This window comes from Bubalus kerabau, chromosome X, assembly GCF_029407905.1.
Source record: "Bubalus kerabau isolate K-KA32 ecotype Philippines breed swamp buffalo chromosome X, PCC_UOA_SB_1v2, whole genome shotgun sequence".
Taxonomy (NCBI): Eukaryota; Metazoa; Chordata; class Mammalia; order Artiodactyla; family Bovidae; genus Bubalus; species Bubalus kerabau.
Genome location: NC_073647.1, coordinates 139,974,591 through 140,046,679, shown reverse-complemented (window position 1 = coordinate 140,046,679; position 72,089 = coordinate 139,974,591). Strand labels below are relative to the sequence as shown.

The 72,089-nt window shown below is 40.3% G+C and overlaps 4 protein-coding genes across 4 annotated transcripts; all 4 read left to right on the top strand.

Moving 5' to 3' along the window:
- Positions 1-28,542: 28,542 nt before the first annotated feature.
- On the top strand, positions 28,543-31,520 carry LOC129639354 (probable ATP-dependent RNA helicase DDX53). The gene has a single exon (XM_055564459.1). The coding sequence runs from the start codon at positions 28,592-28,594 to the stop codon at positions 31,055-31,057; it is 2,466 nt and encodes an 821-aa protein (XP_055420434.1). The 5' UTR covers positions 28,543-28,591; the 3' UTR covers positions 31,058-31,520.
- Positions 31,521-39,803: 8,283 nt separating this feature from the next.
- Positions 39,804-43,038, top strand: LOC129639352 (probable ATP-dependent RNA helicase DDX53). The gene has a single exon (XM_055564457.1). It carries the CDS (start codon positions 39,927-39,929, stop codon positions 42,570-42,572), a length of 2,646 nt encoding a protein of 881 aa, XP_055420432.1. The 5' UTR covers positions 39,804-39,926; the 3' UTR covers positions 42,573-43,038.
- Positions 43,039-51,317: 8,279 nt separating this feature from the next.
- LOC129639351 (probable ATP-dependent RNA helicase DDX53) lies at positions 51,318-54,780 on the top strand. Its single transcript, XM_055564456.1, has one exon. The coding sequence runs from the start codon at positions 51,441-51,443 to the stop codon at positions 54,312-54,314; it is 2,874 nt and encodes a 957-aa protein (XP_055420431.1). The 5' UTR covers positions 51,318-51,440; the 3' UTR covers positions 54,315-54,780.
- Positions 54,781-63,066: 8,286 nt separating this feature from the next.
- On the top strand, positions 63,067-66,298 carry LOC129639353 (probable ATP-dependent RNA helicase DDX53). Its single transcript, XM_055564458.1, has one exon. It carries the CDS (start codon positions 63,190-63,192, stop codon positions 65,833-65,835), a length of 2,646 nt encoding a protein of 881 aa, XP_055420433.1. The 5' UTR covers positions 63,067-63,189; the 3' UTR covers positions 65,836-66,298.
- The last annotated feature ends 5,791 nt before the right edge of the window (positions 66,299-72,089 follow it).

Below are 72,089 nucleotides of genomic sequence, written 5' to 3'. Positions count from 1 at the left end.
TATTGTCACCCTGCTCATTTAACTGAAATGCAGAGTACATTATGAGAAATGCTGAGCTGGAGGAAGCCCAAGCTGGAATCAAGATTGCTGGGAGAAATATCAATAACCTCAGATATGCAGATGACATCACCCTTATGGCAGAAAGTGAAGAGGAACTAAAGAGCCTCTTGATGAAGTGAAAGAGGAGACTGAAAAAGTTGGCTTAAAGCTCAACATTCAGAAAACTAAGATCATGGCATCCAGTCCCATCATTTCATGGGAAATAGATGGGGAAACAGTGAAAACAGTGGCAGACTTTATTTTTGGGGGCTCCACAATCACTGCAGATGGTGACTGCAGCCATGAAATTAAAAGACACTTACTCCTTGGAAGAAAGTTATGACCAAACTAGACAGCACATTAAAAAGCAGAGACAGAGGGAGGAGCTAAGATGGTGGAGGAGTAGGACGGGGAGAACACTTTCTCCCCCACAAATTCATCAAAAGAGCATTTAAACGTCGAGTAAATTCCACAAAACAACTTCTGAATGCCGGCAGAGGACATCAGGCACCCAGAAAAGCAACCCAACTCTTCGAAAGGAGGTAGGAAAAAATATAAAAGACAAAAAAAGAGACAAAAGAGGGAGGGACGGAGTTCCGTCCCGGGAAGGGAGTCTTAAAAAGAGAGAAGTTTCCAAACACCAGGAAACCTTCTCACTGCCGAATCTGTGCCGAGCTTTGGAAGCACAGAGGGCAACATAAAAGGGAGGAAAAAAATAAATAAACAATTAAAAATCGCAGATTGTGAGCCCTACGGTAACTCCCCCAGCGGAGAAGCAGCGCAGACGCCTGCACACGGCATTAGCAAGCGGGGGCTGGGCAGGGAAGCGCGGCGCGGGCTGTGTCCCTTAGAGTAAGAATCCGCCCGAATGTCCTGAGCGCTATCTGAGCGAAATAATTTGGGCTAGCAAACCAGACTGTGGGATATCTACCACGCGAAAAGCCAGCCCTAACCTAAGACACCGCCAGGCCCACGCACAGAACAAAGGACTGAACAGAGATAGCCGGCTGCAGACCTTCCCCCTCCGGTGACAGGCAGCCAGAGCCGGAAGGGGGCAATCGCAGCCCAAGAGAGACACTATCTATAAAACTGTAAGCAGGCTTCTTTGCTAACTAAAACTTCTTGGGGGTCTGGACGGTCAACATCTGCCTGAGAAGGTGCGCCGGTTTTACACCCAGATAACCGAGTGGCGGGGAGGCGAGAAGTCGCAGCATGGGCGCCCGCCAAACACCTCATCACCTGAGCTGCTCGGATCTGGGAAGAGCACAAAACGCAGGCCCAACAGAGTCTGCGCCTCTGAGGACTACCCGAGTGCCTGAACCTGAGCGGCTTGGACCTGGGAGCTCAGCCCAGGGCCAGCCTCTGTTCCCGGCGGAACAACCTAGAGCCCGAGCAGTGTGGGCAGGGAGGCTACACGCGCCGTGAGCGGGGGCAGACCCAGTGTGGCTGAGGCACTGCGAGCGCATGCCAGTGTTATCTGTTTGCAGCATCACTCCCTCCCTCCCCACAGCGCGGCTGAACAAGTGAGCCTAAATAAAATAAAAAAAAATAGTGTCCTCCACCGTCCCCTTTGTGTCAGGGCGGGAACCAGACACTGAAGAGACCAGCAAACAGAAGAAGCTATAACAGAGGGAAACGCCTTGGAAGCTACAGGCCATAGATTAAAACTCTGTGGTTACTACGGACTATGTAGGAAGGGGCCTATAGATCTTGAGAAATATAAGTCAGACCAAGGAACTAGCCAAAAATGAACTGAACCCACAATACTCACAACAAAACCAGAGAAAGACCTAGATATTTTTTTACTATTTTTACGAACAATCTTTCTTTCTTTTTTTTTTCATTTTTTTAATTTTTAAATTTTTTTAATTTAAGTCCTCTATTGTCCTTTAATTTTCACTTTTATAACAATTACTTTGCAAAAAAAAAAGACCCTATTTTTTTTTCTTCTTCAGCAAACTTCATATATATATTTTATAATTTTTTAACCTTGAGTTTTTTTTTTTTCTTTTTCTTCTTTTCTTTAACATTGTATTTTTGAAATTCCAAACTCTACTCTAGATTTTTAATTTTAGCCTTTTGGTATATGTTATCAATTTTGTACCTATAGTTTTTTTCATAATTTCTGTGACTTTTTTTTTTCCTCTGTTTCTTTCTCTTCTTCTTTTGTATAACATCGTATATCTGCAATTCCAAACTCTACTCAAGATTTTTAACTTATGCTTTTTGGTACTTGATATCAATTTTGTACCTGTATTTTCTTTGTAATTTTTGCGACATTGTTTTTTTTTTTGGTTTGTTTGTTTTCTCTCTTTATTTTTCTTCTTCTTTTTTTTAACATTGTATTTGTGAAATTCCAAACTCTACTCTAGATTTTTAACTTTTGCTTTTTGGTATTAATTATCAATTTTGTACCTGTAGTTTCTTTATAATTTTTGCGACCTTGTTTGTTTTTCTTTGTTCGTTTTTTCTCTCTTTCTTTTCCTTCTTCTTTTCTTTAACATTGTATTTTTGAAATTCCAAACTCTACTCTAGATTTTTAATTTTAGCCTTTTGGTATATGTTATCAATTTTGTACATATAGTTTTTTCTTTATAATTTCTGTGACTTTTTTTTCTTTTTTTTCCCTCTGTTTCTTTCTCTTCTTCTTTTATATAACATCGTATATCTGCAATTCCAAACTCTACTCAAGATTTTTAATTTATGCTTTTTGGTATTTGATATCAATTTTGTACCTTATTTTCTTTATAATTTTTGCGACATTGTTTTTGTTGGTTTGTTTGTTTTCTCTATTTATTTTTCTTCTTCTTTTTTTTTTAACATTGTATTTTTGAAATTCCAAACTCTACTCTAGATTTTTAATTTTTGCTTTTTGGTATTATTTGGTATTATTAATTTTGTACCTGTAGTTTCTTTATAATTTTCATGACCTTGTTTGTTTTTCTTTGTTCATTTTTTCTCTTTCTTTTCCTTCTTCTTTTCATTAACATCGCATTTTTGAAATTCAAAACTCTACTCTAGATTTTTAATTTTTGCTTTTATGTATTTGTTACCAATTTTGTACCTTTAAGAACCCAATCTTCAGGACCCATTTTTCACTAGGGAACAAGATTACTGGCTTGACTGCTCTCTCTCCCTTTGGACTCTCCCTTTTCTCCACCAGGTCGCCTGTATCTCCTCCCTAACCCCTCTCTACTCTACCCAACTATGTGAATTTCTGTGTGTTCCAGACGGTGGAGAACACTTAGGGAACTGATTACTGGCTGGATCTGTCTCCCTCTTTTTCATTTCCCCCTTTTATCCTTCTGGCCACCTCTGTCTCCTGCCTCCTTCTTCTCTTCTCTGTATAACTCCATGAACATCTCTGAGCGGTCCAGTTGTGGAGTGCACATAAGGAAGTGACTACTGGCTAGCCCACTCTCTCCACTATTGATTCCACCTCATCTCATTTGGGTCACCTCTAACTCCCTCCTCCCACTTCTCTTCTCCATGTAATGCTGTGAACCTCTCTAAGTGACCCTCACAGTAGAGAAACTTTTCATCTTTAACGTAGATATTTTATCAATGGTGCTGTATAGAAGGAGAAGTTTTGAAACTACTGTAAAAATAAGACCGATAACTGGAAGTAGGAGGCTTAAGTCCAAACCCTGACTCCAGGGAACTCCTGACTCCAAGGAACATTAATTGACAGGAGCTCATCAAACGCCTCCATACCGACACTGAAACCAAGCACCACACAAGGGCCAACAAGTTCCAGGGCAAGACATACCAAGCAAATTCTCCAGCAACAAAGGAACACAGCCCTGAGCTTCAAGATACAGGCTGCCCAAAGTCACCCCAAAACCATAGACATCTCATAACTCATTACTGGACACTTCATTACACTCCAGAGAAGAAATACAGCTCCATCCACCAGAACATCGACACAAGCTTCCCTAACCAGGAAACCTTGACAAGCCACCTGTACAAACCCACACACAGTGAGGAAACGCCACAATAAAGAGAACTCCACAAACTGCCAGAATACAGAAAGGACACCCCAAACTCAGCAATTTAAACAAGATGAAGAGACAGAGGAATACCAAGCAGATAAAGGAACAGGATAAATGCCCACCAAACCAAACAAAAGAGGAAGAGATAGGGAATCTACCTGATAAAGAATTCCGAATAATGATAGTGAAATTGATCCAAAACCTTGAAATTAAAATGGAATCACAGATAAATAGCCTGGAGGCAAGGATTGAGAAGATGCAAGAAAGGTTTAACAAGGACTTAGAAGAAATAAAAAAGAGTCAATATATAATGAATAATGCAATAAGTGAAATTAAAAACACTCTGGAGGCAACAAATAGTAGAATAACAGAGGCAGAAGATAGGATTAGTGAATTAGAAGATAGAATGGTAGAAATAAATGAATCAGAGAGGATAAAAGAAAAACGAATTAAAAGAAATGAGGACAATCTCAGAGACCTCCAGGACAATATTAAATGCTACAACATTCGAATCATAGGGGTCCCAGAAGAAGAAGACAAAAAGAAAGACCATGAGAAAATACTTGAGGAGATAATAGTTGAAAACTTCCCTAAAATGGGGAAGGAAATAATCACCCAAGTCCAAGAAACCCAGAGAGTCCCACACAGGATAAACCCAAGGCGAAACACCCCAAGACACATAGTAATCAAATTAACAAAGATCAAACACAAAGAACAAATATTAAAAGCAGCCAGGGAAAAACAACAAATAACACACAAGGGAATATCCATAAGGATAACAGCTGATCTTTCAATAGAAACTCTTCAAGCCAGGAGGGAATGGCAAAACATACTTAAAATGATGAAAGAAAATAACCTACAGCCCAGATTACTGTACCCAGCAAGGATCTCGTTCAAGTATGAAGGAGAAATCAAAAGCTTTTCAGACAAGCAAAAGCTGAGAGAATTCTGCACCACCAAACCAGCTCTCCAACAAATACTAAAGGATATTCTCTAGACAGGAAACACAAAAACGGTGTATAAATTTGAACCCAAAACAATAAAGTAAATGGCAACGGGATCATACTTATCAGTAATTACCTTAAACGTAAATGGGTTGAATGCCCTAACCAAAAGACAAAGACTGGCTGAATGGATACAAAAACAAGAGCCCTACATATGTTGTCTACAAGAGACCCACCTAAAAACAGGGGACACATACAGACTGAAAGTGAAGGGCTGGAAAAAGATTTTCCATGCGAATAGGGACCAAAAGAAAGCAGGAGTAGCAATACTCATATCAGATAAAATAGACTTTAAAACAAAGACTGTGAAAAGAGACAAAGATGGTCACTACATAATGATCAAAGGATCAATCCAAGAAGAAGATATAACAATTATAAATATATATGCACCCAACACGGGAGCACCGCAGTATGTAAGACAAATGCTAACAAGTATGAAAGGAGAAATTAACAATAACACAATAATAGTGGGAGACTTTAATACCCCACTCACACCTATGGATAGATCAACTAAACAGAAAATTAACAAGGAAACACAAACTTTAAACAATACAATAGACCAGTTAGACCTAATTGATATCTATAGGACATTTCATCCCAAAACAATGAATTTCACCTTTTTCTCAAGCGCACATGGAACCTTCTCCAGGATAGATCACATCCTGGGCCATAAAGCTAGCCTTGGTAAATTCAAAAAAATAGAAATCATTCCAAGCATCTTTTCTGACCACAATGCAGTAAGATTAGATCTCAATTACAGGAGAAAAACTATTAAAAATTCCAACATATGGAGGCTGAACAACACGCTGCTGAATAACCAACAAATCACAGAAGAAATCAAAAAAGAAATCAAAATTTGCATAGAAACGAATGAAAATGAAAACACAACAACCCAAAACCTGTGGGACATGGTAAAAGCAGTCCTAAGGGGAAAGTTCATAGCAATACAGGCACACCTCAAGAAACAAGAAAAAAGTCAAATAAATAACCTAACTCTACACCTAAAGCAACTAGAAAAGGAAGAAATGAAGAACCCCAGGGTTAGTAGAAGGAAAGAAATCTTAAAACTTAGAGCAGAAATAAATGCAAAAGAAACAAAAGAGATCATAGCAAAAATCAACAAAACCAAAAGCTGGTTTTTTGAAAGGATAAATAAAATTGACAAACCATTAGCCAGACTCATCAAGAAACAAAGGGAGAAAAAGCAAATCAATAAAATTAGAAATGAAAATGGAGAGATCACAACAGACAACACAGAAATACAAAGGATCATAAGAGACTACTATCAACAATTATATGCCAATAAAATGGACAACGTGGAAGAAATGGACAAATTGTTAGAAAAGTACAACTTTCCAAAACTCGACCAAGAAGAAATAGAAAATCTTAACAGACCCATCACAAGCATGGAAATTGAAACTGTAATCAAAAATCTTCCAGCAAACAAAAGCCCAGGTCCAGACGGTTTCACAGCTGAATTCTACCAAAAATTTAGAGAAGAGCTAACACGTATCCTGCTCAAACTCTTCCAGAAAATTGCAGAGTAAGGTAAACTTCCAAACTCATTCTATGAGGCCCCCATCACCCTAATACCAAAACCTGACAAAGATCCCACAAAAAAAGAAAACTACAGGCCAATATCACTGATGAACATAGGTGCAAAAATCCTTAACAAAGTTCTAGCAATCAGAATCCAACAACACATTAAAAAGATCATACACTATGACCAAGTGGGCTGTATCCCAGGGATGCAAGGATTCTTCAATATCCGCAAATCAATCAATGTAATACACCACATTAACAAATTGAAAAATAAAAACCATATGATTATCTCAATAGATGCAGAGAAAGCCTTTGACAAAATTCAACATCCATTTATGATCAAAACTCTCCAGAAAGCAGGAATAGAAGGAACATACCTCAACATAATCAAAGCTATATATGACAAACCCACAGCAAACATTATCCTCAATGGTGAAAAATTGAAAGCATTTCCTCTAAAGTCAGGAACAAGACAAGGGTGCCCACTTTCACCATTACTATTCAACATAGTTTTGGAAGTTTTGGCCACAGCAATCAGAGCAGAAATAGAAATAAAAGTAATCCAAATTGGAAAAGAAGAAGTAAAGCTCTCACTGTTTGCAGATGACATGATCCTCTACATAGAAAACCCTAAAGACTCCACCAGAAAATTACTAGAACTAATCAATGACTATAGTAAAGTTGCAGGATATAAAATCAACACACAGAAATCCCTTGCATTCCTATACACTAATAATGAGAAAACAGAAAGAGAAATTAAGGAAACAATTCCATTCACCATTGCAACGGAAAGAATAAAATACTTAGGAATATATCTACCTAAAGAAACTAAAGACCTATATATAGAAAACTATAAAACACTGGTGAAAGAAATCAAAGAGAACACTAACAGATGGAGAAATATACCATGTTTATGGATTGGAAGAATCAATATAGTGAAAATGAGTATACTACCCAAAGTAATCTATAGATTCAATGCAATCCCTATCAAGCTACCAACAGCATTCTTCACAGAGCTAGAACAAATAATTTCACAATTTGTATGGAAATACAAAAAACCTCGAATAGCAAAAGCGATCTTGAGAAAGAAGAATGGAACTGGAGGAATCAACCTACCTGACTTCAGGCTCTACTACAAAGCCACAGTTATCAAGACAGTATGGTACTGGCACAAAGACAGAAATATAGATCAATGGATCAAAATACAAAGCCCAGAGATAAATCCACACACATATGGACACCTTATCTTGACAAAGGAGGCAAGAATATACAATGGATTAAAGACAATCTCTTTAACAAGTGGTGCTGGGAAATCTGGTCAACCACTTGTAAAAGAATGAAACTAGAACACTTTCTAACACCATACACAAAAATAAACTCAAAATGGATTAAAGATCTAAACGTAAGACCAGAAACTATAAAACTCCTAGAGGAGAACATAGGCAAAACACTCTCTGACATACATCACAGGAGGATCCTCTATGACCCACCTCCCAGAATATTGGAAATAAAAGCAAAAATAAACAAATGGGACCTAATTAACCTTAAAAGCTTCTGCACATCAAAGGAAACTATTAGCAAGGTGAAAAGACAGCCTTCAGAATGGGAGAAGATAATAGCAAATGAAGCAACTGACAAACAACTAATCTCGAGAATATACAAGCAACTCCTCCAGCTTAACTCCAGAAAAATAAATGACCCAATCAAAAAATGGGCCAAAGAACTAAATAGACATTTCTCCAAAGAAGACATACAGATGGCTAACAAACACATGAAAAGATGCTCAACATCACTCATTATCAGAGAAATGCAAATCAAAACCACTATGAGGTACCATTTCACACCAGTCAGAATGGCTGCGATCCAAAAGTCTATAAGTAATAAATGCTGGAGAGGGTGTGGAGAAAAGGGAACCCTCTTACACTGTTGGTGGGAATGCAAACTAGTACAGCCACTATGGAGAACAGTGTGGAGATTCCTTAAAAAACTGGAAATAGAACTGCCTTATGATCCAGCAATCCCACTGCTGGGCATACACACTGAGGAAACCAGAAGGGAAAGAGACACGTGTACCCCAATGTTCATCGCGGCACTGTTCATAATAGCCAGGACATGGAAGCAACCTAGATGTCCATCAGCAGATAAATGGATAAGCAAGCTGTGGTACATATACACAATGGAGTATTACTCAGCCATTAAAAAGAATACATTTGAATCAGTTCTAATGAGGTGGATGAAACTGGAGCCTATTATACAGAGTGAAGTAAGACAGAAAGAAAAACACCAATACAGTATACTAAAGCATATATATGGAATTTAGAAAGATGGTAACAATAACCCCGTGTACGAGACAGCAAAAGAGACACTGATGTATAGAACAGTCTTATGGGCTCTGTGAGAGAGGGAGAGGGTGGGAAGATTTGGGAGAATGGCATTGAAAAATGTAAAATATCATGTATGAAAAGAGTTGCCAGTCCAGGTTCGATGCACGATACTGGATGCTTGGGGCTGGTGCACTGTGACGACCCAGAGGGATGGTATGGGGAGGGAGGAGGGAGGAGGGTTCAGGATGGGGAACACATGTATACCTGTGGCGGATTCATTTTGATATTTGGCAAAACTAATACAATTATGTAAAGTTTAAAAATAAAATAAAATTTAAAAAATAAAAAAAACAAAAAAAATACAACAACAAAAATAAATAAATAAAAAGCAGAGACATTACTTTGCCAACAAAGGTCCATCTAGTCAAGGCTATGGTGTTTCCAGTGGTCATGAATGGATGTGAGAGTTGTACTGTAAAGAAAGCTGAGCACCAAAGAATTGATGCTTTTGGACTGTGGTGTTGGAGAAGACTCTTGAGAGTCCCTTGGACTTCAAGGAGATCCAACCAGTCCATCCTAAAGGAGATCAGTCCTGGGTGTTCAATGGAGGGACTGATGTTGAAGCTGAAACTCCAATACTTTGGCCACCTGATGCGAAGTGCTGACTCATTTGAAAAGACCCTGATGCTGGGAAAGATTGAGGGCAGGAGGAAAAGGGGATGGACAGAGGATGAGATGGTTGGATGGCATCACTGACTCAATGGACGTGGGTTTGGGTGGACTCCGGGAGTTGATGATGGACAGGGAGGCCTGGCGTGCTGCAGTTCACGGGGTTGCAAAGAGTCGGACACGACTGAGTGACTGAACTAAACTGAACACAAAATAAAGGATGCAGTTTGGGGTTTATTTTAAATTGTTTCAGTCCATGAGGTTGTAAATATAGTTTTATTTAATATACTGATATGTTATTATTTTAGGTTATTTAAAAGTTAATTATCTTAAGGTAATTTGGCTAAGTTTTAAATAATTTACTACTTAAACTTATATAACTCTGCATGCATAAATGTATTCTATACAGGTATTAATAAATATCTCCAATAAAATATTACATAAGGAATATATCAAAAAAAGTAAAATCAGAATTTGGCATTGTTATATAAAACAGCATGTGTTTTATGCCTAGATTTGTAAAGGGTCCTACAACGCATAACTAAATTATTCTGTTAATTATTCTGTTAATTCTCAGTGCTTTTGGACATGCATTTAAATCATATTTTAAAAGTTCCTAATAGTCACTGTTGTTTATTTAGTTTTGACTGTAAATAGTTCTTGCTTCAGATACTCATGACATGTCTTGCTGTCTCTTCTAACAAGTATTATTGGTTTGCATTTCCGAATTTTGAATGGTAAAATGATTAAGAAGTCTTTTATGCTTAAATTCACTTCTTGTTTCCTAAAATGTCCATAAAGGAACAAAAAGACTTTCTTTTTTAATCTATTTTTAAAAACACACAAAAGGACAATACAAATATCAGTTTTTCTGAAATTCTCTAAATACTAGGTTAAATTCATTATGAAAGCGTTTGTCTAACAAATAACTTTTTAAAGGCAAAATAAAAGAAAGCTCACCTGCCTACTTAATTGTACCTAAAGAAATTAACATAATGCTCTTGTAATAACTCAGAATGGAGCCTTGCAGAAATTCAAACAGCTTATTGTTAACTATCAAAGAAAAGCTCCCAATTCCAGGAAAAAAACAAAACAAAACAGGAAGCATTGAAAAAAATCAAATGTGTCATGATGATCCCAGGAGAAGGGAATGGCAACTCACTCCATGGGTTGCATAGATTTGCACACTATTGAGCAACTGACACGGCATTAAGATAAAATGTTGTGCTCTTAGAATGCCAACTAGTAGCACCTAATCATTTAGAGTTTTTTAAAAAATGCTCCATGATATTAGCCACGATAAGAGATAAATACCCAGCCATATTAAAGTAACATCAGTAAGGGATTTTCCAGTTATTGACTAAGATGTTTCTAACACATGTTCTATAGTCCTGTTGAAATGGTAAAGATGAAACTCAGGGAGGGACCAAACCTCTAGGGTCCTTTGACCACCTCCAGTGGATTACAGACTAATGTCTCCTAAAATGAGCTAGGATAATATTATGATTCTTCCTTCTTTCTTCTTAGGGTGTAAGAAGAGTATTTTTCTTGCTGGAGAGACATGGTCCTAAATCTATCTAACCTATTTCTCTCTGTCTCTAATACACATATCCTACTTGATTTTGTCAACCTTGGGGAATTCCAGTTTGACTCAAGTGACAATCATTGTATTGACACTGCTATTAAAGAATTATTTAAATTTCTACCTTTTACTTAGAAACTATACTTCCTTCATCCACAGTCCTTAGGAAAAATGAAACCAGGCTGGCTAAAAATACAATTTTAAAATGTATTTTAAAATGTAAAATAATAAAATATATTATTTTTATATTATTTTAAAATAATTTTAAATAAAAAGATATCATTTTTAAATAATAAAAGATATTATTTTCTAATACTTCAAAACATGATTCATCCATTTTGCCTGCATTATACAATTTATACACAATGCAGATAAACACACATGCACTCACCCTTCCTCAGCCCCTTATACTCATACATATGATAAACCCTTCTCAAACTGCTACACATACAAACACCATACATAGACACAAATGTCAAATGCACATCATCCACCACCACCCCAACCACACACAGATGTGCTCACGTGCACATACACTCACTCCTCAACTGCACTGACAAAGACACATTGGGAAGGACTCACCCCTTCTCTCCACAACCCCAACACACACAGATTCTCATACACACACCACACACACACTTACTCCTCCCCATTGAAACTCTTGCAAACAAACACATACATGTGCTCAAACACACTAACATTTCTTCAAACATTTACACACATAGTTGTATTCTGAAACATCCCTCCTCATAACCACCCACCCCACACAAGCACATACATACAGGTTTACACACAAATATACATCTCTTTCCCTGCCACCACCCATATCCACCCCCACACACATGCTCATCTACAAACATATACTTGTCCCTCCATACTCCTGCCACTATGAAATGAAAATGCTCTCACACAATACTTATCCCCACCAACCACAACTCTACACGCACACATCCATACATGCTCATATTCACTCACAGCTTCATTCCACCTCACCAGCATACACACAGACACAATCACCATTCCATACACCTCTAAACGCACGCACACACTAATATATACACATTGGTATATTAGCCCATCCTACCACCACCCCCTACAGACATGCACACACATACACACACCTGTGGCTGAGCCTCCACCACTACAAACACATCAGAGATGCAGGGATAGAAACAGTGCCAACATGGACTGCTAATAATCTCTGTTATCTCAGGATGGTTACTCTCTTTGCACAGTAATATAGGAAATGAAGCTCTGACTGTCCTAAATTTCTGAAAGAAATAGAACCCATTCTAGCACATGTGTTGTTCTAAATAACTATGCGGGGCTTCCCTGGTAGCTTGGTGGTAAAGAATACACCTGCCAATGCAAGGGAACACAGGAGATATGGGTTCAATCCCAAGGTCAGGAAGATCCCCTGGAGAAGGAAATGGCAACCCGCTCCGGTATTCTTGCCTGGAGAATCCCATGGACAGAGAAGCCTGGAGGGCTACAGTCCATGTGATCACAAAAGAGTGGGTCATGACTTAGTGACTGAACAACAACAAAGAACTGCCCAGCAGAAATCACTGCCTCTGATGCTCTTGTCACAGAATCAAACCTGTCCTTTGGCTACACTGAAGTTCGCCATACAGTCATTTCCTACCAGACCACGCGTGGGCTAAAGCTACATGCATTGTATTTTCTGGAAAAAAGATAAAGCTAGAAAATCCTGTCTTTGTCTTCACTCCCATCACCTGGAGTGTAGAATTCGGGAGCCCTCCTTTCATCTTGTCATTCACTCACTCGATCCCCAGCTCCCTGAGCCCCCAGCATGGGATTATCTGCGGATCACCTGTGAGTGCTGGGGAGGGAGGAGGACAAGGAACAGGGAAGGTGCTCCTGAGTTCATGTCTCACCTCACTGGACAGACAGGCCCAGCAAACCCACACAGCTTGTCCCAGATCAGCAGGCAAGTGCTGTGGGGTTTTCATCTATGGTCTCAGGGTCCTAATGGTCCCTCTTCCTGGACCTGCTTTGAGACATGGGGGCTCGGACTCAGGCCTTATTTCTGCTTTGCTGGCTGGAGACCTTTTAGGCTCTAGAGGGAACTGCAGGGCTGGAGGAAGCAGGAGGGACGTACCATTCCTGTCTTCTTCCTGGGAGGATGCCTGCACTAACCCTCCCTTCTTCCCCACTGAGGTGCCAGGGCATCTTATGACAGCAGTGGAATGCCATGTGAGGTTTTTCTACCCCTGGTAGAACAAGCTTTATCACTCTCAGGAACAACAGAACTCCTCATCTTCGGAGATCTGGGTTTAACTCCATGGAGATCCTCCTCTGAGCTGCTAAATTTTAAAAATAAACTTCAAGGATTTCCACCTCTTCTTTTTGTTCCCCTAGCCCCAGAGGTGGCTGGTGTTTCCTGGAGTTTCTCCTTCCCTGATTCCCTAGTGTTTTCTATTTTTGCTATTCAGTGTCTTCATTAGCTGTGTTATACATTAAAAAAAATTCTTTATAATTCAGTACAGATTTTTTCCTGTTAAAATACTGAGGCTCTTCACTGGATGGAGACTGACTGATACACAATTCAAAGAGCACCCAGTCTTTATAACAGAACAGGTCCTTGGAAACCCTCTGAAGAGTCAGATTGCCACAAAAGGCCTCTGGCCATTCACACAGCTGAATTTCTTTTTTTCTTACCAAACACAAAGTCCTCAGCAATCTTTGAATGAATTGGCAAAGTCATGAGACTTAAAATCTATGTAGTTACTTGTGGCATCCAGTAATGCACACTCAACATGATGTGTGCAAATCTGGGACTCTGTGCCAGCCGGCTCCAAATTGATACTCCCATGCCCCACAGGGGACACAGATGCCTTACAACCTGTCTTCAGTGAGAATATGCTTGATGGTGGTACTAGGAGCCTCCAAGAGCCTCAGCTGCTCCCTGGCTCCCACCCCTCCCTATCCCTGGGCTTCCACTCCAGTACTGGGCTGGCCTCATCCTGGTGGTGGCCACAAAAGGTGGCCACTTTTGTGAGGTGGTGGGTATGCCTCCTCCCAACTCAGGGAGGAGGCATACCCACCCCTTTCTATCCCTGGGCTTCTGCTGCAGTACTGGGCTGGCCTCATCCTGGCTTGGTGCCAAATCCCTTGCCAGCTTCCTTTCCTGAAGAGCTGGAGCCTGGTCTTTCCACTTGCTCAGACTCCACCTCAATCTCAATCAACTTCCCTGGAAAGAAAAATTACAACCCAGAGGTTCCTGCTGCTAAGACCCTACCGACTCTCTAATCTCTCCAGGTACAATGGCAGTTCAACTCTTAACAGAGATTTATAAAAGCCTAAGATAATGACTCTGATTCCTAAGAATCTGCCTGCCAGTGCAGGAAATGCAGCAGACATGTGTTAGATCCCTGGGTCGGGAAGATTCCCTGAAGGGCATGGCAACCCACTCCAGTATTCTTGCCTGGAGAATCCCATGGACAGAGGAGTGTGGTGGGCTGCAGTCCACAGAGTCACAAAGAGTTGGACATGACTGAGCACACACACATGCAAGACACTGACTCTCCAGCTGGGTCAATCCATTAAGGGCCCTCAGGTCTCTGTTTAGCTTTGAGCAGGAAAGGACAGAGGCAGAGGCCCAGTGGGCCTGCCAACTGGAAACACACAGTTTATAACACACTCCTTTGCTCAGTTTCCCCTTCAAATCAAAGATGCATATTTGGAGCCACTAAGATCTGTAGGGTGGGGCCATGGAAAAATTATGGATCATCTATGATCCATGCTGTTAAAAGACTGCTTTCGGGGAATATGATGTGACTCTGGCAAGTTTTTACTGGAGTAATTTTAGCACAAGCAAACACTGAATGAGGAGGCATTGTCCTGGGAAGAGATCCAGTCCCAAACACAATCTTACGGTAACTGAGAAGCAATGCTCATCTCACCCAAAAGATCTCCTCATCCCACACTTAGCTCAGACAGACAGCCAATGCTATCATATTTCTGTTTACTTCCTACATCCCCAAAGACTTTGAGGGAAAAGCTTGGAAGGACCTTCAAGAGCTGTCTCAAATTTCCCTTTTGTTTCCTTATAATCTGATCAACCATACTGCCTGTTTTGTACATTTCCCCCCTCCAGAACACAGCCATGCATATTCATTAACATAATGTCTGTAGCTCCTTTCTGACTAAAAGGGCAGAGTAGAGTAGTCCCAACAGAGACCATGTGGCCCACGGTACAAAAATAGTCACTATCTGGCCCTTACAGAAAAAGTTTGCCAACTCCTATTTATCATCACTTTGGAATATATATTCACTATGTGAGGCAATATATTCACTATGTGAGTGTGTTAACTAACTTGACTGTGGTAATCATTTCACAGTATAAACATGTATCAAATCATCATATTGTATACCTTAAGTATATACAATTTTGTCAATTATACTTCAATAAAACTACAACACATAGGAATTAGTTTATTTAGTTCACTAAAGCTGTGCTGCTGTTTTAGGATCACGGTGTGGGACATATAAAGTCAAAGGCATGGCAATAGCTGACCACATCTGAAACCCTACAAATTATTACTTGTCATTAGTATTTCCTAGAAATCAGAGATTGCATTGCATGTACCTTGTTAGAGTACTATAAAGTATGCTAACATGTTATTTCCTACACTCTTTCACAACCACAGGGCTTCCCTGGTGGCTCAAACAGTAAAGAATCCCCCTGCATTGTGGGAGACCTGGGTTCGATCCCTGGGTTGGGAAGATCCCCTGGAGGAGGGCATGGCAACCCACTCTAGTATTGTTGCTTGGTTCACAATCATAATACATATTTATTATTCTATTTTTAGAGATAAGAAATTAGAACAGTTAAGTAACTTGAACAACTTTATATAGGTAGTTAAGTAGTGAAAGCAGGTTACAAAATCTTAAGGTAACCCATTCTCAAATCTCTTTTTCCCAGTTTTAATGAGATATAATTGAGATCTAGTGCTATGTAAGTCTGAGGTATATAGCACAATGACTTGACTTACATTCATTATGAAATGATGACCACAATAAGTTTAGTGAACATCCATCATGTCTACTGTTACAAAATTTTAGAAATAGAAAAAAAAAATTCTTTGTGATGAGAACTCTCAAAACCACTTTTATGTACAATACACAGGAGTATTATTTACATTTATCATGGTGTACATTACATCTCTATTATGTATTTATCTTATACCTTGAAGTTTATATCTTTTGATTGCCCTCATCCAATTCCTGCTCCCTCAGCCCCGTCACAAATCTGATCTCTTTTTCTATGAGTTCCTTTGTTTGTTTTTGAAGTATAATTGATGTACACTATGTTAGTTCCTGGTACACAACACAGTAATTAAGTATTTCCATATATTTCAAAATGATCACCATGATAAGTCTAACTACTGTCACCAAATATATTACAGAATTACTGACTGTATTACCCATACTGTACATTCCATACCCATAACTGATTTATTTTTCAACTAGAAGTTTGTACGGCTTAAACACCCTCACCTATTTTTCTCCTCTTCCATCCCCTCTGCTCTGGTAACCACCTGCTTGTTCTTTGTATCTATGACTCTGTTTCTTAGTTATGTCTGCCCATTTGTTTTGTTTAAGATTCCATATATAACAGAAATCATATGGTATTTGTCTTTCTCTGTATGATTTATTTCACTGAGCATATAGCCTCTAGGTCCACGCATGTTGTTGCAAATGACAATATTGCATTCTTTTTTATGGCTAAGTGATATTCCATTGTGTGTATGTGTGAGTATATATGCACACATGCATTTTCCTTTGCCATTCATCTATTGATGGGCACTGAGGTTGTTTCCACATCTTGGCTATTGTAAATAATGATGCTGTTAACATAGGGGTGCATAAATCTTTTCAAATTAGTGTCTTCATTTTCTTTGGATAAATACTCAGGAGTGGAATTGCTGGATCAAATGGGAGTTCTGTTTTCAATTTTCTGAGGCATATCTGTACTGGAGATTTATAGTCTCAACAACAGTGTATAAGGATTGTCTTTTTTCCACAGGATCACCAACACTTGTTATTTGTTATCTTTGGACTTCCCTGGTGGCTCAGATGGTAAAGTGTCTGCCTACAATGTGGGAGACCTGGGTTTGATCCCTGGGTTGGGAAGATCCTCCGGAGAAGGAAATGAGAACCCACTTGAGTACTCTTGCCTGGAAAATCCCATGGACAGAGGAGCGTGGTAGCTTACAGTCCATGGGGTCGCAGAGAGTCCGACACGACTGAGCGACTTCACTTTCACTTTATTGATAATAACCATTCTGACAGGTGTGAGGTGATATCTCATTGTGGCTTTGCTTTGCATTTCCCTGGTGATTAATGGTGTTGAACATTTTTCATATGCCTGTTGGCCACCTGTGTATCTTCTCTGGAAAAATTTCTATTCAGACCCTCTGCCCATTTTTTCATCAGGTTGTTTTCTAACACTGAGTTGTATGAGTTATCAGATAAATTGTTTGCAAATATCTTGGCCTTTTTTGTTGATAGTTTCCTTCACTGTGCAAGAGGTTCTGTAGTTTGACGTAGTTGCTTTATTTTCTTGGACTCCAAAATCACTGCAGACAGTGAATGCAGCCATGAAATTAAAAGACATTTGCCCCTTGGAAGAAACTCTACAACAAACCTAGGCACCACATTAAAAAGCAGAGACATCACTTTGCTAATAAAGGTCCATATAGTCAAAGCCATTGTTTTTCCCATAGTCATGTATGAATGTGAGGGACCATAAAGAAGGCTGAGTGCTGAAGAATTGATTCTTTCAAACTTTGGTGCTGGAGAAGACTCTTGAGAGTTCCTTGAACAGCAAGGAGATCAAACCAGTCAATCATAAAGGAAATCAACCCAGAATATTCATTGGAAGGACTGATGCTGGAGCTCCAATACTTTGGCCACCTGATGTAAAGAGCCAACTCATTGGAAAAGACCCTGATGCTGGGAAGATTGAATGCAAGAGGAGAAGAGGGTGACAGAGGATGAGATGGTTGGGTGGCATCACCAATTCAATGGACATGAGTTTGAGCAAGCTCCAGGAGCTAGTGAAGGACAGGGAAGCCTGGTATGCTGCAGCCCATGGGGTCACAAAGAGCAACTGAACAACAACAACAGTCCCATTTGTTTATTTTTTTTTATTTTATTTTATTTTTAAACTTTACATAACTGTATTAGTTATTTTTCATTTTTCTTCCCTTACCTGAGAAGACACAGTCAAAAAGCTACTACTAAGAGCAATGTTAAGAGGATAGTGTCTATATTTTCTTTTAGAAGTTTTATGGCTTCAGGTCTTACATTTTAAGTCATTCATCCATTCTGAATTTATTTTTGTGCATGGTGTGAGAAAGTAATTCAGTTTTATTATTTTGTATGCAGCTCTCCAGTTTTCCCAACATCGTTTAGTGAAGAGGCTATCTTTCCCTCACTGTATATTCTAGCCTCCTCTGTCATAGATCTTCTCAAACCTTAATGTACATAGGAATTATCTGGTGGACCTTATTCAAATGCAGATTCTGATTGAGGAAGACTAGGATGGAGTCAGATTTGGCCTCTTTAACAAGTTCTCAGGTGACATTGTTGGTTTGTCTACCAGACTGAGTAGCAAGGCATTATATCAGAGTACACCATGCTGCCCTGCTTTAATTGGAGAAATTCCATCCTTCCAGATAGATCAAAGCCTGAGTGACAAGATCAGTGACTACAATTGGAAGGACTGATTTAATAACTGCAGCAGTAAGAATAGCTAACATTTATTGGCATGCTATTATGTGCACATAATGTGAATTATCTCATTTTACCCTCACAACCCCCCTAAGAAATAAATATCATTTTTAACTCCATTTTACAAGATAAAACTGAAGCACAGAGAAGTTAAGTAATTTACCCAATGTCATACAAATAGTAAGTAGAAGAGGTGAAACTCAGATTTCAAGTCTCTGCTCATGATCAGTACACTCTTTTGGGTCTTACTGCATATGTCTGGCTACATAATAGTGATGATTGTTGATCACATCTGTGGGTGGGTATCAGCCCCTGTCTTTCCCTCACACTCCTACCTGGACTCACCAAAAGGTGGCTCCTCCTTAGGTCCTGATCATGGCATGAACTTTACCACCAACCTTGGCTCACCTCCTTCCACTGGGGCTGGAATTAGCCTTGCTGTCATTGAGATAGTATCATGTACCACATGGGCTTGGCCTCACGTAAGCCCCACCCCATGCTGCAACAGTCTACACAATCAACTTTCATCCTATTTCCTTCTGTCCAATATTTCCATTTTACATCAGCAACAAAATCCCACCCTGAAACATAGCCTCCTTGGGTGGGATCCTGACACTTCACCAATTACTTGTTACTGCTGCTGCTGCTTCTGCTAAGTCACTTCAGTCATGTCTGACTCTGTGCAACCCCAGAGACAGCAGCCCACCAGGCTCCACCATCCCCGGGATACTGAGAACTAGATAATCTCAAAGGCTCTCTGCCTGGCAACTTGCCTGAAACACAGTAGCCTCTTAGACTGCTGTACTGCCAGCTGCAAAATTACAGCTACGGTATTAGAAGACCTTTGTCTACCATGGAACTGGACCTGGTCTGATAAGCATGCTTTTTGGACACTGCATATTAGAAAGGCTGATTCTCTTTTGGAGTCATCCTCAATGACCAAGCGAGTTTCCCTCACCTCCACCCCACTTCCTCTCAGCTTCTTCCCCTTCCCACTGGTCCATCTGTGAGGACCCCAGTCTGCTGGAGCTAATACATAAAAATCTCAAAAGTTTCCAGGTTTTGACTCACAGCTGCCATCCAAAAAATCTGTGTCATTCCAAGTAGAGACTATTCAGATCAGACAGTCTAGAAAATACCACTTGATGTTCTCCCTGAATGATCTTTAAATAGCCCCACACGTCAATTAATTTTCTGCCATACTTCACTGGGGTTGTAATCCTTTTCAGCAAATTGAGACAGAGACTCCATAATGAGAACAAAACTACATCAAACACCATTTCGGCAAAAATTGAAAAATCAAAAGTGATAATATTTCTGAAGCAATGGCTTTGTTGAAAAGAGTAAATGCCATCAAATGCATCTATTTTCCTGTCAAGTACTATAATGAGACTGACAGAAAAACAAGATGCCAAAGTAATCCACCCTTGAATGCTGTTGCCTTTTCTTCCATCAATTTTCTATGCCTGTCATTTAGGGATATCCATAAACTCCCAAAAAGAAGCTTTAGCATTTGTTAACATTGTCATTTGTGTTTCTCTTCCCCTACAGTGATTCGTACTAAAGACTTAAGTCACCTGCTATCTCCTTCAATGGTAATGCACACTGCAAAGAATTGAACATAAGCCCTTGCCCCAAATCCTTAGTCTGAATGGTTTTATCAACTACAAGCAGTCCTGAAGCCCAGAAGGAAGGCAATAAAAACTACTGTCACACTGGATTGCCTTTTTTATCCCAGATTATCACAACTGAATATGTTTATTGGAAATGGTTTCCATGTCTTGCCTTCCCCAGATTTCCCCAGCCTATTGTTAATTGCCCTTGTGTGTAGTCAGGAAATGTTTGTGTTTGCTTCGTGGAGCTCAGGAGTTAGCCGGGTCAACTTGGGAAAATAACAAATGCTTTGTGCCTCGGTTTTCTCACGTGTAAAGTGTATTGCCTTTAGAGGGGAAAATTAGATGATAAAATTAAATAACATAAGAAGGGAAACAAGGTGTTTAGAAACCTCAAAATCATGTAGTTCCACATGTTATTTAATAATTTATTGAGATACAAGTCCATACCATGCTGTTTGTGGTCCAGTGGTTAAGACTCTGCCTTCTAATGCTGGGGGTGTGGTCTCAATCCCTGGTCAGGGAACTAAGGTCCCACATGCCATGGGGTGTGGCAAAAAAAAAAAAAAGAAATTAATGGTTTTTAATATATGTAGAGAGTTTCAAAACCATCACAACTGAATTTTAGAATATTTTGTCACTCAAAAAGAACCTCTGTAGCAGTCACTCCCCATTATCCCTCCCATGTCACTTGCAAGTTCACCTCACCTTCTGCTGCCATCCTCAGCCCTAGAAAACCACTCATCGACTTTCTCTACATGTATTTACCTATTCTAAACATTTCATATAAATGGAATAATAAAGTAAGTGGCCTTTTGAGACTGGCTTCTTTTCCCATAATGCTTTCAAAGACCATCTACATTATACCATTTATCAGTATCTCACTCATTTTTTATTGCTGAATAGTATTCCATTATATGGATATAACATTTTGTTTATCCACCCACCAGCTGATGAACATTAGGGTTATTTTCACTTTCTGATTACTATGAATAATACTGTTCACATCTATGTACAAGTTTGTGTGAACACATTTCCATTTCTTTTGGATAGATACTCAAGAGGGAAAATGCTGGGTCATATGGTAATTTATTTTTAAGGTGGTTTTAGGTTAAGCATTTTGAAAAACTGCAAAAATGTTTTCCAAAATGATTGTACTATTTTACATTCCTATTAACAATGCCTGAGAATTCAAATTTCTCCTTTTACATCCTCACCAATACTTGCTATTATGTATCTTTTTTATTTTAGCCATCCTAGTTGGTGTGAAGTGCTATCTTATTGTGGATTTGATTTCTATTATCCTTATGACTAAAAATTTTGAGCATGTCTTCAGGTGTGTATATCCTGTGGTTAGCTGAAAACTTTTTCAGAACTCCATTTTAGTTTATCTGTAGTGCTTTTTAAAATTTTACTAAGATTGTTTGCAGCATCATGTAAGTTTCACATGTACAACATTATATTTGGACTTCTGTATACACTTACTTGTGGTGCTTTTGAGTATATATATTTGTATGGCTGTTCAGTGGTTGTTCCAGATATTGCTTTATGTATAACTTATCATAGTATACTGGTATCACTGATGAAATTTAGAAACCTTACCTTTCTGTATGTCTCTTTACTCTCCCCTATAACTGCTTTAACTATTGGTATTTTCTCTAAACACATTTAAAATCATATTGGACGTTGTTATAATTTTGGTTCAATTGTCAAAAAAAAAAAATTTAGAAAACTCCAGAAGAAAAGGATACTCTTGTATTTACCTATATTTTTGCTTATTGTTTTCTTTCCTCCTTCCTGACATTCCAAAGTTCCTTCTGTTATCATTCCCTTTCCATTTAGAAAAAGTGCTTTAGCCATTATTTTAGGTTAAATCTCCTAGCAAAAACTTTTCTTAGTTTCCCTTCACTTGAGAATACCTAGATCTAATTTTCATTTCTGAAGGTATTTTCTCTGGATATGGAATTCTGGGTTGATCATTCTTTCCTTTCAGCATTTGAAAAATATTATGCATCTTCCTTCTGGCTCCATTTGAACTGGAATTCCCCCTAGAAAATGTGTCCTTTCTATCTGCTGTTTATTAAGAGTTTTCTATTGTCCTTAGATTACAGAAGTTTGATCTTGATGTGTCATGGCATGGATTTCCTTGGGATTATTATGTTTTGGGTTTACTTATTTTCTTGAATCTGTAGGTTTATACCTTTTGTGCAATGGGAGATTTCCAGTCCTTATTCTATTAAATAATTGCTCATACCTATATTTGTTGTCCTCTTCTGGAACTCCAATGATATGAATATTCAAATTTTTATACTGTCCACAGGTTTCTGAAGCTCTATTAATTTTGTCTCCATCTATTTTCTCCAGCTTATTAAGACTGGGTAGTGTTTAATGTTATGTCTTCAAGTTCCCTGCTTTATTACTATCTCTTTTCTATTCATTTTTTAAAATTTATTTATTTTACCGATGCAGGAATTTTGAGTATTGTATTTTTCAGTTCTAAAATATCTATTTGATTCCTCTTTGTATCTTCTTATTCTTGCTAGGAATTTTCTTCTCATTTGCTTCAAGTATGCTTATAACTGCTCACTAAAGCTCTTTTTCCCCACCCAAAGAATGGTTGCATGCAAATTCTTTTCATATAATTTCAATGTCTGTTTCTTTTCAGTGTTGGCATCTATTTTTTCCCCCTAATTCAAGCTGAGACTGTTTCGGTTCTCAAGAGGATGAGTGATTTTTCAACTCTTAGACATTTTGTATATCATGAGACTTCGGATATTATTTATTTTTTTTTTTCGGATATTATTTAAATCTTTGTTTTAGCAGACCGCCAATGACACTATGCTGGTGTGGCAAGTTGAGCCCTGCTTCATTACTTCCAGGCAGATGTGAAGTCCTGTCTCCCTATTTGGACATCTCATGCACTGTGGAGAAAGTGAGGTATGCCTCATTACTGGTAGGTGAGGGTGGAAGTCCAGGCTCCCCATGTGTGTCATGGGTTTCCAGTGACATGATGGGGGGGGGGGGATGCAGAAAGAATCTCATTCCCTCTGGCCAGTGTTTAAAACATAGACTAAGAGTCTTGGTCTCCTTGGACCCACCCCAGTAGTGGAGGAAGTGTATCTCATTACCAATGGATGAGGATGGAAATTTAGGCTTTACTCTTGGCCTTTGTTGATGGAGCCAGAAGTACACTGTGGTTACTATCAAAAAGACTTTTTCCCCAGCTGCTCCTTTCCTGGTCATTTGGCTAAAAAACAAACAAACAAAACATTCCCACTCCCAAACAAAACAAAATGAAACAAACAAAAAAGTTTTTCTTGGAACTTTTTTTTTTTTATTGTGCTTGTTTCTGGGTTGCAGACTCCTCCAGCATAGAATACAAGATATAAGGGAGAAAAAAGCAAACTCCAAGAACTCACCATTTTGTCATTCCTCAAATCATTCCTTAGTTGGTCTGCTTTCTCTCCAGAATTCAGAGACTTATTGTTTGTCTTACATGTAAAATAAAAGAGGAGGAATAGGGAGGTGTGTCTACACCACCTTGTCCAGAATCAGAAGTCTTCCCTTATTCTTTTTATAATGTGGCCACTAGAAAATATAAAATTGTATCTGTGACTCCCATCATCCTTCCAGTGGAGACAGCCACTGTAGACCTTAGCTTTCTCACTTGCAAATGAGAGGGTTATAAGAGATGCTCTCCACAGTCAGTCCTTTCCACCTCTAAAATCCCATGATTCTAAGGATTCTTGTGGTTCTGTATATAATGCAAATAATGTAGATAAAGCTGTTGTTCTTTCCATTTACCTCCACTGTAGATATCAGAATTTAAACAGTCCTGGAAAGCCCTTCAAATGCCTTAAAATAGAGCCAAGGGATTAACTGAAGGTTATTATTATTTTTAAAATGAATGCCAATATGTTAAATTTCCATAGGAAATAGTTGGTAAGCAAGAATTCCTCCAAAGGCGCTTATTGCAGGTGCTAATCAGCTTACAATATTTTTTCTTTACTGTTTGTGCTGAAAGAAGAATTAATTACCTCCATAGCCTCACTTCATATACCTAAATAATGCATTCCCTCACTCTGTGGAGAATAAACTAAATTTGATAGAGAAAGGCTTAATGGGCAGCTAAAAATAGCACTGTAATCTCCTTGAAAGAACTCCCAGCACTCTCTCTCTTTTAGAAAGACTTTCCTTTTCTAAAACAGCTAATGAATGGTTCTTGTTTCCTTGTGATTCTCTCCCTCATCCTATCCTCCCACACATTTTGAAAGACTATTAAAATGCATTTTCTTACAATATTCATGATAAGCCATCTTCTCGAAATCCACTGGATCATTCAGAGAACAATCCCAGTAACTTGCCCCGGAAATCCTAGTTTCCTAGACTCCTTATTTAAACATTGTGACACTGCTTTTCAGACTTTCAGTACGAGATATACAGTTCTCTCCCCAACCCTGCAAAGCTCCCCAGGCATCCAGCCATGTCTCATCCCAATTTCTTTCTGTGAAATATGTGTTTCTCCATCACTCCACAAAAAGGGACTTCTTGAAAGTTATTGCTAATTTCCTTCTCCCAAATTCAGTAGTCTATTTACCTCCTGTCCTCTATGAAGCATTTTACACTATTTCCCAGGCCTCGTCAACATGTTCTCCTGCCTTCTGTCCTATTATCATGCTTTCTTTGGATTCTCTTGAAGTTCTCTTGCTTCTTCACTGGGCTTTCCGTCCTCCTAGTCTCATTATCTAACTATATGAATTCTGATGCCTAAAGGTATTTGTAAACCTGTCTTTCATTACTCTATTTCTTGGGAAGAATAGCTAAGTTATTTACCATAACCTGCATGAACTTGACTATATTCTATAACATCTACCAGTTTCAGTGTTTCCACATGAAAGAGGAGGAAAATACCTACTACGAATTTGCTATGATGTAATACATTTTAAGTGTTTCATATACAGTGGGACTAAAAAATATTAGCTTCTTGGATCTCTTTTCCTTCTAGCTATTATTTTCTATGAATTACTACTGCCACAGTCTGTTCACATCTCAGTCCAGTGTACTTAAAGTACCACAAACACAGTCCTATCCTTTACTTCACTGCATCTTGCTTTCACCATATGGACCTGCTTCCCTAATTAATACTGACAGTGTCATATGACTCCTTCACTTTAGGTGCACTCCTTTTTAAACCATATTAAATTGAAACTCATTTGAATGTTTTTATGGCCCCTGAGAGTTCCCTTCTCCTGATCCAAACTATCTTTCTCCAATTCCCCTTTTTCTTAACCTGAGTCTTATGTCCTAGTCCTTCAGGCCACCTTCATTATTTTCCCAAGGCCACACTGGTTTCGTCCCCTGAAACTCAAAACATCTTTTGATCTTTAGTTCCACCCTCAGAGTGGCAGATCAGACCTACATCCTTTACAGGACTTTGTCTCAACTTTCAGTCTCCCAGACCTTCTTGCTTGCCATCATGAGCAATAACTGAATTATCTATATTTGCTACTGTGCTAGATGACTGCTTCTATTAATAGTTTGCAGGGTTTCACATACCAATAACAATTGAAAACCAAATCTAACTTCTGGTACTAGTTTAATACTTTCTGCCCAAGTAAAGACCCTTAAAAATCATTTGTGACTCTCATTTCCTTTCCAAAGGATATTTTACAAAAGAAAATCAGAGGGTACAATGCTAGAATAAAAAAGTTTAAATTGAATAAATTTAGATTTATGAAAAAATTTAATGCCCTTATTTTTGTTTTCATTTGGATATGAACCAGAGAAAACTGTCAGGGAAATTCTTGAACAGGCATTTGAGAATCTTTCTATAAATCTAAAATTATTCCCATAAAAAGTTTAATGAAAATACTGAGAAGAGGTTCCACTGGTAAATTCCTTTGATAAATTTGGGTTAAACAAGGCCCAATTGCTGTACACTTGAAACTAACACAACATTGTAAATCAACTACACTTCAATAAAAATTCAAAAAAATAAAAAAACAATGCCCAACTGAGTTTCTCAACTCCTGTAATCATCAGAGCTTCTGAGATACCTAATACATACTGTGACTCTAAGAAGATACAAGGTGCTATATTTCCCAAATATATTTGGCCTGTAACCTTTCTTTTTTCTTTAAAAGGCATCTTTGCAGGAGAAATACTGAAACAGAGAAGCCTTTTCCCAATGTATCACAGACTTGTACCTGATATGCAACCATGTTCAAATCTTAATCAGCAACTTTGGCTTGAAGAGAGATCATACCATGAACATTTAATTGGCAGAACACGAAACTACAGGGTAATATGACGGATGAGAGAATTACCATTAAAACTGCATTTACTATTCTGCTTCAATTGCCCAAAGTTAACAGGACAAATATTAAAGGATAAATATTTAGTGCATTTTAGTCAAACAAGGGGAAAAAAAATCAACCATGTAAGTACGGGATGAGGAAGAAGAGACTTAAGTGTCCATAATGTGCCTATGAGCAGTTACGTGTCTTGAGTTTGTAGGTCATGGTCAGTGAAGAGGATCTAACGGGAAAGGTTAGGTCATTTCTTTGTTTAGTTTACGGCTACATCTTAAAAGGTCCACAATGAATCCTTTCCAAAGGAGAAGGAACAAGATGAGAGGCATTTTGGAAACTACATCATATCTAGAAATGTTGAAAATACTAGAAATTTTACCCTGTTGAATAGGAAAATTAAGGGGATTTGAGAGTGGCCATTAAGTATAAAAGGATACAATGAAAATTCAGGTGGCTTTTACACTGCATCTAATTAACTGCTTTTACATAGCCTTACTGGCACCCCACTCCAGTACTCTTGCCTGGAAAATCCATGGATGGAGGAGCCTGGTAGACTGCAGTCCATGGGGTCGCTAGGAGTCAGACACAACTGAGCGACTTCACCTTCACTTTCCTCTTTCATGCACTGGAGAAGGAAATGGCAACCCACTCCAGTATTCTTGCCTGGAGAATCCCAGGGACCGCAGAGCCTGGTGCGCTGCCGTCTATGGCGTCACACAGAGTTGGATACGACTGCAACGACTTAGCAGCAGCAGCAGCTAGTGCTAATATCCCCAAATCTATGAGACTACACAGAAAGGGGAAAATTAAGAGGCAATGGCAAGAGTGGGAAAGTATTTAAAACACCTTCGAATTTAACAGAGACCCTATCAAAGATTTCTCTTCTAAGCAGCATCCCTGATATAATAATCAGAAACTGCGTGAACAAATGTTGGAGTTTAGCTGAGGAATCAGAGGAAAAAATGCCATCCCTCACAATGTACCTAAGAGATTTCTGAAGGTATAAATTAAGAGGACAGGGAATTGATTAATTTATCTAGATCCAGTACTGTTGTTTCTCAAAAAGAAATTTACTGAAATAAACACACAAATCTATAAACAAGTAAGTTGATTTTCAAAATTCACTTTTTTCCTCCTAGGCAAATAACTGGATCACAAGAAAAGACTTGGGTAAGTTCAAGGCGTGCTTCAAGTCTGCTCCCACACTGAGCCAAAACCAGCATGAGCCCAGAGACTGAAGCACCTGTGACACTGAAGCTGGGCAAACACTCTCAGGGCCCTTTAAGCATAGGTAGGGTCAGCCCCTGAGAGTGACTGTTGCTTTAAATTTTGCCTCACAGGCACCTGCTTACCTCACAGTAGGCCCAGCCCTGTGATTGGTCAGCCTATCCAAAGCCCCGCCCCAACTGACACTATATCAAAGACAAACTTCCTAGGCAACAGCAGTATAGCTGCAGACCAGCTGGCTGTCAGTTGGTCTCCAGCCGGAGGAGATGAGAAAGGAGCCAGATAATACCTCTTTTTCCAGCCCAAGTTAGACGAGAGGCCAGCACTTACTTTACTATTGCCCACAAATGGCGTGGGCGCCAGAGCAGAAGATGATAGAACCTACTTTGAGAGATCTGCGAGATCGCCAGGTCAGTCGGGATGGCCGGGATAGCAGAGGCTGGGGCTGGAGCCACACCTCTGGCCACGCAGAGTCTAGGGCGTCCAATTACCGAGAACCACCACTCTGCTTTCTTATCAAGAGCAGCATGATTGGTGCGGTGATTGGTCGTGGGGGATCAAATATAAAAGATATCCAGGATTCTACCAGTACAAAAATACAGATCGTAAAAGGTGGTCCTGAAGCTGAGGTAAAAATTTTTGGCAGGAAAGACATGAAGGCCAAGGCCAAAGCGGCTATAGAAACTCTTGTTAAGAAACAAGAAAGAACCTACAGTTCAGAATGCAGTGTTGATAGTCATGCCTCTCAAGCTTTTGCCGAGAGAGGCTGGAGCAGAAATAACACCACCAGAGCCACTCAGCCCAAAGATGACACCACCAAAGCAACCCAGCCCAGAGACTATGCGGCCATCGTGGCCCAGCCCGGAGATAACAATGCCGTCAGAAGGGCCCAGCCAGGAGACGACGTGGCCAGAGAGGCCCAGGCTGAAGACGACACCACCACCAGAGGGGCCCAGCCCAGAGAAACTGCCTCCAGAGCTTCCCAGCCCAGAGACAAGGATGCGGACAGAGACCACGCAGCCAGAGAGGCTCAGGCCAAAGACACCAGAATGGCCCAGCCTAGAGACTATGCGGCCATCGTGGCCCAGCCCGGAGATAACAATGCCGTCAGAAGGGCCCAGCCAGGAGACGACGTGGCCAGAGAGGCCCAGGCTGAAGACGACACCACCACCAGAGGGGCCCAGCCCAGAGAAACTGCCTCCAGAGCTTCCCAGCCCAGAGACAAGGATGCGGACAGAGACCACGCAGCCAGAGAGGCTCAGGCCAAAGACACCAGAATGGCCCAGCCTAGAGACTATGCGGCCATCGTGGCCCAGCCCGGAGATAACAATGCCGTCAGAAGGGCCCAGCCAGGAGACGACGTGGCCAGAGAGGCCCAGGCTGAAGACGACAACACCACCAGAGGGGCCCAGCCCAGAGAAACTGCCTCCAGAGCTTCCCAGCCCAGAGACAAGGATGCGGACAGAGACCACGCAGCCAGAGAGGCTCAGGCCAAAGACACCAGAATGGCCCAGCCTAGAGACTATGCGGCCATCGTGGCCCAGCCCGGAGATGACAAGCCCAGAGCCGCCCAGCCAAAAGATGTCACTGCTAGAGCAGCTCAGCCACGGATAGACTGGGATCAAGTAAAAGCTGGAGTGGTAGAGTGGAAGAAAAGAAAATGGGCAGATTTACCACCAATTAAGAAAAACGTATACATAGAATCCCAAGCAACACACTCATTGTCTGAAGCCCAAGTGGAAATTTGGAGAAAGGAAAATTTCAACATAACGTGTGATGACTTGACAGAGGGTGAGAAACGTCCCATACCCAAGCCCACCTGTACATTCGAAGATGCTTTCCAACAATATCCTGAGATTATGCAAAGCATTAGGAGAGCTGGTTTTCAAAAGCCAACGCCAATTCAGTCTCAGGCATGGCCAGTAATTCTACAAGGAATAGATCTTATAGGGATTGCGCAAACTGGAACAGGCAAAACACTATCCTATTTAATGCCTGGGTTTATACATATACATTCTCAACCAGTATCCAGAAAGCAAAGGAATGGACCTGGCATGCTAGTCCTTACACCCACTAGAGAATTAGCTCTGCAAGTAGAAGCTGAATGCTCTAAGTACTTATATAAAGGTCTTAAAAGTGTTTGTATATATGGTGGTGGAAACAGAAAAGGACAAATACAAGATGTTACCGAAGGTGTAGACATCATTATTGCAACACCTGGAAGACTGAATGATCTACAAATGAATAATTTTGTCAACCTAAGAAGCATAACCTACTTGGTCTTGGATGAGGCAGATAAAATGCTGGATCTGGGGTTTGAACACCAAATAATGAAGATCTTATTAGATGTGCGCCCAGATAGACAGACTGTTATGACAAGCGCATCTTGGCCAGACTCTACCCGTAGATTGGCCCAGTCTTATTTGAAACAGCCTATGATTGTTTATGTTGGTACTCTGGATCTAGTTACTGTAAATACTGTGAAGCAAAACATAATTATTACCACTGAAGAGGAAAAACGATCTCTGATGCAAGAATTCCTACAGAGTCTGTCACCCAAAGACAAAGTCATCGTGTTTGTCAGCAGAAAACTTGTGGCTGATGACTTGTCAAGTGATTTAAGTATTCAAGGAATACCTGTCCAGTCCCTGCATGGTGACAGGGAACAGAGTGATCGAGACCAAGCATTAGAGGACTTCAGAAGTGGGCGAGTGAAAATACTGATCGCTACCGATTTAGCAGCCAGAGGTCTTGATGTCAGTGATGTCACACACGTATATAATTACAATTTTCCACGCAATATTGAAGAATATGTACACCGAGTTGGACGCACTGGAAGAGCAGGGAAAACAGGTGAATCAATCACCCTTGTGACCCAACATGATTGGAAAATTGCCGATGAGTTGATTAAAATTCTCCAAAGAGCCAACCAGATTGTGCCACCCAAACTCCGATCAATGGCTGATCGGTTTAAGAAGCGTAAGCAAAACTAGGAGATAGGAAAAAGATCAAAGAAATCTCAGGAAAAATGCACTGAGTTTTATTAACATCCACACCTTGAAAAATTTCACCTACTAGAATATCTAAGAATTGGATTTATTAACATCTGCACCTTGAAAAATTGTACCTACAAGAATATCCAAGACTGAGTTTAATTGATGTTTCCACCTTGACAAGTTGAACCTAAGAGAAGATCCAAGATTGAATTTTACTGATGTCTCCCACCTTGAAAAGTTGTACCTACAAGAAGATCTAAGATCAAGTTTTATCATGTCTACAACTTGAAAAATTGTAGCTACCAGAAGATCCGAGATATGTTCAAGTTACGCAGTACTCAAGTTACCTAAGGAAGTATTGGGAACATACTGTCAGTTACAGGACATTTAGCTAATTCTTAAACCATACCACTAAACTTTCAATGTATGTTCCTTAATAAAATCAAAAGTGCGTTGAAAATGAGAGAGTGTTATGTGTTTGTTAAAGTCGGCTTTCTTTTATAGCCTGCCATGTCCAGCTGTGTCTTCTCAAAAAGACTTGGTAGACAATAACAATGGTGCTTTTCTTGCTTTAAAATAGTTGTACTGAATTGGAAACTAGTTTTCACCAAGCTTAACCCAGTCAAAATATTTTATTTGCCCCCAGTGGTTGGTGACAGAATTCCTAAAACTATCTCCACTATCATTCTCTACTTTTAAAAAATTCATTAGGTACCAGGAACCAATAAGACAATTTTTCCATGGATGGGCGACATGGGGGTGGGGATGGTTTGGGGATGATTCAAGCACATTCCATTTATTGTGCCCTTTATCTCTATTATTGCATCAGCCCCATCTCATATCATAAAGCATTAGATCCTGGAGGTTGGGGGCCCCTGATTTACAGGACAGCGCCAACAAAACAGAGGATTACTTGGTCCAAAACATCCATAGCACTGAGATGGACAATCCCTGAGACAGCATAAGCAAAATAAAACCAACCTCATAGTAACCAAGAAAGAACTTCAGGGGAAGAAATAGAGGATTTTAAAATTATATCATGCAGGTCGTACAGAATATGACCCTACAACTTTCCTATCCTTGGTATAGTCTGTATCAGTGGTTCTCCACCAAGGCCAACTTTGCCAGATGTGGTGGTCACAACTCAAGGGGAGGGCTGTTGTCATCTCTTGGGTAGAGGCCATTCATGCTGCTAAACATTTCAATGTGCAGGATAATCCCTCTAAAGAGAGAATTATCAGGTGAAAATGTCAGTAATGTCATAGTTAAAACTTGCGATAGCTTAAGCAAAGCATCTTCTGAGCTAAAGTCAATTGCAGAAAAACCAAGAAGGGACTTCAGCCAGGGAAACAAAAAAAGGATATATACTTTGGGTAAACTGTTCAATGGCTTCTCAGGTGACACAGCTTGGTAAAGAATCCACGTGCCAATGCAGGAAACACAGGAAGACATGATCCGTGGGTAGGGAATATTCCCTGGAAGAGGAAATGGCAACCCACTCCAGGATGCTTGCCTGGGAAGTTCTATGGACAGGGGAGCCTGGCATGCTATATAGTCCATGGAGTTTCAAGAAGTCTGACATGACTGAGCAACTGGGCACCAAGCACATACACTGTTCAATAAAAGACTCTCCATCAGCTTTCATTATCTTTCAGTTCAGTTCAGTTCAGTCACTCAGTCGTGTCCGACTCTTTGCAACCCCATGAACTGCAGCATGCCAGGCCTCCCTGTCCATCACCAACTTCCAGAGTTCACTCAAACTCATGTCCATCGAGTTGGTGATGCCATCCAGCCATTTCATTCTCTGTTGTCCCCTTCTCCTGCCCCAAATCCCTCCCAGCATTGGAGTCTTTTCCAATGAGTCAACTCTTCCATGAGGTGGCCAAAGTATTGGAGTTTCAGCTCCAGCATCAGTCCTTCCAGTGGACACCCAGGACTGATCTCCTTTAGGATTGACTGGTTGGATCTCCTTGCAGTCCAGAGGACTCTCAAGAGTCTTCTCCAACACCACAGTTCACAAGCATCAATTCTTTGGCACTCAGCTTTCTTCACAGTCCAACTCTCATATCCATACATGACTACTGGAAAAACCATAGCCTTGACTAGATGGACCTTTGTTGGCAAAGTAACATCTCTGCTTTTGAATATGCCATCTAGATTGGTCATAACTTTCCTTCCAAGGAGTAAATGTCTTTTAATTTCATGGCTGCAATCACCATCGGCAGTGATTTTGGAGCCCAAAAAAATAAAGTCTGACACTGTTTCCACTGTTTCCCCATCTATTTCCCATGAAGTGATGGGACCAGATGCCATGATCTTCATTTTCTGAATGTTGAGCCTTAAGCCAACTTTTTCACTCCTCTTTCACTTCATCAAGAGGCTTTTTAGTTCCTCTTCACTTTGTGCCATAAGGGTGGTGTCATCTGCATATCTGAGGTTATTGATTATTCTCCTGGCAATCTTGATTCCAGCTTGTGCTTCTTCCAGCCCAGCGTTTCTCATGATGTACTCTGCATATAAGTTAAATATGCAGGGTGACAATATACAGCCCTGATGTACTCCTTTTCCTATTTGGAACCAGTCTGTTGTTCCATGTCCAGTTCTAACTGTTGCTTCCTGACCTGCATACACATTTCTCAAGAGGCAGGTCAGGTGGCCTGGTATGCCCATCTCTTTCAGAATTTTCCACAGTTTATTGTGATCCACACAGTCTAAGGCTTTGGCAGAGTCAATAAAGCAGAAATAGATGTTTTTCTGGAACTCTCTTGCTTTTTCCATGATCCAGCAGATGTTGGCAATTTGATCTCTGGTTCCTCTGCCTTTTCTAAAACCAGCTTGAACATCTGGAAGTTCACAGTTCACATATTTCTGAAGCCTGGCTTGGAGAATTTTGAGCCTTAATTTACTAGTGTGTGACATGAGTGCAGTTGTGCGGTAATTTGAGCATTCTTTGGCATTGCCTTTCTTTGGGATTGGAATGAAAACTGACCTTTTCCTGTCCTGTGGCCGCTGCTGAGTTTTCCAAATTTGCTGGCATACTGAGTGCAGAACTTTTACAGCATCATCTTTCAGGATTTGAAATCGCTCAACTCGCATCACCTCCACTAGCTTTGCTCATAGTGATGCTTTCTAAGGCCCACTTGACTTCACATTCCAGGATGTCTGGCTCTAGGTCAGTGATCACACCATCGTGATTATCTGGGTCATGAAGATATTTTTGGTATAGTTCTTCTGTGCATTCTTGTGACCTCTTCTTAATATCTTCTGCTTCTGTTAGGTCCATACCATTTCTGTCCTTTATCGAGCCCATCTTTGCATGAAATGTTCCCGTGGTATCTCTAATTTTCTTGAAGAGATCTCTAGTCTTTCCCATTCTGTTGTTTTCCTCTATTTCTTTGCATTGATCGCTGAGGAAGGCTTTCTTATCTCTTCTTGCTATTCTTTGGAACTCTTTATTCAGATGCTTATATCTTTCCTTTTCTCCTTTGCTTTTCACTTCTCTTCTTTTCACAGCTATTTGTAAGGCCTCCCCAGACAGCCATTTTGCTTTTTTGCATTTCTTTTTTGCAAAATTATATTCCTTGGAGGGATAGTTGAAATTATGCATAAAAAGTGTATATGCTTTAATAGACTTGGACCCAGTAATATCAAATCTAGGCATTACCATAAGGAAATAATTTTATATATAAATGCACACACACACACACACACACACACACCAAGATGTATATACAAGGCTATTTACCATATTAATTAAAATAGTTAATTTTTGAAAAAATTTTCAAGTCCAATGATAGGGTCCTAGTTAAACAAACTGCAGTATATCTATTCCTGACTTGGAATAGCAGAAATCATGTTCTTAAAGAATATTTGAAGGAAAGTAGTTTATAAAATCATCTCTTTTGCTTTAGAAAGTTATATCTGTCCAGTTATCAATATAGAATAAAACAGATGAGCTGGATACACGCAGGCACACATAAATGATAGTAATAGTTTTATACATTATATAGTTATAACTGGTTTTAATTATTTAATTCTCTAAAATTTATACAAAATAACATTGCCTTCATTATAATAAAAATTATTTTGATATATCTGGAGAAAACGCTAATTCAAAAAGATATATGCAGCCAGTGTTCATAGGATCACTATTTACAATAGCCAAGGCATGTCAAAGGTATGGTTTTTCCAGTGGTCATGTATGGATGTGAGAGTTGGATCATAAAGAAGGCTGAGCACTGAAGAATTGATGCTTTTGAACTGTGGTGTTGGAGAAGACTCTGGAGAGTCCCTTAGACTGCAAGGAGATCCAACCAGTCCTTTCTAAAGAAGATCAGTCCTAGGTGTTCATTGGAAGGACTGATGCTGAAGCTGAAACTCCAATACTCTGGTGACCTGATGCGAAGAACTGACTCATTGGAAAAGATCCTGATGCTGGGAAAGATTGAAGGCAGGAGGAGAAGGGGACAACAGAGGATGAGATGGCTGGATGGCATTACCAACACAATGGACATGAGTTTGAGTCAACTCCAGGAGTTGGCTATGGACAGGGAGGCCTGGCATGCTGCAGTCCATGGGGTCACAAAGAGTCAGACATGACTGAGCGACTGAACTGAACTGAAGGTATATAAACAATATAGATGAATGGATGAAGAAGATGTGATACATATATACAATGGAATATCACTCAGCCATAAAAAGAAATAATACCATCGGCAGCAACATGGATGGACCTGAGGTTATCATACTTAGTGAAGTAAGTCAGAGAAAGACAAATATAATATGATATCACTTATATGTGGACTCTAAAAATGGTCCAAATGATCCTATTTATAAAACAGAAATAGAGTCACAGATGTAGAAAACAAATTTATGGTTGCCAGAGGGGAAAGGGGGAGATAAAATAAGAGTTTGGGGTTAAAAGAAACACACTACTATATATAAAATAGATAAACAATTAGGTCCTACTGTATAGCACAAGCAACTATATTAAATATCCTGTAATAAACCATAATGGATAAGAATATAAAAATATATGTATAACTGAATCACTTTGCTACACACCACAAGCTAACAAAACACTGTAAATCAACTGTATTTCAATGAAGCTTTTTAAATGATGTTGAACATAAGTTTTCAATAATTGAAGAAATCAATTCAAGTAGCATTGTAGTTGAAGGTGTTCTAAATAGAAGCATCTCTTGTTTCACCTGCTGAAATGTAAAAATCATTAATAAGAAACTTGTCCCTTTTCCACCACTGCCTCTTAAGTGCTAAAAACAATGCCTATGGAACATAGTAGGAGCACAATAAGTATCTAAATGAATTAATAAGGGAATGAAGAAAGGAAGAAAAGAAGGAAGGGAAATAAGTACATTGTTTTATTTTCATTGATCAAAAGTAAGCATTTCTGTTCCTTGCTTTGTCTGGTAACATCTACTGGCCTACACCTCACCTTCTGTTCGATAATAAGAAAAATGTTAAGTATTCTTACCACAGACAAAACAAAAAACCAAATAAACAAAGGAACATAGGAAAGTTTAGTTGTTGGATGTGTCTATTTCCTTGTTTGTGATGAGAGTATAATGGGTGTTTGCATATATCCAAACTCAAATTGTACACATTAAACATGTGCCATTCTTTGTATATAAAAAAAATACCTCATTAAAACCATTCATTAAAAAAAGAAAGGAAAGAACAGAGCAAGGCTTTCAACTCAGAGATCCTTTTTTGTCATACTTTTACATGTGAATAATGGGAACTCCAGTTCTTGGTTTTTGTTTGTATCATTACATGGATTTCACCATCAGGTTTTCTAACTCGTATCAAGATAAAAAGTCAAAAATTATCAGATGTTATTCTTAAAAAAAAAAATGATGTTGCAGTACTGCTGAAGAATATGATTGCAGTTTTATTTAAAACCACTGACTATAATTGTGTATAAATATCTCATACATGTTGTCAGTACTTAGGGACAAATTTGCCAGAATACACCAAAACATTAATAATGGCTGTCTCTGGGGAGAAAAGTTGGGAGAACAATCAATTATGAAGTTCTCCTACTTTTATAATAAAAAGTATTTGATTTATGAATAATATAGATGGTATATGTATTATATCTAAGACCTGAACACTTTACCTTCTTTTTCAAGAAACTGGAGAATATCACAGAAATCTGCACTTGTATAGAATTAAAATTTGTGAGTTCTTTTGTCTTACTTGCAAAATTCGAAATTGTCTTTTTAGGAAAAGACAGATATCTACATGAAAATGTTAAAAGAGAAAGACATAATTAGTTAGACAGATATGATTAATTCTGCACATGGAAAAAATTTCTTTCTTGTGCCATTAGTAAATGACCAGGAAAGAGGAGGAAGAGGAAAGGGAAGAGGAGAAGGAGGTTATGATTTGTTGTTTGTGCATGGCACCCACATGAACACCTATGAAAGAAAAAGAGTAGACGATCAAGAGTAGTCAGAGAAATCCTTGACCACTGCTCACAGCTAATACATTTAAGAGAAAAAAGGAGGATTGGGTAGGAAGAACCGAAGATTACTCTTCATGTTTCATATGTGTTATGTCCAGAAAATATTGGAACCAACAAGAACACCCAGGAATCTCCTATCTCTGAGCACTGCACAATATGAAATAATAAATATTTAAGTCATTATTTGCTGAGTATTATATTATCCAAAGCATCTTAACTGGTAAATAGGAAAAATTGACTGACAGAACCTCCTATCGGGGCAGTGAATTTTCCATTATTCAGAAGAGCCTCCAATGAGAAGCACTTTACTAGGATGAGAGCTGACTATAATAAGCAAATTAAACACTTCCTCTAGATGTTTATTTAATGGAGACACTAAAAACACAGGATTCTACAGGGAATGGATGTAACTTTATTTTTTTTTTTAATTGGAAGCATATCAAACAAGGCCAGCTTTTGAACAGTCAGCACCAATTAGAGAAAGCAGTGAGAAATCAGAAGAGTAGAGAACTTGAGCATCAGTCATAAAGAGACCCAATATCAAGGTCATCTGAGCCAATAGCTTTAACAGCTTTCACACTCGGATGCACCTGGAGTACATCACTGGCGCTAACAGATTTCAAATGTAGCCGACCAGATGATTTCTTACAATCAACAACCTTGAGGGGCTCAGAGTGAATAATTCTACCCTAACGGAAATACATCGGGAACAATGGAAACAGTGACAGATTTTATTTTGGGGGGCTCCAAAATCACTGCAGATGGTGACTGCAGCCATGAAATTAAGACGCTTGCTCCTTGGAAGAAAAGCTATGACCAACCTGGACAGCATATTAAAAAGCAGAGACATTACTTTGCCAACAAAGGTCCATCTAGTCAAATCTATGGTTTTTCCAGTAGTCATGTATGGATGTGAGCATTGGACTATAAAGAAAGCTGAGTGCTAAATAATTGATGCTTTTGAACTATGGTGTTGGAGAAGACTCTTGAGTCCCTTGGACTGCAAGGAGGTCCAACCAGTCCATCCTAAAGGAAATCAGTACTGAATATTCATTGTAAGGACTGATGCTGAAGCTGAAGCTCCAATATTTTGGCCATCTGATGCAAAGAACTGACTCACTGGAAAAGACCCTGATGCTGGGAAAGACTGAAGGTGGGAGGAGAAGGGGACAACAGAGGATGAGATGGTTGGATGGCATCACCAACTTGATGGACATGAGTTTGAGTAAACTCTGGAAGATGGTGATGGACAGGGAAGCCTGGCTTGCTGCAGTCCATGGGGTCACAAACAGTTGGACATGACTGAGTTACTGAACTGAACTGAATGGAAATACATAGCCAAAAACAATGGGAATCTTCTCTTGAATACAAGGAATTCTTCAAAAGTCTTTTCACACAGAAGGGAATAAGGAGAGAGGAACTGATGGACCGTCTTGGCTTTTCCACCCGAGTTTGAAAATTCAATTAAAAAAAAAAAAAAAAAAGTAAAGAGCGAGTATTTTCTAAAGGATGAAGAAAGTCAGCAAAACATTTCTCTCCTCTCCTTCTCTTCCTGTAACCCAAGTGCTTTGCCCTTAATTAAAAAAAATAATTGGGGATTTCTTGGCATATTGTACTGATTGGATAAAAATCTATAATTAAGTGGAGAGATGCAAGAACTGGTCCTCTCTCTTTATGCTGACAACTCCATTTCACTTCCCAGGTATTGCTGAAGTGGGTCAGTGCCATTCAAGTTCACAAAACTAATCCTTGAAATTTCCTCCTTACCCAGGACACAAACAATAGTGCAAGCCTGTTACTGCTGACCACTACCTGTAAGTATTCCCTTTCAGCTCCCTTCTACAGCAAACTTCTATTTCCTTTGAGCCCTTCCAAAAGGGTAGAATGTAAAATGTCTGTAATGAGGTTTCCCCAGGTTAAATAAAGTACATGCAAACATCCAAAGCTTGCAATTTGTGGTGAACTTTCAGCAGTAAGTTTACTGATATGTTTCGGGGCCCCAAATAAATTTTCAACTGGAACCCATTCCTCAGAGTCAGTAAAATCTCTATGAAGCCTGAACTAACTGCTTTTAGGCTTGTGTCCTCTGATGAACCATATGGTCAGCCCCTGAGAGTGACTGTTGCTTTAAATTTTGCCTCACAGGCACCTGCTTACCTCACAGTAGGCCCAGCCCTGTGATTGGTCAGCCTATCCAAAGCCCCGCCCCAACTGACACTATATCAAAGACAAACTTCCTAGGCAACAGCAGTATAGCTGCAGACCAGCTGGCTGTCAGTTGGTCTCCAGCCGGAGGAGATGAGAAAGGAGCCAGATAATACCTCTTTTTCCAGCCCAAGTTAGACGAGAGGCCAGCACTTACTTTACTATTGCCCACAAATGGCGTGGGCGCCAGAGCAGAAGATGATAGAACCTACTTTGAGAGATCTGCGAGATCGCCAGGTCAGTCGGGATGGCCGGGATAGCAGAGGCTGGGGCTGGAGCCACACCTCTGGCCGCGCAGAGTCTAGGGCGTCCAATTACCGAGAACCACCACTCTGCTTTCTTATCAAGAGCAGCATGATTGGTGCGGTGATTGGTCGTGGGGGATCAAATATAAAAGATATCCAGGATTCTACCAGTACAAAAATACAGATCGTAAAAGGTGGTCCTGAAGCTGAGGTAAAAATTTTTGGCAGGAAAGACATGAAGGCCAAGGCCAAAGCGGCTATAGAAACTCTTGTTAAGAAACAAGAAAGAACCTACAGTTCAGAATGCAGTGTTGATAGTCATGCCTCTCAAGCTTTTGCCGAGAGAGGCTGGAGCAGAAATAACACCACCAGAGCCACTCAGCCCAAAGATGACACCACCAAAGCAACCCAGCCCAGAGACTATGCGGCCATCGTGGCCCAGCCCGGAGATAACAATGCCATCAGAAGGGCCCAGCCAGGAGACGACGTGGCCAGAGAGGCCCAGGCTGAAGACGACACCACCACCAGAGGGGCCCAGCCCAGAGAAACTGCCTCCAGAGCTTCCCAGCCCAGAGACAAGGATGCGGACAGAGACCACGCAGCCAGAGAGGCTCAGGCCAAAGACACCAGAATGGCCCAGCCTAGAGACTATGCGGCCATCGTGGCCCAGCCCGGAGATAACAATGCCGTCAGAAGGGCCCAGCCAGGAGACGACGTGGCCAGAGAGGCCCAGGCTGAAGACGACACCACCACCAGAGGGGCCCAGCCCAGAGAAACTGCCTCCAGAGCTTCCCAGCCCAGAGACAAGGATGCGGACAGAGACCACGCAGCCAGAGAGGCTCAGGCCAAAGACACCAGAATGGCCCAGCCTAGAGACTATGCGGCCATCGTGGCCCAGCCCGGAGATAACAATGCCGTCAGAAGGGCCCAGCCAGGAGACGACGTGGCCAGAGAGGCCCAGGCTGAAGACGACACCACCACCAGAGGGGCCCAGCCCAGAGAAACTGCCTCCAGAGCTTCCCAGCCCAGAGACAAGGATGCGGACAGAGACCACGCAGCCAGAGAGGCTCAGGCCAAAGACACCAGAATGGCCCAGCCTAGAGACTATGCGGCCATAGTGGCCCAGCCCAGAGATGACAAGCCCAGAGCCGCCCAGCCAAAAGATGTCACTGCTAGAGCAGCTCAGCCACGGATAGACTGGGATCAAGTAACAGCTGGAGTGGTAGAGTGGAAGAAAAGAAAATGGGCAGATTTACCACCAATTAAGAAAAACGTATACATAGAATCCCAAGCAACACACTCATTGTCTGAAGCCCAAGTGGAAATTTGGAGAAAGGAAAATTTCAACATAACGTGTGATGACTTGACAGAGGGTGAGAAACGTCCCATACCCAAGCCCACCTGTACATTCGAAGATGCTTTCCAACAATATCCTGAGATTATGCAAAGCATTAGGAGAGCTGGTTTTCAAAAGCCAACGCCAATTCAGTCTCAGGCATGGCCAGTAATTCTACAAGGAATAGATCTTATAGGGATTGCGCAAACTGGAACAGGCAAAACACTATCCTATTTAATGCCTGGGTTTATACATATACATTCTCAACCAGTATCCAGAAAGCAAAGGAATGGACCTGGCATGCTAGTCCTTACACCCACTAGAGAATTAGCTCTGCAAGTAGAAGCTGAATGCTCTAAGTACTTATATAAAGGTCTTAAAAGTGTTTGTATATATGGTGGTGGAAACAGAAAAGGACAAATACAAGATGTTACCGAAGGTGTAGACATCATTATTGCAACACCTGGAAGACTGAATGATCTACAAATGAATAATTTTGTCAACCTAAGAAGCATAACCTACTTGGTCTTGGATGAGGCAGATAAAATGCTGGATCTGGGGTTTGAACACCAAATAATGAAGATCTTATTAGATGTGCGCCCAGATAGACAGACTGTTATGACAAGCGCATCTTGGCCAGACTCTACCCGTAGATTGGCCCAGTCTTATTTGAAACAGCCTATGATTGTTTATGTTGGTACTCTGGATCTAGTTACTGTAAATACTGTGAAGCAAAACATAATTGTTACCACTGAAGAGGAAAAACGATCTCTGATGCAAGAATTCCTACAGAGTCTGTCACCCAAAGACAAAGTCATCGTGTTTGTCAGCAGAAAACTTGTGGCTGATGACTTGTCAAGTGATTTAAGTATTCAAGGAATACCTGTCCAGTCCCTGCATGGTGACAGGGAACAGAGTGATCGAGACCAAGCATTAGAGGACTTCAGAAGTGGGCGAGTGAAAATACTGATCGCTACCGATTTAGCAGCCAGAGGTCTTGATGTCAGTGATGTCACACACGTATATAATTACAATTTTCCACGCAATATTGAAGAATATGTACACCGAGTTGGACGCACTGGAAGAGCAGGGAAAACAGGTGAATCAATCACCCTTGTGACCCAACATGATTGGAAAATTGCCGATGAGTTGATTAAAATTCTCCAAAGAGCCAACCAGATTGTGCCACCCAAACTCCGATCAATGGCTGATCGGTTTAAGAAGCGTAAGCAAAACTAGGAGATAGGAAAAAGATCAAAGAAATCTCAGGAAAAATGCACTGAGTTTTATTAACATCCACACCTTGAAAAATTTCACCTACTAGAATATCTAAGAATTGGATTTATTAACATCTGCACCTTGAAAAATTGTACCTACAAGAATATCCAAGACTGAGTTTAATTGATGTTTCCACCTTGACAAGTTGAACCTAAGAGAAGATCCAAGATTGAATTTTACTGATGTCTCCCACCTTGAAAAGTTGTACCTACAAGAAGATCTAAGATCAAGTTTTATCACGTCTACAACTTGAAAAATTGTAGCTACCAGAAGATCCGAGATATGTTCAAGTTACGCAGTACTCAAGTTACCTAAGGAAGTATTGGGAACATACTGTCAGTTACAGGACATTTAGCTAATTCTTAAACCATACCACTAAACTTTCAATGTATGTTCCTTAATAAAATCAAAAGTGCGTTGAAAATGAGAGAGTGTTATGTGTTTGTTAAAGTCGGCTTTCTTTTATAGCCTGCCATGTCCAGCTGTGTCTTCTCAAAAAGACTTGGTAGACAATAACAATGGTGCTTTTCTTGCTTTAAAATAGTTGTACTGAATTGGAAACTAGTTTTCACCAAGCTTAACCCAGTCAAAATATTTTATTTGCCCCCAGTGGTTGGTGACAGAATTCCTAAAACTATCTCCACTATCATTCTCTACTTTTAAAAAATTCATTAGGTACCAGGAACCAATAAGACAATTTTTCCATGGATGGGCGACATGGGGGTGGGGATGGTTTGGGGATGATTCAAGCACATTCCATTTATTGTGCCCTTTATCTCTATTATTGCATCAGCCCCATCTCATATCATAAAGCATTAGATCCTGGAGGTTGGGGGCCCCTGATTTACAGGACAGCGCCAACAAAACAGAGGATTACTTGGTCCAAAACATCCATAGCACTGAGATGGACAATCCCTGAGACAGCATAAGCAAAATAAAACCAACCTCATAGTAACCAAGAAAGAACTTCAGGGGAAGAAATAGAGGATTTTAAAATTATATCATGCAGGTCGTACAGAATATGACCCTACAACTTTCCTATCCTTGGTATAGTCTGTATCAGTGGTTCTCCACCAAGGCCAACTTTGCCAGATGTGGTGGTCACAACTCAAGGGGAGGGCTGTTGTCATCTCTTGGGTAGAGGCCATTCATGCTGCTAAACATTTCAATGTGCAGGATAATCCCTCTAAAGAGAGAATTATCAGGTGAAAATGTCAGTAATGTCATAGTTAAAACTTGCGATAGCTTAAGCAAAGCATCTTCTGAGCTAAAGTCAATTGCAGAAAAACCAAGAAGGGACTTCAGCCAGGGAAACAAAAAAAGGATATATACTTTGGGTAAACTGTTCAATGGCTTCTCAGGTGACACAGCTTGGTAAAGAATCCACGTGCCAATGCAGGAAACACAGGAAGACATGATCCGTGGGTAGGGAATATTCCCTGGAAGAGGAAATGGCAACCCACTCCAGGATGCTTGCCTGGGAAGTTCTATGGACAGGGGAGCCTGGCATGCTATATAGTCCATGGAGTTTCAAGAAGTCTGACATGACTGAGCAACTGGGCACCAAGCACATACACTGTTCAATAAAAGACTCTCCATCAGCTTTCATTATCTTTCAGTTCAGTTCAGTTCAGTCACTCAGTCGTGTCCGACTCTTTGCAACCCCATGAACTGCAGCATGCCAGGCCTCCCTGTCCATCACCAACTTCCAGAGTTCACTCAAACTCATGTCCATCGAGTTGGTGATGCCATCCAGCCATTTCATTCTCTGTTGTCCCCTTCTCCTGCCCCAAATCCCTCCCAGCATTGGAGTCTTTTCCAATGAGTCAACTCTTCCATGAGGTGGCCAAAGTATTGGAGTTTCAGCTCCAGCATCAGTCCTTCCAGTGGACACCCAGGACTGATCTCCTTTAGGATTGACTGGTTGGATCTCCTTGCAGTCCAGAGGACTCTCAAGAGTCTTCTCCAACACCACAGTTCACAAGCATCAATTCTTTGGCACTCAGCTTTCTTCACAGTCCAACTCTCATATCCATACATGACTACTGGAAAAACCATAGCCTTGACTAGATGGACCTTTGTTGGCAAAGTAACATCTCTGCTTTTGAATATGCCATCTAGATTGGTCATAACTTTCCTTCCAAGGAGTAAATGTCTTTTAATTTCATGGCTGCAATCACCATCGGCAGTGATTTTGGAGCCCAAAAAAATAAAGTCTGACACTGTTTCCACTGTTTCCCCATCTATTTCCCATGAAGTGATGGGACCAGATGCCATGATCTTCATTTTCTGAATGTTGAGCCTTAAGCCAACTTTTTCACTCCTCTTTCACTTCATCAAGAGGCTTTTTAGTTCCTCTTCACTTTGTGCCATAAGGGTGGTGTCATCTGCATATCTGAGGTTATTGATTATTCTCCTGGCAATCTTGATTCCAGCTTGTGCTTCTTCCAGCCCAGCGTTTCTCATGATGTACTCTGCATATAAGTTAAATATGCAGGGTGACAATATACAGCCCTGATGTACTCCTTTTCCTATTTGGAACCAGTCTGTTGTTCCATGTCCAGTTCTAACTGTTGCTTCCTGACCTGCATACACATTTCTCAAGAGGCAGGTCAGGTGGCCTGGTATGCCCATCTCTTTCAGAATTTTCCACAGTTTATTGTGATCCACACAGTCTAAGGCTTTGGCAGAGTCAATAAAGCAGAAATAGATGTTTTTCTGGAACTCTCTTGCTTTTTCCATGATCCAGCAGATGTTGGCAATTTGATCTCTGGTTCCTCTGCCTTTTCTAAAACCAGCTTGAACATCTGGAAGTTCACAGTTCACATATTTCTGAAGCCTGGCTTGGAGAATTTTGAGCCTTAATTTACTAGTGTGTGACATGAGTGCAGTTGTGCGGTAATTTGAGCATTCTTTGGCATTGCCTTTCTTTGGGATTGGAATGAAAACTGACCTTTTCCTGTCCTGTGGCCGCTGCTGAGTTTTCCAAATTTGCTGGCATACTGAGTGCAGAACTTTTACAGCATCATCTTTCAGGATTTGAAATCGCTCAACTCGCATCACCTCCACTAGCTTTGCTCATAGTGATGCTTTCTAAGGCCCACTTGACTTCACATTCCAGGATGTCTGGCTCTAGGTCAGTGATCACACCATCGTGATTATCTGGGTCATGAAGATATTTTTGGTATAGTTCTTCTGTGCATTCTTGTGACCTCTTCTTAATATCTTCTGCTTCTGTTAGGTCCATACCATTTCTGTCCTTTATCGAGCCCATCTTTGCATGAAATGTTCCCGTGGTATCTCTAATTTTCTTGAAGAGATCTCTAGTCTTTCCCATTCTGTTGTTTTCCTCTATTTCTTTGCATTGATCGCTGAGGAAGGCTTTCTTATCTCTTCTTGCTATTCTTTGGAACTCTTTATTCAGATGCTTATATCTTTCCTTTTCTCCTTTGCTTTTCACTTCTCTTCTTTTCACAGCTATTTGTAAGGCCTCCCCAGACAGCCATTTTGCTTTTTTGCATTTCTTTTTTGCAAAATTATATTCCTTGGAGGGATAGTTGAAATTATGCATAAAAAGTGTATATGCTTTAATAGACTTGGACCCAGTAATATCAAATCTAGGCATTACCATAAGGAAATAATTTTATATATAAATGCACACACACACACACACACACACACACCAAGATGTATATACAAGGCTATTTACCATATTAATTAAAATAGTTAATTTTTGAAAAAATTTTCAAGTCCAATGATAGGGTCCTAGTTAAACAAACTGCAGTATATCTATTCCTGACTTGGAATAGCAGAAATCATGTTCTTAAAGAATATTTGAAGGAAAGTAGTTTATAAAATCATCTCTTTTGCTTTAGAAAGTTATATCTGTCCAGTTATCAATATAGAATAAAACAGATGAGCTGGATACACGCAGGCACACATAAATGATAGTAATAGTTTTATACATTATATAGTTATAACTGGTTTTAATTATTTAATTCTCTAAAATTTATACAAAATAACATTGCCTTCATTATAATAAAAATTATTTTGATATATCTGGAGAAAACGCTAATTCAAAAAGATATATGCAGCCAGTGTTCATAGGATCACTATTTACAATAGCCAAGGCATGTCAAAGGTATGGTTTTTCCAGTGGTCATGTATGGATGTGAGAGTTGGATCATAAAGAAGGCTGAGCACTGAAGAATTGATGCTTTTGAACTGTGGTGTTGGAGAAGACTCTGGAGAGTCCCTTAGACTGCAAGGAGATCCAACCAGTCCTTTCTAAAGAAGATCAGTCCTAGGTGTTCATTGGAAGGACTGATGCTGAAGCTGAAACTCCAATACTCTGGTGACCTGATGCGAAGAACTGACTCATTGGAAAAGATCCTGATGCTGGGAAAGATTGAAGGCAGGAGGAGAAGGGGACAACAGAGGATGAGATGGCTGGATGGCATTACCAACACAATGGACATGAGTTTGAGTCAACTCCAGGAGTTGGCTATGGACAGGGAGGCCTGGCATGCTGCAGTCCATGGGGTCACAAAGAGTCAGACATGACTGAGCGACTGAACTGAACTGAAGGTATATAAACAATATAGATGAATGGATGAAGAAGATGTGATACATATATACAATGGAATATCACTCAGCCATAAAAAGAAATAATACCATCGGCAGCAACATGGATGGACCTGAGGTTATCATACTTAGTGAAGTAAGTCAGAGAAAGACAAATATAATATGATATCACTTATATGTGGACTCTAAAAATGGTCCAAATGATCCTATTTATAAAACAGAAATAGAGTCACAGATGTAGAAAATAAATTTATGGTTGCCAGAGGGGAAAGGGGGAGATAAAATAAGAGTTTGGGGTTAAAAGAAACACACTACTATATATAAAATAGATAAACAATTAGGTCCTACTGTATAGCACAAGCAACTATATTAAATATCCTGTAATAAACCATAATGGATAAGAATATAAAAATATATGTATAACTGAATCACTTTGCTACACACCACAAGCTAACAAAACACTGTAAATCAACTGTATTTCAATGAAGCTTTTTAAATGATGTTGAACATAAGTTTTCAATAATTGAAGAAATCAATTCAAGTAGCATTGTAGTTGAAGGTGTTCTAAATAGAAGCATCTCTTGTTTCACCTGCTGAAATGTAAAAATCATTAATAAGAAACTTGTCCCTTTTCCACCACTGCCTCTTAAGTGCTAAAAACAATGCCTATGGAACATAGTAGGAGCACAATAAGTATCTAAATGAATTAATAAGGGAATGAAGAAAGGAAGAAAAGAAGGAAGGGAAATAAGTACATTGTTTTATTTTCATTGATCAAAAGTAAGCATTTCTGTTCCTTGCTTTGTCTGGTAACATCTACTGGCCTACACCTCACCTTCTGTTCGATAATAAGAAAAATGTTAAGTATTCTTACCACAGACAAAACAAAAAACCAAATAAACAAAGGAACATAGGAAAGTTTAGTTGTTGGATGTGTCTATTTCCTTGTTTGTGATGAGAGTATAATGGGTGTTTGCATATATCCAAACTCAAATTGTACACATTAAACATGTGCCATTCTTTGTATATAAAAAAAATACCTCATTAAAACCATTCATTAAAAAAAGAAAGGAAAGAACAGAGCAAGGCTTTCAACTCAGAGATCCTTTTTTGTCATACTTTTACATGTGAATAATGGGAACTCCAGTTCTTGGTTTTTGTTTGTATCATTACATGGATTTCACCATCAGGTTTTCTAACTCGTATCAAGATAAAAAGTCAAAAATTATCAGATGTTATTCTTAAAAAAAAAAATGATGTTGCAGTACTGCTGAAGAATATGATTGCAGTTTTATTTAAAACCACTGACTATAATTGTGTATAAATATCTCATACATGTTGTCAGTACTTAGGGACAAATTTGCCAGAATACACCAAAACATTAATAATGGCTGTCTCTGGGGAGAAAAGTTGGGAGAACAATCAATTATGAAGTTCTCCTACTTTTATAATAAAAAGTATTTGATTTATGAATAATATAGATGGTATATGTATTATATCTAAGACCTGAACACTTTACCTTCTTTTTCAAGAAACTGGAGAATATCACAGAAATCTGCACTTGTATAGAATTAAAATTTGTGAGTTCTTTTGTCTTACTTGCAAAATTCGAAATTGTCTTTTTAGGAAAAGACAGATATCTACATGAAAATGTTAAAAGAGAAAGACATAATTAGTTAGACAGATATGATTAATTCTGCACATGGAAAAAATTTCTTTCTTGTGCCATTAGTAAATGACCAGGAAAGAGGAGGAAGAGGAAAGGGAAGAGGAGAAGGAGGTTATGATTTGTTGTTTGTGCATGGCACCCACATGAACACCTATGAAAGAAAAAGAGTAGACGATCAAGAGTAGTCAGAGAAATCCTTGACCACTGCTCACAGCTAATACATTTAAGAGAAAAAAGGAGGATTGGGTAGGAAGAACCGAAGATTACTCTTCATGTTTCATATGTGTTATGTCCAGAAAATATTGGAACCAACAAGAACACCCAGGAATCTCCTATCTCTGAGCACTGCACAATATGAAATAATAAATATTTAAGTCATTATTTGCTGAGTATTATATTATCCAAAGCATCTTAACTGGTAAATAGGAAAAATTGACTGACAGAACCTCCTATCGGGGCAGTGAATTTTCCATTATTCAGAAGAGCCTCCAATGAGAAGCACTTTACTAGGATGAGAGCTGACTATAATAAGCAAATTAAACACTTCCTCTAGATGTTTATTTAATGGAGACACTAAAAACACAGGATTCTACAGGGAATGGATGTAACTTTATTTTTTTTTTTAATTGGAAGCATATCAAACAAGGCCAGCTTTTGAACAGTCAGCACCAATTAGAGAAAGCAGTGAGAAATCAGAAGAGTAGAGAACTTGAGCATCAGTCATAAAGAGACCCAATATCAAGGTCATCTGAGCCAATAGCTTTAACAGCTTTCACACTCGGATGCACCTGGAGTACATCACTGGCACTAACAGATTTCAAATGTAGCCGACCAGATGATTTCTTACAATCAACAACCTTGAGGGGCTCAGAGTGAATAATTCTACCCTAACGGAAATACATCGGGAACAATGGAAACAGTGACAGATTTTATTTTGGGGGGCTCCAAAATCACTGCAGATGGTGACTGCAGCCATGAAATTAAGACGCTTGTTCCTTGGAAGAAAAGCTATGACCAACCTGGACAGCATATTAAAAAGCAGAGACATTACTTTGCCAACAAAGGTCCATCTAGTCAAATCTATGGTTTTTCCAGTAGTCATGTATGGATGTGAGCATTGGACTATAAAGAAAGCTGAGTGCTAAATAATTGATGCTTTTGAACTATGGTGTTGGAGAAGACTCTTGAGTCCCTTGGACTGCAAGGAGGTCCAACCAGTCCATCCTAAAGGAAATCAGTACTGAATATTCATTGTAAGGACTGATGCTGAAGCTGAAGCTCCAATATTTTGGCCATCTGATGCAAAGAACTGACTCACTGGAAAAGACCCTGATGCTGGGAAAGACTGAAGGTGGGAGGAGAAGGGGACAACAGAGGATGAGATGGTTGGATGGCATCACCAACTTGATGGACATGAGTTTGAGTAAACTCTGGAAGATGGTGATGGACAGGGAAGCCTGGCTTGCTGCAGTCCATGGGGTCACAAACAGTTGGACATGACTGAGTTACTGAACTGAACTGAATGGAAATACATAGCCAAAAACAATGGGAATCTTCTCTTGAATACAAGGAATTCTTCAAAAGTCTTTTCACACAGAAGGGAATAAGGAGAGAGGAACTGATGGACCGTCTTGGCTTTTCCACCCGAGTTTGAAAATTCAATTAAAAAAAAAAAAAAAAAGTAAAGAGCGAGTATTTTCTAAAGGATGAAGAAAGTCAGCAAAACATTTCTCTCCTCTCCTTCTCTTCCTGTAACCCAAGTGCTTTGCCCTTAATTAAAAAAAATAATTGGGGATTTCTTGGCATATTGTACTGATTGGATAAAAATCTATAATTAAGTGGAGAGATGCAAGAACTGGTCCTCTCTCTTTATGCTGACAACTCCATTTCACTTCCCAGGTATTGCTGAAGTGGGTCAGTGCCATTCAAGTTCACAAAACTAATCCTTGAAATTTCCTCCTTACCCAGGACACAAACAATAGTGCAAGCCTGTTACTGCTGACCACTACCTGTAAGTATTCCCTTTCAGCTCCCTTCTACAGCAAACTTCTATTTCCTTTGAGCCCTTCCAAAAGGGTAGAATGTAAAATGTCTGTAATGAGGTTTCCCCAGGTTAAATAAAGTACATGCAAACATCCAAAGCTTGCAATTTGTGGTGAACTTTCAGCAGTAAGTTTACTGATATGTTTCGGGGCCCCAAATAAATTTTCAACTGGAACCCATTCCTCAGAGTCAGTAAAATCTCTATGAAGCCTGAACTAACTGCTTTTAGGCTTGTGTCCTCTGATGAACCATATGGTCAGCCCCTGAGAGTGACTGTTGCTTTAAATTTTGCCTCACAGGCACCTGCTTACCTCACAGTAGGCCCAGCCCTGTGATTGGTCAGCCTATCCAAAGCCCCGCCCCAACTGACACTATATCAAAGACAAACTTCCTAGGCAACAGCAGTATAGCTGCAGACCAGCTGGCTGTCAGTTGGTCTCCAGCCGGAGGAGATGAGAAAGGAGCCAGATAATACCTCTTTTTCCAGCCCAAGTTAGACGAGAGGCCAGCACTTACTTTACTATTGCCCACAAATGGCGTGGGCGCCAGAGCAGAAGATGATAGAACCTACTTTGAGAGATCTGCGAGATCGCCAGGTCAGTCGGGATGGCCGGGATAGCAGAGGCTGGGGCTGGAGCCACACCTCTGGCCGCGCAGAGTCTAGGGCGTCCAATTACCGAGAACCACCACTCTGCTTTCTTATCAAGAGCAGCATGATTGGTGCGGTGATTGGTCGTGGGGGATCAAATATAAAAGATATCCAGGATTCTACCAGTACAAAAATACAGATCGTAAAAGGTGGTCCTGAAGCTGAGGTAAAAATTTTTGGCAGGAAAGACATGAAGGCCAAGGCCAAAGCGGCTATAGAAACTCTTGTTAAGAAACAAGAAAGAACCTACAGTTCAGAATGCAGTGTTGATAGTCATGCCTCTCAAGCTTTTGCCGAGAGAGGCTGGAGCAGAAATAACACCACCAGAGCCACTCAGCCCAAAGATGACACCACCAAAGCAACCCAGCCCAGAGACTATGCGGCCATCGTGGCCCAGCCCGGAGATAACAATGCCGTCAGAAGGGCCCAGCCAGGAGACGACGTGGCCAGAGAGGCCCAGGCTGAAGACGACACCACCACCAGAGGGGCCCAGCCCAGAGAAACTGCCTCCAGAGCTTCCCAGCCCAGAGACAAGGATGCGGACAGAGACCACGCAGCCAGAGAGGCTCAGGCCAAAGACACCAGAATGGCCCAGCCTAGAGACTATGCGGCCATCGTGGCCCAGCCCGGAGATAACAATGCCGTCAGAAGGGCCCAGCCAGGAGACGACGTGGCCAGAGAGGCCCAGGCTGAAGACGACACCACCACCAGAGGGGCCCAGCCCAGAGAAACTGCCTCCAGAGCTTCCCAGCCCAGAGACAAGGATGCGGACAGAGACCACGCAGCCAGAGAGGCTCAGGCCAAAGACACCAGAATGGCCCAGCCTAGAGACTATGCGGCCATCGTGGCCCAGCCCGGAGATAACAATGCCGTCAGAAGGGCCCAGCCAGGAGACGACGTGGCCAGAGAGGCCCAGGCTGAAGACGACAACACCACCAGAGGGGCCCAGCCCAGAGAAACTGCCTCCAGAGCTTCCCAGCCCAGAGACAAGGATGCGGACAGAGACCACGCAGCCAGAGAGGCTCAGGCCAAAGACACCAGAATGGCCCAGCCTAGAGACTATGCGGCCATCGTGGCCCAGCCCGGAGATAACAATGCCGTCAGAAGGGCCCAGCCAGGAGACGACGTGGCCAGAGAGGCCCAGGCTGAAGACGACACCACCACCAGAGGGGCCCAGCCCAGAGAAACTGCCTCCAGAGCTTCCCAGCCCAGAGACAAGGATGCGGACAGAGACCACGCAGCCAGAGAGGCTCAGGCCAAAGACACCAGAATGGCCCAGCCTAGAGACTATGCGGCCATAGTGGCCCAGCCCAGAGATGACAAGCCCAGAGCCGCCCAGCCAAAAGATGTCACTGCTAGAGCAGCTCAGCCACGGATAGACTGGGATCAAGTAACAGCTGGAGTGGTAGAGTGGAAGAAAAGAAAATGGGCAGATTTACCACCAATTAAGAAAAACGTATACATAGAATCCCAAGCAACACACTCATTGTCTGAAGCCCAAGTGGAAATTTGGAGAAAGGAAAATTTCAACATAACGTGTGATGACTTGACAGAGGGTGAGAAACGTCCCATACCCAAGCCCACCTGTACATTCGAAGATGCTTTCCAACAATATCCTGAGATTATGCAAAGCATTAGGAGAGCTGGTTTTCAAAAGCCAACGCCAATTCAGTCTCAGGCATGGCCAGTAATTCTACAAGGAATAGATCTTATAGGGATTGCGCAAACTGGAACAGGCAAAACACTATCCTATTTAATGCCTGGGTTTATACATATACATTCTCAACCAGTATCCAGAAAGCAAAGGAATGGACCTGGCATGCTAGTCCTTACACCCACTAGAGAATTAGCTCTGCAAGTAGAAGCTGAATGCTCTAAGTACTTATATAAAGGTCTTAAAAGTGTTTGTATATATGGTGGTGGAAACAGAAAAGGACAAATACAAGATGTTACCGAAGGTGTAGACATCATTATTGCAACACCTGGAAGACTGAATGATCTACAAATGAATAATTTTGTCAACCTAAGAAGCATAACCTACTTGGTCTTGGATGAGGCAGATAAAATGCTGGATCTGGGGTTTGAACACCAAATAATGAAGATCTTATTAGATGTGCGCCCAGATAGACAGACTGTTATGACAAGCGCATCTTGGCCAGACTCTACCCGTAGATTGGCCCAGTCTTATTTGAAACAGCCTATGATTGTTTATGTTGGTACTCTGGATCTAGTTACTGTAAATACTGTGAAGCAAAACATAATTGTTACCACTGAAGAGGAAAAACGATCTCTGATGCAAGAATTCCTACAGAGTCTGTCACCCAAAGACAAAGTCATCGTGTTTGTCAGCAGAAAACTTGTGGCTGATGACTTGTCAAGTGATTTAAGTATTCAAGGAATACCTGTCCAGTCCCTGCATGGTGACAGGGAACAGAGTGATCGAGACCAAGCATTAGAGGACTTCAGAAGTGGGCGAGTGAAAATACTGATCGCTACCGATTTAGCAGCCAGAGGTCTTGATGTCAGTGATGTCACACACGTATATAATTACAATTTTCCACGCAATATTGAAGAATATGTACACCGAGTTGGACGCACTGGAAGAGCAGGGAAAACAGGTGAATCAATCACCCTTGTGACCCAACATGATTGGAAAATTGCCGATGAGTTGATTAAAATTCTCCAAAGAGCCAACCAGATTGTGCCACCCAAACTCCGATCAATGGCTGATCGGTTTAAGAAGCGTAAGCAAAACTAGGAGATAGGAAAAAGATCAAAGAAATCTCAGGAAAAATGCACTGAGTTTTATTAACATCCACACCTTGAAAAATTTCACCTACTAGAATATCTAAGAATTGGATTTATTAACATCTGCACCTTGAAAAATTGTACCTACAAGAATATCCAAGACTGAGTTTAATTGATGTTTCCACCTTGACAAGTTGAACCTAAGAGAAGATCCAAGATTGAATTTTACTGATGTCTCCCACCTTGAAAAGTTGTACCTACAAGAAGATCTAAGATCAAGTTTTATCACGTCTACAACTTGAAAAATTGTAGCTACCAGAAGATCCGAGATATGTTCAAGTTACGCAGTACTCAAGTTACCTAAGGAAGTATTGGGAACATACTGTCAGTTACAGGACATTTAGCTAATTCTTAAACCATACCACTAAACTTTCAATGTATGTTCCTTAATAAAATCAAAAGTGCGTTGAAAATGAGAGAGTGTTATGTGTTTGTTAAAGTCGGCTTTCTTTTATAGCCTGCCATGTCCAGCTGTGTCTTCTCAAAAAGACTTGGTAGACAATAACAATGGTGCTTTTCTTGCTTTAAAATAGTTGTACTGAATTGGAAACTAGTTTTCACCAAGCTTAACCCAGTCAAAATATTTTATTTGCCCCCAGTGGTTGGTGACAGAATTCCTAAAACTATCTCCACTATCATTCTCTACTTTTAAAAAATTCATTAGGTACCAGGAACCAATAAGACAATTTTTCCATGGATGGGCGACATGGGGGTGGGGATGGTTTGGGGATGATTCAAGCACATTCCATTTATTGTGCCCTTTATCTCTATTATTGCATCAGCCCCATCTCATATCATAAAGCATTAGATCCTGGAGGTTGGGGGCCCCTGATTTACAGGACAGCGCCAACAAAACAGAGGATTACTTGGTCCAAAACATCCATAGCACTGAGATGGACAATCCCTGAGACAGCATAAGCAAAATAAAACCAACCTCATAGTAACCAAGAAAGAACTTCAGGGGAAGAAATAGAGGATTTTAAAATTATATCATGCAGGTCGTACAGAATATGACCCTACAACTTTCCTATCCTTGGTATAGTCTGTATCAGTGGTTCTCCACCAAGGCCAACTTTGCCAGATGTGGTGGTCACAACTCAAGGGGAGGGCTGTTGTCATCTCTTGGGTAGAGGCCATTCATGCTGCTAAACATTTCAATGTGCAGGATAATCCCTCTAAAGAGAGAATTATCAGGTGAAAATGTCAGTAATGTCATAGTTAAAACTTGCGATAGCTTAAGCAAAGCATCTTCTGAGCTAAAGTCAATTGCAGAAAAACCAAGAAGGGACTTCAGCCAGGGAAACAAAAAAAGGATATATACTTTGGGTAAACTGTTCAATGGCTTCTCAGGTGACACAGCTTGGTAAAGAATCCACGTGCCAATGCAGGAAACACAGGAAGACATGATCCGTGGGTAGGGAATATTCCCTGGAAGAGGAAATGGCAACCCACTCCAGGATGCTTGCCTGGGAAGTTCTATGGACAGGGGAGCCTGGCATGCTATATAGTCCATGGAGTTTCAAGAAGTCTGACATGACTGAGCAACTGGGCACCAAGCACATACACTGTTCAATAAAAGACTCTCCATCAGCTTTCATTATCTTTCAGTTCAGTTCAGTTCAGTCACTCAGTCGTGTCCGACTCTTTGCAACCCCATGAACTGCAGCATGCCAGGCCTCCCTGTCCATCACCAACTTCCAGAGTTCACTCAAACTCATGTCCATCGAGTTGGTGATGCCATCCAGCCATTTCATTCTCTGTTGTCCCCTTCTCCTGCCCCAAATCCCTCCCAGCATTGGAGTCTTTTCCAATGAGTCAACTCTTCCATGAGGTGGCCAAAGTATTGGAGTTTCAGCTCCAGCATCAGTCCTTCCAGTGGACACCCAGGACTGATCTCCTTTAGGATTGACTGGTTGGATCTCCTTGCAGTCCAGAGGACTCTCAAGAGTCTTCTCCAACACCACAGTTCACAAGCATCAATTCTTTGGCACTCAGCTTTCTTCACAGTCCAACTCTCATATCCATACATGACTACTGGAAAAACCATAGCCTTGACTAGATGGACCTTTGTTGGCAAAGTAACATCTCTGCTTTTGAATATGCCATCTAGATTGGTCATAACTTTCCTTCCAAGGAGTAAATGTCTTTTAATTTCATGGCTGCAATCACCATCGGCAGTGATTTTGGAGCCCAAAAAAATAAAGTCTGACACTGTTTCCACTGTTTCCCCATCTATTTCCCATGAAGTGATGGGACCAGATGCCATGATCTTCATTTTCTGAATGTTGAGCCTTAAGCCAACTTTTTCACTCCTCTTTCACTTCATCAAGAGGCTTTTTAGTTCCTCTTCACTTTGTGCCATAAGGGTGGTGTCATCTGCATATCTGAGGTTATTGATTATTCTCCTGGCAATCTTGATTCCAGCTTGTGCTTCTTCCAGCCCAGCGTTTCTCATGATGTACTCTGCATATAAGTTAAATATGCAGGGTGACAATATACAGCCCTGATGTACTCCTTTTCCTATTTGGAACCAGTCTGTTGTTCCATGTCCAGTTCTAACTGTTGCTTCCTGACCTGCATACACATTTCTCAAGAGGCAGGTCAGGTGGCCTGGTATGCCCATCTCTTTCAGAATTTTCCACAGTTTATTGTGATCCACACAGTCTAAGGCTTTGGCAGAGTCAATAAAGCAGAAATAGATGTTTTTCTGGAACTCTCTTGCTTTTTCCATGATCCAGCAGATGTTGGCAATTTGATCTCTGGTTCCTCTGCCTTTTCTAAAACCAGCTTGAACATCTGGAAGTTCACAGTTCACATATTTCTGAAGCCTGGCTTGGAGAATTTTGAGCCTTAATTTACTAGTGTGTGACATGAGTGCAGTTGTGCGGTAATTTGAGCATTCTTTGGCATTGCCTTTCTTTGGGATTGGAATGAAAACTGACCTTTTCCTGTCCTGTGGCCGCTGCTGAGTTTTCCAAATTTGCTGGCATACTGAGTGCAGAACTTTTACAGCATCATCTTTCAGGATTTGAAATCGCTCAACTCGCATCACCTCCACTAGCTTTGCTCATAGTGATGCTTTCTAAGGCCCACTTGACTTCACATTCCAGGATGTCTGGCTCTAGGTCAGTGATCACACCATCGTGATTATCTGGGTCATGAAGATATTTTTGGTATAGTTCTTCTGTGCATTCTTGTGACCTCTTCTTAATATCTTCTGCTTCTGTTAGGTCCATACCATTTCTGTCCTTTATCGAGCCCATCTTTGCATGAAATGTTCCCGTGGTATCTCTAATTTTCTTGAAGAGATCTCTAGTCTTTCCCATTCTGTTGTTTTCCTCTATTTCTTTGCATTGATCGCTGAGGAAGGCTTTCTTATCTCTTCTTGCTATTCTTTGGAACTCTTTATTCAGATGCTTATATCTTTCCTTTTCTCCTTTGCTTTTCACTTCTCTTCTTTTCACAGCTATTTGTAAGGCCTCCCCAGACAGCCATTTTGCTTTTTTGCATTTCTTTTTTGCAAAATTATATTCCTTGGAGGGATAGTTGAAATTATGCATAAAAAGTGTATATGCTTTAATAGACTTGGACCCAGTAATATCAAATCTAGGCATTACCATAAGGAAATAATTTTATATATAAATGCACACACACACACACACACACACACACACACACCAAGATGTATATACAAGGCTATTTACCATATTAATTAAAATAGTTAATTTTTGAAAAAATTTTCAAGTCCAATGATAGGGTCCTAGTTAAACAAACTGCAGTATATCTATTCCTGACTTGGAATAGCAGAAATCATGTTCTTAAAGAATATTTGAAGGAAAGTAGTTTATAAAATCATCTCTTTTGCTTTAGAAAGTTATATCTGTCCAGTTATCAATATAGAATAAAACAGATGAGCTGGATACACGCAGGCACACATAAATGATAGTAATAGTTTTATACATTATATAGTTATAACTGGTTTTAATTATTTAATTCTCTAAAATTTATACAAAATAACATTGCCTTCATTATAATAAAAATTATTTTGATATATCTGGAGAAAACGCTAATTCAAAAAGATATATGCAGCCAGTGTTCATAGGATCACTATTTACAATAGCCAAGGCATGTCAAAGATATGGTTTTTCCAGTGGTCATGTATGGATGTGAGAGTTGGATCATAAAGAAGGCTGAGCACTGAAGAATTGATGCTTTTGAACTGTGGTGTTGGAGAAGACTCTGGAGAGTCCCTTAGACTGCAAGGAGATCCAACCAGTCCTTTCTAAAGAAGATCAGTCCTAGGTGTTCATTGGAAGGACTGATGCTGAAGCTGAAACTCCAATACTCTGGTGACCTGATGCGAAGAACTGACTCATTGGAAAAGATCCTGATGCTGGGAAAGATTGAAGGCAGGAGGAGAAGGGGACAACAGAGGATGAGATGGCTGGATGGCATTACCAACACAATGGACATGAGTTTGAGTCAACTCCAGGAGTTGGCTATGGACAGGGAGGCCTGGCATGCTGCAGTCCATGGGGTCACAAAGAGTCAGACATGACTGAGCGACTGAACTGAACTGAAGGTATATAAACAATATAGATGAATGGATGAAGAAGATGTGGTACATATATACAATGGAATATCACTCAGCCATAAAAAGAAATAATACCATCGGCAGCAACATGGATGGACCTGAGGTTATCATACTTAGTGAAGTAAGTCAGAGAAAGACAAATATAATATGATATCACTTATATGTGGACTCTAAAAATGGTCCAAATGATCCTATTTATAAAACAGAAATAGAGTCACAGATGTAGAAAATAAATTTATGGTTGCCAGAGGGGAAAGGGGGAGATAAAATAAGAGTTTGGGGTTAAAAGAAACACACTACTATATATAAAATAGATAAACAATTAGGTCCTACTGTATAGCACAAGCAACTATATTAAATATCCTGTAATAAACCATAATGGATAAGAATATAAAAATATATGTATAACTGAATCACTTTGCTACACACCACAAGCTAACAAAACACTGTAAATCAACTGTATTTCAATGAAGCTTTTTAAATGATGTTGAACATAAGTTTTCAATAATTGAAGAAATCAATTCAAGTAGCATTGTAGTTGAAGGTGTTCTAAATAGAAGCATCTCTTGTTTCACCTGCTGAAATGTAAAAATCATTAATAAGAAACTTGTCCCTTTTCCACCACTGCCTCTTAAGTGCTAAAAACAATGCCTATGGAACATAGTAGGAGCACAATAAGTATCTAAATGAATTAATAAGGGAATGAAGAAAGGAAGAAAAGAAGGAAGGGAAATAAGTACATTGTTTTATTTTCATTGATCAAAAGTAAGCATTTCTGTTCCTTGCTTTGTCTGGTAACATCTACTGGCCTACACCTCACCTTCTGTTCGATAATAAGAAAAATGTTAAGTATTCTTACCACAGACAAAACAAAAAACCAAATAAACAAAGGAACATAGGAAAGTTTAGTTGTTGGATGTGTCTATTTCCTTGTTTGTGATGAGAGTATAATGGGTGTTTGCATATATCCAAACTCAAATTGTACACATTAAACATGTGCCATTCTTTGTATATAAAAAAAAATACCTCATTAAAACCATTCATTAAAAAAAGAAAGGAAAGAACAGAGCAAGGCTTTCAACTCAGAGATCCTTTTTTGTCATACTTTTACATGTGAATAATGGGAACTCCAGTTCTTGGTTTTTGTTTGTATCATTACATGGATTTCACCATCAGGTTTTCTAACTCGTATCAAGATAAAAAGTCAAAAATTATCAGATGTTATTCTTAAAAAAAAAAATGATGTTGCAGTACTGCTGAAGAATATGATTGCAGTTTTATTTAAAACCACTGACTATAATTGTGTATAAATATCTCATACATGTTGTCAGTACTTAGGGACAAATTTGCCAGAATACACCAAAACATTAATAATGGCTGTCTCTGGGGAGAAAAGTTGGGAGAACAATCAATTATGAAGTTCTCCTACTTTTATAATAAAAAGTATTTGATTTATGAATAATATAGATGGTATATGTATTATATCTAAGACCTGAACACTTTACCTTCTTTTTCAAGAAACTGGAGAATATCACAGAAATCTGCACTTGTATAGAATTAAAATTTGTGAGTTCTTTTGTCTTACTTGCAAAATTCGAAATTGTCTTTTTAGGAAAAGACAGATATCTACATGAAAATGTTAAAAGAGAAAGACATAATTAGTTAGACAGATATGATTAATTCTGCACATGGAAAAAATTTCTTTCTTGTGCCATTAGTAAATGACCAGGAAAGAGGAGGAAGAGGAAAGGGAAGAGGAGAAGGAGGTTATGATTTGTTGTTTGTGCATGGCACCCACATGAACACCTATGAAAGAAAAAGAGTAGACGATCAAGAGTAGTCAGAGAAATCCTTGACCACTGCTCACAGCTAATACATTTAAGAGAAAAAAGGAGGATTGGGTAGGAAGAACCGAAGATTACTCTTCATGTTTCATATGTGTTATGTCCAGAAAATATTGGAACCAACAAGAACACCCAGGAATCTCCTATCTCTGAGCACTGCACAATATGAAATAATAAATATTTAAGTCATTATTTGCTGAGTATTATATTATCCAAAGCATCTTAACTGGTAAATAGGAAAAATTGACTGACAGAACCTCCTATCGGGGCAGTGAATTTTCCATTATTCAGAAGAGCCTCCAATGAGAAGCACTTTACTAGGATGAGAGCTGACTATAATAAGCAAATTAAACACTTCCTCTAGATGTTTATTTAATGGAGACACTAAAAACACAGGATTCTACAGGGAATGGATGTAACTTTATTTTTTTTTTTAATTGGAAGCATATCAAACAAGGCCAGCTTTTGAACAGTCAGCACCAATTAGAGAAAGCAGTGAGAAATCAGAAGAGTAGAGAACTTGAGCATCAGTCATAAAGAGACCCAATATCAAGGTCATCTGAGCCAATAGCTTTAACAGCTTTCACACTCGGATGCACCTGGAGTACATCACTGGCGCTAACAGATTTCAAATGTAGCCGACCAGATGATTTCTTACAATCAACAACCTTGAGGGGCTCAGAGTGAATAATTCTACCCTAACGGAAATACATCGGGAACAATGGAAACAGTGACAGATTTTATTTTGGGGGGCTCCAAAATCACTGCAGATGGTGACTGCAGCCATGAAATTAAGACGCTTGTTCCTTGGAAGAAAAGCTATGACCAACCTGGACAGCATATTAAAAAGCAGAGACATTACTTTGCCAACAAAGGTCCATCTAGTCAAATCTATGGTTTTTCCAGTAGTCATGTATGGATGTGAGCATTGGACTATAAAGAAAGCTGAGTGCTAAATAATTGATGCTTTTGAACTATGGTGTTGGAGAAGACTCTTGAGTCCCTTGGACTGCAAGGAGGTCCAACCAGTCCATCCTAAAGGAAATCAGTACTGAATATTCATTGTAAGGACTGATGCTGAAGCTGAAGCTCCAATATTTTGGCCATCTGATGCAAAGAACTGACTCACTGGAAAAGACCCTGATGCTGGGAAAGACTGAAGGTGGGAGGAGAAGGGGACAACAGAGGATGAGATGGTTGGATGGCATCACCAACTTGATGGACATGAGTTTGAGTAAACTCTGGAAGATGGTGATGGACAGGGAAGCCTGGCTTGCTGCAGTCCATGGGGTCACAAACAGTTGGACATGACTGAGTTACTGAACTGAACTGAATGGAAATACATAGCCAAAAACAATGGGAATCTTCTCTTGAATACAAGGAATTCTTCAAAAGTCTTTTCACACAGAAGGGAATAAGGAGAGAGGAACTGATGGACCGTCTTGGCTTTTCCACCCGAGTTTGAAAATTCAATTAAAAAAAAAAAAAAAAAGTAAAGAGCGAGTATTTTCTAAAGGATGAAGAAAGTCAGCAAAACATTTCTCTCCTCTCCTTCTCTTCCTGTAACCCAAGTGCTTTGCCCTTAATTAAAAAAAATAATTGGGGATTTCTTGGCATATTGTACTGATTGGATAAAAATCTATAATTAAGTGGAGAGATGCAAGAACTGGTCCTCTCTCTTTATGCTGACAACTCCATTTCACTTCCCAGGTATTGCTGAAGTGGGTCAGTGCCATTCAAGTTCACAAAACTAATCCTTGAAATTTCCTCCTTACCCAGGACACAAACAATAGTGCAAGCCTGTTACTGCTGACCACTACCTGTAAGTATTCCCTTTCAGCTCCCTTCTACAGCAAACTTCTATTTCCTTTGAGCCCTTCCAAAAGGGTAGAATGTAAAATGTCTGTAATGAGGTTTCCCCAGGTTAAATAAAGTACATGCAAACATCCAAAGCTTGCAATTTGTGGTGAACTTTCAGCAGTAAGTTTACTGATATGTTTCGGGGCCCCAAATAAATTTTCAACTGGAACCCATTCCTCAGAGTCAGTAAAATCTCTATGAAGCCTGAACTAACTGCTTTTAGGCTTGTGTCCTCTGATGAACCATATGGTCAGCCCCTGAGAGTGACTGTTGCTTTAAATTTTGCCTCACAGGCACCTGCTTACCTCACAGTAGGCCCAGCCCTGTGATTGGTCAGCCTATCCAAAGCCCCGCCCCAACTGACACTATATCAAAGACAAACTTCCTAGGCAACAGCAGTATAGCTGCAGACCAGCTGGCTGTCAGTTGGTCTCCAGCCGGAGGAGATGAGAAAGGAGCCAGATAATACCTCTTTTTCCAGCCCAAGTTAGACGAGAGGCCAGCACTTACTTTACTATTGCCCACAAATGGCGTGGGCGCCAGAGCAGAAGATGATAGAACCTACTTTGAGAGATCTGCGAGATCGCCAGGTCAGTCGGGATGGCCGGGATAGCAGAGGCTGGGGCTGGAGCCACACCTCTGGCCGCGCAGAGTCTAGGGCGTCCAATTACCGAGAACCACCACTCTGCTTTCTTATCAAGAGCAGCATGATTGGTGCGGTGATTGGTCGTGGGGGATCAAATATAAAAGATATCCAGGATTCTACCAGTACAAAAATACAGATCGTAAAAGGTGGTCCTGAAGCTGAGGTAAAAATTTTTGGCAGGAAAGACATGAAGGCCAAGGCCAAAGCGGCTATAGAAACTCTTGTTAAGAAACAAGAAAGAACCTACAGTTCAGAATGCAGTGTTGATAGTCATGCCTCTCAAGCTTTTGCCGAGAGAGGCTGGAGCAGAAATAACACCACCAGAGCCACTCAGCCCAAAGATGACACCACCAAAGCAACCCAGCCCAGAGACTATGCGGCCATCGTGGCCCAGCCCGGAGATAACAATGCCGTCAGAAGGGCCCAGCCAGGAGACGACGTGGCCAGAGAGGCCCAGGCTGAAGACGACACCACCACCAGAGGGGCCCAGCCCAGAGAAACTGCCTCCAGAGCTTCCCAGCCCAGAGACAAGGATGCGGACAGAGACCACGCAGCCAGAGAGGCTCAGGCCAAAGACACCAGAATGGCCCAGCCTAGAGACTATGCGGCCATCGTGGCCCAGCCCGGAGATAACAATGCCGTCAGAAGGGCCCAGCCAGGAGACGACGTGGCCAGAGAGGCCCAGGCTGAAGACGACACCACCACCAGAGGGGCCCAGCCCAGAGAAACTGCCTCCAGAGCTTCCCAGCCCAGAGACAAGGATGCGGACAGAGACCACGCAGCCAGAGAGGCTCAGGCCAAAGACACCAGAATGGCCCAGCCTAGAGACTATGCGGCCATCGTGGCCCAGCCCGGAGATAACAATGCCGTCAGAAGGGCCCAGCCAGGAGACGACGTGGCCAGAGAGGCCCAGGCTGAAGACGACACCACCACCAGAGGGGCCCAGCCCAGAGAAACTGCCTCCAGAACTTCCCAGCCCAGAGACAAGGATGCGGACAGAGACCACGCAGCCAGAGAGGCTCAGGCCAAAGACACCAGAATGGCCCAGCCTAGAGACTATGCGGCCATAGTGGCCCAGCCCAGAGATGACAAGCCCAGAGCCGCCCAGCCAAAAGATGTCACTGCTAGAGCAGCTCAGCCACGGATAGACTGGGATCAAGTAACAGCTGGAGTGGTAGAGTGGAAGAAAAGAAAATGGGCAGATTTACCACCAATTAAGAAAAACGTATACATAGAATCCCAAGCAACACACTCATTGTCTGAAGCCCAAGTGGAAATTTGGAGAAAGGAAAATTTCAACATAACGTGTGATGACTTGACAGAGGGTGAGAAACGTCCCATACCCAAGCCCACCTGTACATTCGAAGATGCTTTCCAACAATATCCTGAGATTATGCAAAGCATTAGGAGAGCTGGTTTTCAAAAGCCAACGCCAATTCAGTCTCAGGCATGGCCAGTAATTCTACAAGGAATAGATCTTATAGGGATTGCGCAAACTGGAACAGGCAAAACACTATCCTATTTAATGCCTGGGTTTATACATATACATTCTCAACCAGTATCCAGAAAGCAAAGGAATGGACCTGGCATGCTAGTCCTTACACCCACTAGAGAATTAGCTCTGCAAGTAGAAGCTGAATGCTCTAAGTACTTATATAAAGGTCTTAAAAGTGTTTGTATATATGGTGGTGGAAACAGAAAAGGACAAATACAAGATGTTACCGAAGGTGTAGACATCATTATTGCAACACCTGGAAGACTGAATGATCTACAAATGAATAATTTTGTCAACCTAAGAAGCATAACCTACTTGGTCTTGGATGAGGCAGATAAAATGCTGGATCTGGGGTTTGAACACCAAATAATGAAGATCTTATTAGATGTGCGCCCAGATAGACAGACTGTTATGACAAGCGCATCTTGGCCAGACTCTACCCATAGATTGGCCCAGTCTTATTTGAAACAGCCTATGATTGTTTATGTTGGTACTCTGGATCTAGTTACTGTAAATACTGTGAAGCAAAACATAATTGTTACCACTGAAGAGGAAAAACGATCTCTGATGCAAGAATTCCTACAGAGTCTGTCACCCAAAGACAAAGTCATCGTGTTTGTCAGCAGAAAACTTGTGGCTGATGACTTGTCAAGTGATTTAAGTATTCAAGGAATACCTGTCCAGTCCCTGCATGGTGACAGGGAACAGAGTGATCGAGACCAAGCATTAGAGGACTTCAGAAGTGGGCGAGTGAAAATACTGATCGCTACCGATTTAGCAGCCAGAGGTCTTGATGTCAGTGATGTCACACACGTATATAATTACAATTTTCCACGCAATATTGAAGAATATGTACACCGAGTTGGACGCACTGGAAGAGCAGGGAAAACAGGTGAATCAATCACCCTTGTGACCCAACATGATTGGAAAATTGCCGATGAGTTGATTAAAATTCTCCAAAGAGCCAACCAGATTGTGCCACCCAAACTCCGATCAATGGCTGATCGGTTTAAGAAGCGTAAGCAAAACTAGGAGATAGGAAAAAGATCAAAGAAATCTCAGGAAAAATGCACTGAGTTTTATTAACATCCACACCTTGAAAAATTTCACCTACTAGAATATCTAAGAATTGGATTTATTAACATCTGCACCTTGAAAAATTGTACCTACAAGAATATCCAAGACTGAGTTTAATTGATGTTTCCACCTTGACAAGTTGAACCTAAGAGAAGATCCAAGATTGAATTTTACTGATGTCTCCCACCTTGAAAAGTTGTACCTACAAGAAGATCTAAGATCAAGTTTTATCATGTCTACAACTTGAAAAATTGTAGCTACCAGAAGATCCGAGATATGTTCAAGTTACGCAGTACTCAAGTTACCTAAGGAAGTATTGGGAACATACTGTCAGTTACAGGACATTTAGCTAATTCTTAAACCATACCACTAAACTTTCAATGTATGTTCCTTAATAAAATCAAAAGTGCGTTGAAAATGAGAGAGTGTTATGTGTTTGTTAAAGTCGGCTTTCTTTTATAGCCTGCCATGTCCAGCTGTGTCTTCTCAAAAAGACTTGGTAGACAATAACAATGGTGCTTTTCTTGCTTTAAAATAGTTGTACTGAATTGGAAACTAGTTTTCACCAAGCTTAACCCAGTCAAAATATTTTATTTGCCCCCAGTGGTTGGTGACAGAATTCCTAAAACTATCTCCACTATCATTCTCTACTTTTAAAAAATTCATTAGGTACCAGGAACCAATAAGACAATTTTTCCATGGATGGGCGACATGGGGGTGGGGATGGTTTGGGGATGATTCAAGCACATTCCATTTATTGTGCCCTTTATCTCTATTATTGCATCAGCCCCATCTCATATCATAAAGCATTAGATCCTGGAGGTTGGGGGCCCCTGATTTACAGGACAGCGCCAACAAAACAGAGGATTACTTGGTCCAAAACATCCATAGCACTGAGATGGACAATCCCTGAGACAGCATAAGCAAAATAAAACCAACCTCATAGTAACCAAGAAAGAACTTCAGGGGAAGAAATAGAGGATTTTAAAATTATATCATGCAGGTCGTACAGAATATGACCCTACAACTTTCCTATCCTTGGTATAGTCTGTATCAGTGGTTCTCCACCAAGGCCAACTTTGCCAGATGTGGTGGTCACAACTCAAGGGGAGGGCTGTTGTCATCTCTTGGGTAGAGGCCATTCATGCTGCTAAACATTTCAATGTGCAGGATAATCCCTCTAAAGAGAGAATTATCAGGTGAAAATGTCAGTAATGTCATAGTTAAAACTTGCGATAGCTTAAGCAAAGCATCTTCTGAGCTAAAGTCAATTGCAGAAAAACCAAGAAGGGACTTCAGCCAGGGAAACAAAAAAAGGATATATACTTTGGGTAAACTGTTCAATGGCTTCTCAGGTGACACAGCTTGGTAAAGAATCCACGTGCCAATGCAGGAAACACAGGAAGACATGATCCGTGGGTAGGGAATATTCCCTGGAAGAGGAAATGGCAACCCACTCCAGGATGCTTGCCTGGGAAGTTCTATGGACAGGGGAGCCTGGCATGCTATATAGTCCATGGAGTTTCAAGAAGTCTGACATGACTGAGCAACTGGGCACCAAGCACATACACTGTTCAATAAAAGACTCTCCATCAGCTTTCATTATCTTTCAGTTCAGTTCAGTTCAGTCACTCAGTCGTGTCCGACTCTTTGCAACCCCATGAACTGCAGCATGCCAGGCCTCCCTGTCCATCACCAACTTCCAGAGTTCACTCAAACTCATGTCCATCGAGTTGGTGATGCCATCCAGCCATTTCATTCTCTGTTGTCCCCTTCTCCTGCCCCAAATCCCTCCCAGCATTGGAGTCTTTTCCAATGAGTCAACTCTTCCATGAGGTGGCCAAAGTATTGGAGTTTCAGCTCCAGCATCAGTCCTTCCAGTGGACACCCAGGACTGATCTCCTTTAGGATTGACTGGTTGGATCTCCTTGCAGTCCAGAGGACTCTCAAGAGTCTTCTCCAACACCACAGTTCACAAGCATCAATTCTTTGGCACTCAGCTTTCTTCACAGTCCAACTCTCATATCCATACATGACTACTGGAAAAACCATAGCCTTGACTAGATGGACCTTTGTTGGCAAAGTAACATCTCTGCTTTTGAATATGCCATCTAGATTGGTCATAACTTTCCTTCCAAGGAGTAAATGTCTTTTAATTTCATGGCTGCAATCACCATCGGCAGTGATTTTGGAGCCCAAAAAAATAAAGTCTGACACTGTTTCCACTGTTTCCCCATCTATTTCCCATGAAGTGATGGGACCAGATGCCATGATCTTCATTTTCTGAATGTTGAGCCTTAAGCCAACTTTTTCACTCCTCTTTCACTTCATCAAGAGGCTTTTTAGTTCCTCTTCACTTTGTGCCATAAGGGTGGTGTCATCTGCATATCTGAGGTTATTGATTATTCTCCTGGCAATCTTGATTCCAGCTTGTGCTTCTTCCAGCCCAGCGTTTCTCATGATGTACTCTGCATATAAGTTAAATATGCAGGGTGACAATATACAGCCCTGATGTACTCCTTTTCCTATTTGGAACCAGTCTGTTGTTCCATGTCCAGTTCTAACTGTTGCTTCCTGACCTGCATACACATTTCTCAAGAGGCAGGTCAGGTGGCCTGGTATGCCCATCTCTTTCAGAATTTTCCACAGTTTATTGTGATCCACACAGTCTAAGGCTTTGGCAGAGTCAATAAAGCAGAAATAGATGTTTTTCTGGAACTCTCTTGCTTTTTCCATGATCCAGCAGATGTTGGCAATTTGATCTCTGGTTCCTCTGCCTTTTCTAAAACCAGCTTGAACATCTGGAAGTTCACAGTTCACATATTTCTGAAGCCTGGCTTGGAGAATTTTGAGCCTTAATTTACTAGTGTGTGACATGAGTGCAGTTGTGCGGTAATTTGAGCATTCTTTGGCATTGCCTTTCTTTGGGATTGGAATGAAAACTGACCTTTTCCTGTCCTGTGGCCGCTGCTGAGTTTTCCAAATTTGCTGGCATACTGAGTGCAGAACTTTTACAGCATCATCTTTCAGGATTTGAAATCGCTCAACTCGCATCACCTCCACTAGCTTTGCTCATAGTGATGCTTTCTAAGGCCCACTTGACTTCACATTCCAGGATGTCTGGCTCTAGGTCAGTGATCACACCATCGTGATTATCTGGGTCATGAAGATATTTTTGGTATAGTTCTTCTGTGCATTCTTGTGACCTCTTCTTAATATCTTCTGCTTCTGTTAGGTCCATACCATTTCTGTCCTTTATCGAGCCCATCTTTGCATGAAATGTTCCCGTGGTATCTCTAATTTTCTTGAAGAGATCTCTAGTCTTTCCCATTCTGTTGTTTTCCTCTATTTCTTTGCATTGATCGCTGAGGAAGGCTTTCTTATCTCTTCTTGCTATTCTTTGGAACTCTTTATTCAGATGCTTATATCTTTCCTTTTCTCCTTTGCTTTTCACTTCTCTTCTTTTCACAGCTATTTGTAAGGCCTCCCCAGACAGCCATTTTGCTTTTTTGCATTTCTTTTTTGCAAAATTATATTCCTTGGAGGGATAGTTGAAATTATGCATAAAAAGTGTATATGCTTTAATAGACTTGGACCCAGTAATATCAAATCTAGGCATTACCATAAGGAAATAATTTTATATATAAATGCACACACACACACACACACACACACACCAAGATGTATATACAAGGCTATTTACCATATTAATTAAAATAGTTAATTTTTGAAAAAATTTTCAAGTCCAATGATAGGGTCCTAGTTAAACAAACTGCAGTATATCTATTCCTGACTTGGAATAGCAGAAATCATGTTCTTAAAGAATATTTGAAGGAAAGTAGTTTATAAAATCATCTCTTTTGCTTTAGAAAGTTATATCTGTCCAGTTATCAATATAGAATAAAACAGATGAGCTGGATACACGCAGGCACACATAAATGATAGTAATAGTTTTATACATTATATAGTTATAACTGGTTTTAATTATTTAATTCTCTAAAATTTATACAAAATAACATTGCCTTCATTATAATAAAAATTATTTTGATATATCTGGAGAAAACGCTAATTCAAAAAGATATATGCAGCCAGTGTTCATAGGATCACTATTTACAATAGCCAAGGCATGTCAAAGGTATGGTTTTTCCAGTGGTCATGTATGGATGTGAGAGTTGGATCATAAAGAAGGCTGAGCACTGAAGAATTGATGCTTTTGAACTGTGGTGTTGGAGAAGACTCTGGAGAGTCCCTTAGACTGCAAGGAGATCCAACCAGTCCTTTCTAAAGAAGATCAGTCCTAGGTGTTCATTGGAAGGACTGATGCTGAAGCTGAAACTCCAATACTCTGGTGACCTGATGCGAAGAACTGACTCATTGGAAAAGATCCTGATGCTGGGAAAGATTGAAGGCAGGAGGAGAAGGGGACAACAGAGGATGAGATGGCTGGATGGCATTACCAACACAATGGACATGAGTTTGAGTCAACTCCAGGAGTTGGCTATGGACAGGGAGGCCTGGCATGCTGCAGTCCATGGGGTCACAAAGAGTCAGACATGACTGAGCGACTGAACTGAACTGAAGGTATATAAACAATATAGATGAATGGATGAAGAAGATGTGATACATATATACAATGGAATATCACTCAGCCATAAAAAGAAATAATACCATCGGCAGCAACATGGATGGACCTGAGGTTATCATACTTAGTGAAGTAAGTCAGAGAAAGACAAATATAATATGATATCACTTATATGTGGACTCTAAAAATGGTCCAAATGATCCTATTTATAAAACAGAAATAGAGTCACAGATGTAGAAAACAAATTTATGGTTGCCAGAGGGGAAAGGGGGAGATAAAATAAGAGTTTGGGGTTAAAAGAAACACACTACTATATATAAAATAGATAAACAATTAGGTCCTACTGTATAGCACAAGCAACTATATTAAATATCCTGTAATAAACCATAATGGATAAGAATATAAAAATATATGTATAACTGAATCACTTTGCTACACACCACAAGCTAACAAAACACTGTAAATCAACTGTATTTCAATGAAGCTTTTTAAATGATGTTGAACATAAGTTTTCAATAATTGAAGAAATCAATTCAAGTAGCATTGTAGTTGAAGGTGTTCTAAATAGAAGCATCTCTTGTTTCACCTGCTGAAATGTAAAAATCATTAATAAGAAACTTGTCCCTTTTCCACCACTGCCTCTTAAGTGCTAAAAACAATGCCTATGGAACATAGTAGGAGCACAATAAGTATCTAAATGAATTAATAAGGGAATGAAGAAAGGAAGAAAAGAAGGAAGGGAAATAAGTACATTGTTTTATTTTCATTGATCAAAAGTAAGCATTTCTGTTCCTTGCTTTGTCTGGTAACATCTACTGGCCTACACCTCACCTTCTGTTCGATAATAAGAAAAATGTTAAGTATTCTTACCACAGACAAAACAAAAAACCAAATAAACAAAGGAACATAGGAAAGTTTAGTTGTTGGATGTGTCTATTTCCTTGTTTGTGATGAGAGTATAATGGGTGTTTGCATATATCCAAACTCAAATTGTACACATTAAACATGTGCCATTCTTTGTATATAAAAAAATACCTCATTAAAACCATTCATTAAAAAAAAGAAAGGAAAGAACAGAGCAAGGCTTTCAACTCAGAGATCCTTTTTTGTCATACTTTTACATGTGAATAATGGGAACTCCAGTTCTTGGTTTTTGTTTGTATCATTACATGGATTTCACCATCAGGTTTTCTAACTCGTATCAAGATAAAAAGTCAAAAATTATCAGATGTTATTCTTAAAAAAAAAAATGATGTTGCAGTACTGCTGAAGAATATGATTGCAGTTTTATTTAAAACCACTGACTATAATTGTGTATAAATATCTCATACATGTTGTCAGTACTTAGGGACAAATTTGCCAGAATACACCAAAACATTAATAATGGCTGTCTCTGGGGAGAAAAGTTGGGGAGAACAATCAATTATGAAGTTCTCCTACTTTTATAATAAAAAGTATTTGATTTATGAATAATATAGATGGTATATGTATTATATCTAAGACCTGAACACTTTACCTTCTTTTTCAAGAAACTGGAGAATATCACAGAAATCTGCACTTGTATAGAATTAAAATTTGTGAGTTCTTTTGTCTTACTTGCAAAATTCGAAATTGTCTTTTTAGGAAA

What these genes read in the sequence shown, in the direction of transcription:
- LOC129639354 (XM_055564459.1), top strand. Translation starts at nt 28,592, where the DNA reads ATGATTGGTGCGGTGATTGGTCGTGGGGGATCAAATATAAAAGATATC.
- LOC129639352 (XM_055564457.1), top strand. Translation starts at nt 39,927, where the DNA reads ATGGCGTGGGCGCCAGAGCAGAAGATGATAGAACCTACTTTGAGAGAT.
- LOC129639351 (XM_055564456.1), top strand. Translation starts at nt 51,441, where the DNA reads ATGGCGTGGGCGCCAGAGCAGAAGATGATAGAACCTACTTTGAGAGAT.
- LOC129639353 (XM_055564458.1), top strand. Translation starts at nt 63,190, where the DNA reads ATGGCGTGGGCGCCAGAGCAGAAGATGATAGAACCTACTTTGAGAGAT.